The sequence below is a fragment of the Mesoplodon densirostris genome, chromosome 3, assembly GCF_025265405.1.
Source record: "Mesoplodon densirostris isolate mMesDen1 chromosome 3, mMesDen1 primary haplotype, whole genome shotgun sequence".
Taxonomy (NCBI): domain Eukaryota; kingdom Metazoa; phylum Chordata; class Mammalia; order Artiodactyla; family Ziphiidae; genus Mesoplodon; species Mesoplodon densirostris.
The window spans coordinates 81,544,482-81,605,429 of NC_082663.1; the positions used below are offsets into that span (position 1 = coordinate 81,544,482).

Below are 60,948 nucleotides of genomic sequence, written 5' to 3' on the forward strand. Positions count from 1 at the left end.
TTGACCATGGTTTATAATCCTTTTAATGTGTTTTTGGATTCTGTTTGCTAGTATTTTGTTGAGGATTTTTGCATCTATATTCATCAATGATATTGGTCTGTAATTTTCTTTTTTTGTAGTATCTTTGGTTTTGGTATCAGGGTGATGGTGGCCACATAGAATGAGTTTCAGAGTGTTCCTTCCTCTGCAATATTTTGGAAGAGTTTGAGAAGGATTGGTGTTAGCTCTTCTCTAAATGTTTGATAGAATTCACCTGTGAAGCCATCTGGTCCTGGACTTTTGTTTGTTGGAAGATTTTTAATCACAGTTTCAATTTCATTACTTGTGATTTGTCTGTTCATATTTTCTATTTCTTCCTGGTTCAGTCTTGGAAGGTTATACCTTTCTAAGAATTTGTCCATTTCTTCCAGGTTGTCCATTTTGTTGGCATAGAGTTGCTTGTAGTAGTCTCTGATGATGCTTTGTATTTCTGTGGTGTCTGTTGTAACTTCTCCTTTTTCATTTCTAATTTTATTGATTTGAGTCCTCTCCCCCTTTTTCTTGATGAGTCTGGCTAATGGTTTATCAATTATGTTTATCTTCTCAAAGAACCAGCTTTTAGTTTTATTGATCAATTTATTGATTTCATTTATTTCTGCTGTGACCTTTATGATTTCTTTCCTTCTGCTAACTTTGGGTTTTGTTTGTTCTTCTTTCTCTAGTTCCTTTAGCTGTAATGTTAGATTGTTTATTTGAGATTTTTCTTGTTTCTTGATGTAGGCTTGTATAGCTATAGACTTCCCTCTTAGAACTGCTTTTGCTGCATCCCACAGGTTTTGGACCATCGTGTTTTCATTGTCATTTTTCTCTAGGTATTTTTTAATTTCCTCTTTGATTTCTTCAGTGATCTCTTGGTTATTTAGTAATGTAGTGTTTAGCCTCCATGTGTTTGTGTTTTTTACATTTTTTACACTGTAATTCATTTCTAATCTCATAGCATTGTGGTCAGGAAAGATGCTTGATATGATTTCAATTTTCTTAAATTTACTGAGGCTTGATTTGTGACCCAATATGTGATCTATCCTGGAGAATGTTCCGTGTGCACTTGAGAAGAAAGCGTAATCTGCTGTTTTTGGATGGAATGTCCTATAAATATCAATTAAATCTATCTGGTCTATTGTGTCATTTAAAGCTTCTGTTTCCTTATTTATTTTCATTTTGGATGATCTGTCCATTGGTGTACATGAGGTGTTAAAGTCCCCCACTATTATTGTTACTGTCGATTTCCTCTTTTTTTTTTTTTTTTTTTTTTGTGGTACATGGGCCTCTCACTGTTGTGGCCTCTCCCGTTGCAGAGCACAGGCTCCGGATGCACAGACCCAGCGGCCATGGCTCATGGGCCCAGCTGCTCCGTGGCATGTGGGACCTTCCCAGACCGGGACACGAACCCATGTCCCCTGCATCGGCAGGCGGACTCTCAACCACTGCACCACCAGGGAAGCCCAATTTCCTCTTTTATAGCTGTTAGTAGTTGCTTTATGTATTGAGGTGCTCCTATGTTGGGTGCATATATATTTATAATTGTTATATCTTCTTCTTGGATTGATCCCTTGATCATTATGTAGTATCCTTCCTTGTCTCTTGTAATATTCTTTATTTTAAAGTCTATTTTATCTGATATGAGTATTGCTACTCCAGCTTTCTTTTGATTTCATTTGCATGGAGTATCTTTTTCCATCCCCTCACTTTCAGTCTGTATGTGTCCCTAGGTCTGAAGTGGGTCTCTTGTAGATAGCATATATAAGGGTCTTGTTTTTGTATCCATTCAGCAAGCCTGTGTCTTTTGGTTGGAGCATTTAATCCATTCATGTTTAAGGTAATTATCGACATGTATGTTCCTATGACCATTTTCTTAATTGTTTTGGGTTTGTTTTTGTAGGTCCTTTTCTCCTCTTGTGTTTTCCACTTAGAGAAGTTCCTTTAGCATTTGTTGTAGAGCTGGTTTGGTGGTGCTGAGTTCTCTTAGCTTTTGCTTGTCTGTTAAGATTTTGATTTCTCCATCGAATCTGAATGAGATCCTTGCTGGGTAGAGTAATCTTGGTTGTGGCATCTTCCCTTTCATCACTTTAAGTATATCATGCCACTCCCTTCTGGTTTTTTTTTTTTTTTTTTTTTTTTTTTTGTGGTACGCAGGCCTCTCACTGCTGTGGCCTCTCCCATTGCAGAGCACAGGCTCCGGACGCGCAGGCTTAGCGGCCATGGCTCACGGGCCCAGCCGCTCTGCGGCATGTGGGATCTTCCCAGACCGGGGCACGAACCCGCGTCCTCTGCATTGGCAGGCGGACTCTCAACCACTGCGCCACCGGGGAAGCCCTGCCACTCCCTTCTGGCTTGTAGAGTTTCTGCTGAGAAATCAGCTGTTAACCTTATGGGAGTTCCCTTGTATGTTATTTGTCATTTTTCCCTTGCTGCTTCCAATAATTTTCTTTGTCTTTAATTTTTGCCAATTTGATTACTATGTGTCTCGGTGTGTTTCTCCTTGGGTTTATCCTGTATGGCACTCACTGCACTTCCTGGACTTGGGTGGCTATTTATTTTCCCATGTTAGGGAAGTTTTCGACTATAATCTCCTCAAGTATTTTCTTGGGTCCTTTCCCTCTCTCTTCTCCTTCTGAGACCCCTATAATGTGAATGTTGTTGCGTTTAATGTTGTCCCAGATATCTCTTAGGCTGTCTTCATATCTTTTCATTCTTTTTTCTTTATTCTGTTCCGCAGCAGTGAATTCCACCATTCTGTCTTCCAGGTCACTTATCCGTTCTTCTGCCTCAGTTATTCTGCTATTGATTCCTTCTAGTGTAGTTTTCATTTCAGTTATTGTATTGTTCATCTCTGTTTGTTTGTTCTTTGCTTCTTCTAGGTCTGTGTTAAACATTTCTTGCATCTTCTTGATCTTTACGTCCATTCTTTTTCTGAGGTCCCGGATCATCTTCACTATCATTCTGAATTCTTTTTCTGGAAGGTTGCCTATCTCCACTTCATTTAGTTGTTTTTCTGGGGTTTTATCTTGTTCCTTCATCTGGTACATAGCCCTCTGCCTTTTCATCTTGTCTATCTTTCTGTGAATGTGGTTTTCGTTCCACAGGCTGCAGGATTATAGTTCTTGCTTCTGCTGTCTGCCCTCTCATGAGTTAATTTTAAGAAATTAACAGAGAAAGATTGACTTGTAACGTCCGATGCTTTTTTTTTTTCTTGGTACGTGGGCCTCTCAGTGTTGTGGCCTCTTCCGTTGCAGAGCACAGGCTCCGGACATGCAGGCTCAGCAGCCATGGCTCATGGGCCCAGCTGCTCTGTGGCATGTGGGATCTTCCTGGACCGGGGCATGAATCCGTGTCCCCTGCATTGGCAAGTGGACTCTCTGGGTACAGTAATGAAGTTGTGCATTGATAACTCGGGTTATTTTCCATTGTGATTATATCAGACTTTTTCCACATAATTACCTCCTGTTCCTTCCAGGCTCTGGATGTGGTAGGAAACCACTAATATTATTGTGTACCTGGCACCATGGACACCACTCATACATTTCCATAGTCGCACAGCCCTTACTAAGGAAACGGAACAAGCTATGTTGTGAAACAGGCACGATTATGTCCATAAGATAATTCTGCTTGTGAATTCCCTAGAAACTTATAGGCATCCCATTGAAAGAGTGTGCATCAAAACCTGTACTCCCGTGATCAAGCCATAGGCTACTGGACATTTAATCAAGTGAAGAATGTTCATTCAAGTTTTGACAAGAGCTATATAGAGTGGCAGAGTATGAGTTGAGAAAATCTTTGGCTCTCTGCACTACTGAGGAGAGATTCTTGATTGGGCTAGAAGAGGACTACATGTTTAATTTTAAATTTCTAAAAGTAATTCTTAATGTTTTTTCCCAATTAGTTCACCTTTTAATTCTCCTATTAATTACACTCATTTTATTTGTCAGTGGCGCAAAAACTTTATGATGAATCTCTCTGCATTCTAATGCCAGGGCTGTCCATAAATAACATAGAGCAATGACGTCTAATGGAAAAAAACTGTACTTTAGAATCAGAAAAACTTGGTTCAAATCCTGTACCAACCACTTATTATGTATCTTTGGGCAGGTTTTTCAATCTTTCGATCTAAATTTCCTCATCTACAAAATGAGAACAACAATCTGTGCTTCAGAAAGAGGTTATGAGGGTGCACTTAAAGCCCACCCATTCCCACCTATGTCGGAGTCAGACACAATGTGTCACTCCTAATATTAATTAAATAAATGCTTCTTCTGTTTCTTACCTTCCTGAGGTTTGGGAACAACCAAGAAGTCTCACTCATTCAAGTGCCAAAGAACTCTGCCTTAGATTGCTAAAAATTCTCCCGGGTAAAATACTTTTTGCCATAGCTTTTTCCATTCCTTGAACACTGCAAGATTGTTCATACCTTGAGACCCTGATCTCTGCCTAGAACACTTTCCCCCATATTATTACAGGCCTTTCCATGATATTTCAGAAAGCCCTTTCCATTAATGGTGACTCCTTCTCACTCTTGTTGCTAACATGCACCCTATTCCTTAAACTCTATAGCATTATTAAAGTTATTTTGTTTATTGACTTGCTTACCTGTTTATTTTCCCACCATCTGAATGTACATTCTTCAGAGCCTTGTCTGAATTATTTTCAGCAATATCCCTGGGATTTAGAGGATTGCCAGGCTCACTGGTGGGTGCTCAAAAATCATTTGCTTAATCGAAGGATTAAAAGAAAGGAATTATATTTGTGCATGATCCTTTCTGTAACAAGGAGTAAGTATCCTGGATGCTGATTGTTTACCAGGGGGTCTGGATGGGGCGTGTATCCCCCATCTCCCTGTGGCACTCCTACCAGGGGGCAGGGGAAAGGGAAACTTCATCTATTTCACATAGATCCCTGCACCAGTCATGCATTCCTCACATTCTTAGTTGATGGACAGTCCCAGCTGGGACAGCTGAAGAGCACATTAACAACTCAACAGCAAGAGCCTGACCTCTGAGAATCCTTTCCTACTCTTGTTGTGAAATATGCTCCACTCCAGAATTCAGCCAGATTTATTTCACTCAAACTTCTGATGAACATGCACTGTTTTCATCCCTGTGTTCATTCTCAGGCTCCAATCTAACCTTACTTCTGGCACAAACACTGCCTGAGTCTCTTTGTGTGGCTTAGACAACTTGAAAGGATGGCATGATGAAATATGAGAAAAAAAGAAGAAAAAGGAAAATACTTAATATTTTTGTATTTGTGATTATTTGAACACTGATTTCTTTGGTCCCATTATTTTTTCAATTTAGTAAGTTGAATTAAAATATATCTCCTTGAAATTTTCTCTGATATCGGTAGGTATAAACATAACATTCATATATTAGAACACACTTAGTTTTTTTTATTATTTAAACTCTTAATTGGTAATATTGGCTATTAGAATTGAGGTTATCCAATTTCCCAAATGTCATAACATTTTAAGGGTTTTGGCATATTCCATTCTGTCATATTTTTATAATGTTCTTGCCGCTCTGTATACAGGTGAGTGTGGGAATAGAGACTTCATCTCTAAAAGAAGTTATGAATTACCATGGTAGGTCTAAATTGGTTCACAGAAGAGTAACTTCACAATTTTTTACCTCTCTTAAAAGGTTCTTTTCCAGCTTCTTGAAGTTTATCTTTTATAGAGCAAATGTAATGTAAAAGAAAGTGAATATTTGGGGGATATATATTTTGCCTCTTAAGATTTATATTACAATAAACAAATGGGACCTAATTAAACCTAAAAACTTTTGCACAGCAAAGGAAACAATCAACAAAACAAAAAGACAACCTACTGAATGGGAGAAATATTTGCAAATGATATGACTGATAAGGGGTTAATATCCAACATATATAAACAGCTCATAGAACTCAACATCAAAAAACAAAACAAAACAAAACAAACAACCTGATTAAAAATGGGCAGAACCGAATAGACATTTTTCCAAAGAGGAAATGCTGATGGCCAATAAGCACATGAAAAGATGCTCAACGTCGCTAATCATCAGAGAAATGCAAATCAAAACCACAATGAGCTATCACTTCACACCTGACAGAATGGCTATCATCAAAAAGAACAGAAATAACAAGTGTTGGCAAGGGTGTGGAGAAAAGGGAATCCTCGTACACTGTTGGTGGGAATGTAAATTAGTGCAGCCACTGTGGAAAACAGTATGGAGGTTTCTCAAAAAACTAAAAATAGAACTACCATATGACCCAGCAATTCCACTGCTGAGTACAGATCCAAAAAACAAACAAAAACACTAATTCAAAAAGATACATGCACCCCTACGCTTATAGTGGCATTATTTACAATAGCCAAGATATGGAAGCAATGTAAGTGTCCATCAATAAACGAATGGATAAAGAAGAGGTGGTATATACATACAGTGGAATACTACTCAGCCATAAACAAGAACACATTTTTGCTATTTGCAGCAACACAGATGGACTTGGAGGGCATTATGCTAAGTGAAATAAGTCAAAGAAAGACAAATGTTATATAGAACAAAAAAGAAGCAGACTCACAGATATAGAGAACAAACTAGTGGTTACCAGTGGGGACAGGAGGAGTGGCAATATAGGGTGGGGGAATGCGATGTACAAATTATTGGGTATAAGATAGGCTCAAGGATATATTGTACAAGATGAAAATATAGCCAAGATTTTGTAATAACTGTAAGTGGAAAATAACCTTTAAAATTGTATAAAATTTTTTTAAACGTTAAAGACATATTACAAGATCTAGAAAATTTGTGTGTGTGTGTGTGTGTGTGTGTGTGTGTCTATAATGACTACAATGGAAAAAAATCTACAAATACAGTAGGGAAAAGGTCAGTCCCTGCTCTTCCATGTTCTACTATCTTACACTGTACTGGATGGCTAAACAGTTCATGACAAGAGCTTTTCTAATAGCAAGCCCACAAAAAATTGTAGCTTTTTTCTTAGAACCTCAAGGAGATTTTGTCTACTTTCTTTTTATCACATATGTTTTCATGAATATTAACTTTATTAATTTAATACACATTCATTTATCTACTTTATTGTATATGTATGTAGGAATATTTTAGAATTGTAGGGTTTCTCTAAAATATCAGGCTTGCATTGCTGATAGAATATAATAGTTTTCATCTTCTGAAGGATTTTAAAAAAAAATTTCTTTGTTCATTAGCTATGTGTCCAGGGGTTTCATTTTAAAATTTACAATTTACCAGAATTCTTTACTTCAGCCATCACGTGAGCTGATGGTTCAAGACAGCTCTCTTACATCTTTGTATAGAGGGAAAAAAGCAAAGCAAATTCTCACCCTTTTACAGATAGAAGTAGGTCTTAGATCCTTTATGTTTTCACTCAATTTAAACACTGATCCTGTAAAATAAAAAATATCTTGATGAACTTCAATAACATATAACTAAATTAATCACATGTAGAAAGTATAACAGGATTTTCTCCCAGCATTATTTTATATATGTTCTATTCCTTACCAATCTTATTATTGGTGCTACTAACATTTAAAATAGTGTAACTTATTAGCAATAATAATAATTCTCAAACATTATGAGTAAATAAAGGACATTAAATTGAACATTAATCTGAAGCTAGAAAGGAAGTACAACACATGGAATAAAAAGGAAAACAAATACTGAAAAATGGATTCATTTGGTGCTTGATCATTGAGATGATTCTTCCAATTTGCAAAAGGAAAAACTTAGAAATATCAAAAGTAAGCAAACTATGACCTTGACAACTAGAGTTGAATGTATACATTAACTGAACATTTTAAAAGCTGAAGTTCTATCACGTTTAAGTGGAAATTCAGAGGATGGTGTAAATACACATTGAATCATTAGAAGGTTTCTTTACAGTCAGTAGAGAAATGCTAAGTCAAACAATGAAGGTGACTTTTTTGTCCCTTTTCTATTCCCGTCTTTGGTTTATTTTGGGTGGTATGAGAAAAAAAAGAAAGATTAAAATGAAATAAGAGAAAAAGTTATGGAGCATTGAGCAAGATAAAGAATTTTGGGAGGAAAAAATAAGCCATGTTCTTTTACTAGTGGAACATACAGTGTCTAATAAGAAATATAACTGTTTTTAGCATATATGAATGGGACAGTTATGAGGGTAGGTGTGATTGATACAAATGAAAGCAACAGAATTTAAAAAGCTGAAAATGCTTCTCCACCACTATTGTTTAAACAATAACTTATGAATGAACAATAACTTACCAATGAAAGTGTACTTAAGAATTCTCTTTAATATATAACTTTTTAAGTGTGCATTGCTATGAAAGCTAAGCAATTCTAAAATTCTTTTGATAAAACTGAAGAAGCAAGAGATTTGTAGTTTGAAAATTAGCACTTCGTTATGAAATTTCACCTTTTTTTGTCTTGGTTTCAGAAAAGATTCCACACAAAACAGTCAAGGTTGTCCAGAGGGAGAACTAAGGCTAAAGATTCCAAAGTGAATAGTAAGTTGAAAATTCTGGAAAGTATCATGAGGCTAAGGAAAAATTTAGTGTATTGATTTGATGAATGCATTTACATGAAGACTGACAATATTTGATGAATGCATTTACATGATGATTGACAGTACAGATTCCACTGACCAATATTTATGGGAAGGGGGGAGGAAGGGGATTCTGGCAGCTTCTGCCTACTATTTATGTGCTGTCCAAAGCCAGCTTTAGCAGGGGAGTGTTGAAGGAGTGGGGCTGCGTTAGAAAACGTCCTCTGGGCTGGCTCTCTGGTCTTGCTTTGAACTCTTGTTCATCATTATTTTATGTGGCAGCTTGTCTTTGTGTTGGTGGAAGGAAAAAGAAAAACACAGGAGACTTGCCTTTACGTTCTAAATCAAAGCTCTGCTCTGCTGATTGCTGGAGTGGCTTTTCAAAGGCAAGCAAGTGAGGACATTAAAATTCCTTATTTCTGTGGACCAGGAGCTGAGGGTTATTATTTTTTTAATTCTCAATAGCAAAAAGAGCATTTTTCAGTGTATCTTACGTTTACCGTGACACATCCCCAGTATATATTTTTTTCAATTTGATTGGCATTTGGAGAAGATAAAGCAAGGTGGGTCAATGCTTCAAAGGGGAAAAGGGAACCTACAGAGAGGGTGCGAGGAGACGTCTCTCGTCATAGGATTTCAGAACCAGAAGGAACCTGGCCATTGCCCCTAACACACACATTTTGATAGTGACCCAAGGTCCAAAGACATCAGTTGCCTAAGACTCCTATTCAGAAAGTTCTCCTGGACCCTCCTCACTAGATTCCCACTCCTCCCTCTTTACCCTGCCCTATGCTGCCTCTAGCGTTAAACCGAGAAACTATAAAGAGTGGGGGCAGCAGAAGGTGAAGAAAAACTAGAGAGGGTCGGAGAAACTCCTAAGGAGGCAAAAAGTGAAATACCTAGGTCAAGACGCTTGAATATTTATTTGCCTGGACAAAGAGAAGCAGCCCGCTCGCCCCAGGCCTTGCTCTCACAGAACAGTAGCTACTGCTGAATACCTGTGATGCTCATTTTCAACTTTGGAAGATCAGCTAGTCCCTTCCCTCTCGCCCTGCATACCTTCTACTCTTACCCAAGTGATTCTTTCCTTGAACATTGCGTGGGCTTGTTCTTAATAACACACTTCCTCACCTGTGTCTTAGATGTCTCTCTCAACCCTCTCTCCTCTCGTAATTCCCAAATCGTTATCCTGGGCTTTCTTTTTTTTTTTTTTTTTTTTTTTTTTTTTGCGGTATGTGGGCCTCTCACTGTTGTGGCCTCTCCCGTTGCGGAGCACAGGCTCCGGATGCGCAGGCCCAGCGGCCATGGCTCACGGGCCCAGCCGCTCCGCGGCATATGGGATCCTCCCAGACCGGGGCACGAACCCGTATCCCCTGCATCGGCAGGCGGACTCTCAACCACTGCGCCACCAGGGAGGCCCTATCCTGGGCTTTCTTAAGCTGCAAACTCAAGCCACATTTAGATGGACAGGAAAGGTCGCTGGATTCCTTATTTCGGCGAAAATCCAGAGGACCACAACTGCCCCCCTCCCCCAGTTTAGATATACTAGGAAGACACTCAAAGATCATTTATGCAAAGGAAGGAATGCATTTTGTGGCCGCTGGTGGACAGCTAGAGAAAGCGGTAGAAAGGGGGACAGGGACCGCATCTGTGCCTGTGCCGAAGCGCAGAGCAGGAACAACCTGCACACGTTCACTGCCGCCCTACCCCGGCGAAGGCTGGCACACTCACCAAGCGGGAATGGGCTGGTGCCGCGGGTGGGCAAAAGCAATGCGGCTGGTCTGGAGGGCGGCGCGGAGGGTGGCGCTGGCAGCGTGAAAGGCTCTTTGTGCAGGCCTTAGGGGTGGAGGTGTACGTGCGAGAGGCGCCAGCGGAGCGGGAGCCGGGGGCTGGGGTTCTGGGACACCGCTACCTGCCACTCCGCAGCCGCGCTGGAAAGATCCGGGGTGTGCCGGCAGGGGGAGACGTGGAGGGGTGGGGTTGAGGCCCCTAGGTTTGGTCTTTGATTCCGGAGTGAGGAGAGAGCAGCTTGGAAAAAGCAAGACGGAATCGAGGGGTTTGGCTCCCGCCCCCTCCCCCAGGTAGCGGAGACATCGCGGCAGCCGGAAGGGCGCAGCCGCTCGCCGGGCGCTCACGCAGCAGTCGGGGAACAGGGAGAGCAGCCCCCGAGGCGGAGCCTCCCTCCTGCCTCGGGTTACCGCCGCCCCGACCTGGGGAAGAGAAGCGGGCGCCGCGCTGCCCCCCTCAGCGCCCCGGCCGCGTGGCTTGCGGCTTATTTTCCCAGCTGGCAAGCGTCGCGCTGCAGACAAGGGAATGCCTGTGGTGAGTTGTTTATTTTGTTGAAGTTTGCGGTGGGCCAGAGGGACGTGGGGGGCGAGCGGCAGGCAGCGGCCGGGACTATTTTGTTTAGGTCTCCGTCCACCTGTGTGGTATAAACCTGCCAGCCTCGGGGCGGCGGGAACCAGGGTGAGAAAACCCCAGCCCTCCAAAAGGCCCCTTCTTGCCCCTTGTAGACCTAGAACCACCTTTGCTTCTCCACTCTTGGAATCGGCTGGATCCTAGCTAACACCACCCCCAACGCCCCTGATCAGTGCTTCCCGCCCCCGCTGCGAACAGGGCTGGCGCTCCAAAGGGGAGTCAGCGCCCACTCCCCGGGGACAGCTTGCTATTGAAGTTCCTCCCGGGTACCCTCCCCCGTTCCTTGAGGATAGGGGAGCTGAGGACTTGATACGAGGGGCTCTTGTGAAATTAGTGGGAACTTGTTTGGGCTGCTTCCGGCATGAAGTCGGTTCAGGGGTGTCGGGTCAGCCCATTAGTACAAACTGGGATTTGGGTTGGCCAGAGTTTCCCAGCCTGGAGGCTGGAGGGAAGTAAGCGGTTGGCTCCCCGCGGAGCTCAGAGGAACCCCCGGGGCTGATGGCAGTTGCGGCAGCGGCTGCGTTTGCCTGGAAGAAAAGCTTAAATACATTAGCGAGCTGGTAAAGCTTTTAAGGCCTTCTCGGGAATGAGTGGCTGGGTAATGAGAGGTTAATTTTGTTTGGAAGGGAAGGCTGCGCTGGTTTCCTTAGATAAATGGACAGGAAGCGCATTACCTCCGCGCGCTGGCAAGCGACTCCCAAATGCTTTTTGCACCTGCCGCTTTGAGCGTTGCGAGTCGCGGCTGAGCCCGAAGGGATCGCGGGGGCCGGTTGTGTACGCTCGGGTGATGAGCCCCACGCACGCCCCGGACCCTCTCCTTACGGGGGCGCAGCGCTTACCCCTGGCTCTGGCACTCTTCTCTCACACCCAGGTCCTTCGTGTTCCGGAGCTCAGGGATCCCCTGATCCCGCCAAGCCCCCTCCAGGAACGGAAGGGTTAAGAATGATGTAAGTACAATACACAAGCTGCTTGCCGCTGGGCTGTAGGACTCCGGGCTCCTTCACCCCTGCCTTGCGTAGGGTGGACTGGGGAGCAGCAGGGGAGCCTTTACTCTAAAATGGGTTGCAAAAATCGCAACCCCGGGTCTGATTCCTGGCTCCTCTGACCCCGGTGATCTGTTAGAGACCTCGTGTTAGATTTCTGGAAATGGAGATTCTGTATATTAATAGGGGAACAGTTAAGACATCATGTAAAGGTTCAGGATAAGAAACCACATCTTGTTTAGAATCCATTAATGTTGCTGGCATGTGTTTTAATTCTACCCATTTTGCACGGATGCTTTGCCGTGTCCCCTAATTATACTGTTCCAGTCTCATCTTTTTTTTCCTGAAAACAAAGACGCAGGAGGAAAGAGTACAAGTGGCAAGAAACAGGGTGGATCTGTGAGTTGTGCAAGCTGTCACTTCACGATTTTTTTTCTGAGTAAAATATAAAAACTTTTATAAGTCATCGATTTTATGTTTGTGTTCTAGCTCCCTCCCCAGATTTTTCTTTGTAGAGTCTTAAAATCCTCCTTAACTTGCAGCATACTAGCTGCGGGAGTGGATGCGCTGTAAGTGACCATTCACTACGCTCTTGCTTCCCAAGCTGATTCGGAATCTTGCTAACAGTCCGAATTTACCCCGCCAATGTGTCAACTAGACTAATAGGAACCACCTTGCAGTTTAATTGTGAAAATTAACATTTTCCTCTAGCAGGCTGAACACTTATGCAGCAATAAAAAGTGAATTGTTAGGCGTATAAATATTAAGCTTGTCAAATTTTACAACAGAGGAGCAGTAAAGTGCCTTAGAAAAAATGAAGTTTTTCCTCTAAAGAACAACAGCTCCATTTCAGGACACCAGGATTTGCAGTGACTCGAGGGTGCCCTCTGTTGATAAAATCTAGAGCATCCGTGTACTTAAGGAGCAGGATGTAGGAGGGAGAAGAGGAAAGGGGGGGAAATCGTAGAAAACCAGGCGTGAAAAGACTCAAACTAAACTGAATTTGATCCTTAACTCTTGGTTATATGTTTTAAAGTATGGTCAATAAAGTAGGATGCTTCTTTCATAGGGGTCGAATTAAATCTTGGGTTAAGGAAGAAGAAACATCTTACTGTTAGTCTTTGCTAGCAAAATACTTTGAAAGATAGTGTTCACATTTGATTACTATTTAAAAGACACTTACCAGTATTTCATTAACTTGATTTCATTTGTAATATGTAGTAATTGTGAGAGTAAATTTTTGATTTAACAGTATTTACAACACAGTATCATCTAAAAATCATATCAGATAACTCCCCCCCAAAAGTCATTTCTCCAGGCAACTCTGAAGTTACTATTAAGCATATTATAGATACACACAAGGTTTGGATTATATCTTGGGCAGTGAAAGGTGTGTTTACCACTTGAGTCATCATAGTACGTAACAAGTAAGTAATGAAAAGTTGCAGTAAAAATAGATAGGCATCCTTCATTAGGGACCTAGTGGTTTGCATAATTCAGAATGCGTCTAATGAGTAAGCTGGAGCGTTGGAAGGTTTGCCCTCAATTATCCTGATCCATTGATTAGCACTTTTTAACATGTGGAATATTAACGTGTCCGTGGTTGATACGAAATTCCTAATTAGAGATTCTAAGTAATGTAGCAGGTAGGGTTGCAGACTGTGACTTGGATATCAGTGAATTTAAAATGGCAGCCCTTTGTCGTTTGGAGAAGGGCAAAGACAAGAGCAGTACGAAGTGGCTCCCGGCCTTTGAGGCCATTCTTGAGATTAGATACCACTTCACACCTACTCATAACAAATTAGAACCTATCAGCAACCTCACAACATGCTTTCCTGTATCTCCACTGGCAACCTCTTTTCTGGCAGACAATTGGTTTTCCCTCATTTTTGGATCCATTCAATCGCAAAAGTAGAAACCGACCTGCCATTGAGTTAATTTGCTAATAGACGATGAAAATTTGTGGAAAAGCCACTGAGCAACAAGAAATCATGGCATAATTATTCTACACTGCATTAAAAACTCACTATCCTCATTAATCTAATTACACTGTAGCCGAACACGTTGAAGTTCGCCCGCTCTCAGACCCCTCCCCGCAGCTTTCAGGAAGGGAAATGTCAAAGGAACAAGAACACCGGAGCCTCGCACGGCTGCCAGCGAACTACGCCGGGAGCTGGCGGGTACCTTCCCACCCCATCCGATTTGTTCCGGACCGTGGGTCACATTCGGATTTCCAACGCGACTGGGTGCTAGCTTTACCAAAAGTCCGCAACAGGCTAGGAACGCGGTTCCGTAGATGTGATTGGCTGCGAAGGGACCTGCCGCAAGGCTCAGGGTAAAAGCGTCCGCTTTCTCCAAGGAGCCGGAGCCGTAGCTGGAGCTGGAGGGACTGAGTGGGGGTGATGAAAAAAAAATGTTTTAATAAAAGTCGTGGAGGGAGGTTGAACCTGATCACATTAATTCAAGGAGAGGTCAAAGGCCGGTGCCTTTGTAACGACGCCAGGACAAAGTTGCTATTGCCTGTTTCAATTGGGCGCGAGGAAACTGTAAATCGCAGAAGAGGGTGGAGGGAAGAGCAGAGGAGGGAGCCGGAGGGAGGCTGGGCCCGGGCGCGAAGGACAGGACTCGCAGCGGGCGGACGCGGAACTCGAACTACACGGGGCAGGCAGAAAGAAGGAGGAGGCACGGGGGGGCGGGCGCTTTGGGCCCTACGAGTGGCGGGCTGGGCCCAGAGCGCCCGCCTCTCAGCCAATGGAGCTAGAGGGAGGGGCGAGGCTGGGGTGGGGACGACTCGGATTGGCGAGTTTAGGGCGGGCGGGGCGGCAGTGAGGGGCTGAGATTGATTGAGCGCTGGGCTGACGCGCAAAGATATCCTGGCCGGCGGCGGCCGCTGGTTGGGGCTGGCTGCTCCTCTTTTTCGTCCACATCCGAGCTCCACGCCCGGTGAGCCCACGCTGGCCGCGGCCAGGGCGCCGCGCGCTGCAGGCCGGACCCCGCACTCGCTCACGGTCTTTGTGTCTTCTCTCCCGCCCCTTCTCCCTCCGCCCGCCGCCGTCTCTGGCCGCCACGATGCCGCTGCGCCTTGTTGCCGCCGCCGCCAACTCGCTCCGCCCGCGGCGCACTGCTCGCTGCGGTGGTGGCGGCGGCCCGTGTCCGACGCGGGCCTGAAGGAGGAAGAAGAGGAAGCGAGGCGCGTCCTCCGGCCCATGCCGCAGCCACGGCCCGGGACCCGCCACGGCGCCCGCGCCGCCGCCCTCGCCGGAGCCCACGAGACCTGCATGGACGGGCATGGGCTTGAGAGCAGCATCTTCCTGCGCCGCCGCCGCCGCCCTCGCCGCTGCCGCCGGGGTTGAGCAGCGCCCCCGCCCCCGGCTCTGCCCGCCGCCCCTGGCGCTGCTGCTTCTGTTGCTGCTCAGCCTCGGGCTTCTTCACGCAGGTATGAGGCGCGCGCGCGAGGGGAGCCAGCTCTAGGGCCGAGTGCTTTGTTTCCCGACACCCCCGGTCCCGTAGGCGCTTCCCGGGGCGGAAGGCGGCGTGGCGCGACGGGAAAGGCCTCACTAGCCCCTGCTGTGCACCTTAGCTGGGCTCGCGGGGCGGCGGCGGGAACACACCCGCTGACCGAACGGAGCGCCCGGGGCGCAGAGGAGAGGCCTCTTCCCCTCCCTCCCGCCTTCCCCGCCTTCTGCTCGGACCGTTGATAAATCTCCCCTCCAACAGCCACTTATCAAAGATGTAGCGGGCGGGGGCTGCGCACCCGAGACAAATGTTCCGGATGCTTTATTGCTCTCTGCATTGGTGTTTACTGAAAGTCAGGCTGGGATCAGGTTCCCGCAGCCGCCGCCGCCTCGGTGGGGTGACTAGGAGCCTTGTGCTGCTTCTCTGGAGTTGGGGGTGGCGACGAGGCGAAGAAATCGCACCAGATGGAAAGATTTTCACCAGAGCTGGAAAACCTGGGGGTTAAACTCGAAGTAACTTAAACTTTTTTAAACTGGGATTTCTTTCATATTTGCGAAAGCTGCTTTTAATTCAGCTTTCAGCCTCTTTGGAAAAACTCGTGCTTTGTGGCTAGCCGCGTGTTTTCGGGGTCCAGGAGAGGTTGACAGATGTCTTGCCTTTTGGAGGTTTGGCGCTTCCCCTATGGAAGCAGCGGTGAGGAATCTGTTCTTAACGAAGTAAGCCTTCTTCGTTCTTCTTAGCGAAGATGAGCCTTTTAGCATGTTTTAACCTACTTTTCTTTTTAAAATCGTTTCATTAACACGATGTTATATGTGAGTTACATTTCAATAAAGCTGGGGGGAAAATCTAGGACCCTCTTTACTAATAAATACCACTTCTAGGAGCAGGTCTAGACAAAGAATGTTTTTTTAATACCAAATTGAAAGATAATTTATCTTTTAGTTTGAGAACACCTAGAGCATTAGGTAAGTTTTCCTTCGAGATCTTTTTGTCCTGTATTTGTAGGACAGCAGTCACAACGCTCTGATCTGGAGAATACTGAACTTTAATGCCACCCAACCGTGCGGAGTAATTCTTATTTATTTATTAAGTCATAGCAGCAGTGTTAAAAATCCAGGAGGTCTTTTAAGTAATGGGGGGGGGGGGGAAATGTGGCATTTGAGGAGGCGACTTAATTTACTTTGCATAACTTTGCATTATGATGTAACAGCTGCATTTTAACACTGTCACTTGTGGAAACCGAGGTCTTAATAGAGAGTGTAAATAGCAAGTTTTACAATGATTAAGGTTTTAAATTAGTGACTTTAGAACCTTAGAAAATAAAGTCAGTTTGCTTATGGTTACATGGAAAATTTTTTTATGACGTGTCAAAAAATCTACTCAGGAGGGTTTTGTGTGAAAAAAATGTGTCCATAATGTCAAAGTGTAGGTTTCTTGAAATGGAAATTGAAGTGGTAGGCAGGACTGTGTCCCTCTTGACTACTTGGATATCGTTTCCTTTAGTTGCCATTGGGTCCTATAACAGGATTGGAATGTGGTCCTTGAAGATTTCTTCGGTGGCCCATGAAAGGCCTAAGAAGTTGGTTTAAAAGTTTAGAAAATTAAGGTGCCTTAGTTCAAGAACTTGGAATGTGAAACTCCTCTCAGTATCCTAACGTACTCACGCTGAAGTCACCATTAGATTCTACCCAGAGTTGCTGTGGTGAGTGATATCTGTGGACAGTTTGTTGGAATGGAGCAGTTAATCTGGTTATAGAAAAGAGGGCTCCTTTTTGAGAGATTTCTTTGAAGAGCAGTGCTATTGAAATGCAGGGGTTGTTTCTCCTCAGAGCAGGGAACCTAGCCGGGTGCTCTTTACAGATGGGCTACCATATGTTTGATGCCTGGATCCATATAATTTGCCTCTGTACCCCATATGGCTCTGCGTTTCACTTAATTCACTTCAGCATATCTGATTTCTTTTATTATAAACTGGTGATTGGGCTGCAGATTCACACGTGCAGTCCGGACATTGAGGAAACTGTCTTGAATGGTGAGGTCTTTTTGTCTGGATCATTAATGAAAGCTATAGACCCACAAATCCCTTAGTAAGTTTCATTTACCGGAATGAAAGTACTGTCACATCATAGATGATCTGATTTGAAAAATAGATCTGTAGCTGCAGATTTTGAATTCTGCCCTTGGGAAATGAAAATAATGCTTTTATTCACTTTTTTTTTTCCTTAAGCAAATCTCTGCACTTCCTGAATGGAGATCCAATATGGGAGTTCCTTGCTTACTCATACACTTCATGGCCTTCTTGGCTGCATCCTTGAAATTGTTTCTGCTCTGCATTGTCTTGGTATTTTGACAGGAGGCTTACTTTACCGGCCTATAACAGGCGAAGTGCGCATTGTCATTATAAATTCATGAAGGCTGGATGTTTCTGGGTGTATGCTGCAAATTAGTCATTATACAGGAGCCTGTGATGGGGCTGAAACTGCTGACCCAAATGCACTTTCTCTCTATTTAGCCCTCCTCCCTCCCATCACCTCTATTCAAAAAGTCTGTTAGAAACCTCATCCAAAACAAAGGAACCCAAGGAGTTCTGGTTTATGTGAGATTTCTCAAAGGAATTGGCACCCACCTGCTATGAAAAAGGGAGGGGGGAGGAAGGAAAGGAACAAAAAAGGAGCTGGGAATCTAAATTCTGCTTTTCTCTTTCTTCCTGAACAGTTGCATCTGCATTTCCATGCTGGTCTTACTTCTGATATTTTATGACTATTTGAAATAATTATTAGTAAGTGTATGCTTGGCTAGATTTTATAGGCCATAAAAAAGAATAGGCACTGCAAGTTTAGCAGGAAGTTCTTGTGCTGTCATTTATATGCTGTCCAAGAACTGTTCATTACTGATTGATCTTGGCCCATATTTTATTTTCTTGCTTACTGCTTACTGTGAAACTGATTTTAAAAGAAATACTGTAGTTACGTCTTTTTTTAAGCTATCAAGTACTGTCTTGAGAATCGCATTTAGTAGAGATGTGACATGTGGAGGAATGAAAACAGGATTTGAGGAAAAGCACCATGCTCTGGGCTTCATACTAGCTGTTTACAATCCACCCAGGACAAGGCCCTTAGTGTCGCTTTGTCTTGATTTTCCCATCTGTAAAATGGGTTTAATACCATTTTGGGGGTTGTTGGTTGGTTGTATTTTTTGTTCGCATTTTTGCTTTTTTGAGTAAAAATAGTTGAAAAATGATTTGATCTACTTTATAGAGAGGAATTCTATAAATATCAACTTTGGAATGAGCAACATAAAAGGGACCAAACACATAAAGATGTATTTGATTTTTTTAAGTGTGATTTAGTGATAGCTATAAATTCATAGCTCCAAAATATTAAAATATTTTCATCTTCTCTTTTACTCGTGTTAAATCAAATATCCAGTCTTGACTATATTTTTCCCTTTTTGGTTTTTGAAATTTAAGAATGGTTGGGGAAGTGCCTTAAGAGGTTGTCATTTCCTACCCTTTGTTTCCCCAGCTGATGCCATGAGCAGAGATTACAGGCTATTTTATTCAGATTTAAAAGCAGGGCCTCCCTGGTGGCGCAAGTGGTTGAGAGTCCGCCTGCCGATGCAGGGGATACGGGTTCATGCCCCGGTCTGGGAGGATCCCATATGCCGCGGAGCGGCTGGGCCCGTGAGCCATGGCCGCTGAGCCTGCGCGTCCGGAGCCTGCGCGTCCGGAGCCTGTGCTCCGCAACGGGGGGAGGCCACAACAGTGAGAGGCCCGCATACCGCAAAAAAAAAAAAAAAAAAAAAAAGCAGTTTACTACTGAAAAGATTAAAATATCTTTCTAAGATGATTATTAGGGTTAGTTTTATCAGATAAAGTACTAAATCTTGATATTATCCTGAAGTTTTGTTATGCCTAAATCTTGAATAATTATACATTTAATAATACTCTACTGACTGATTCCCCCCCACACAATAGATATTTTATGCCTAGAAAAGATCACAGAGTTTACTGTAGAACCACCTACTCATTTCTCGTATGAGGAACCTAAGACTTGACATTGAGGCTCCTCCATGGTTGAGAGACCTATAAAGAATGTGCAAGTAATACAAATACATGTTACAGTTCATTTGTATAAAATTTGAGGTGGATGATAAAAATTGTTTTTCTTTTCAGTAGTTCTCGTGTTCCCATTTTAAGGAATATAGTGTTAAACTGATTGGTGCACACCACTGACTAGTATTGGCAGTTCATTGTGTTTTTTGTGCTTTGAGAGATTTTACAAATTTTTATATGAGAAGCTAGGGGCATACCATAATTTGAAAACTGACTTTTTAAATAGTAGGGCAGTAATCACATGATTTTTCATTACTTCATTTTAGCTTGACTTAAATCATTAAGTTAATGTGAATAAATCATTAAGTTTATGTGAATTGTTGATTTAGGGAAAAAGTAGTTTATATATACTCTAATAATTCTGTCTCTGGTTCTGTTTCTGGAAAAAAACATAGTTGGTGGGATCACCTGTCAGTGTTATGTACTTTTTGATTTAGTGTACTTTTACTGGTGAACTGTTTAGGAGCTGGAATCCTAGTGTGATTGATGTTATGGGATAAGTGAATACCTAGCTTGGTCAAATCAATCACTTCATTTTTTTAAGGGAACATTTACACTTTGTATTGATAGAAAACAGGAGATTAAGTGTTAATTTATATGCAATTTGTTGATAAACATTCCTCAAGAAATGCAGAATAACTTAGTACCTGGATTTTTTCCTGATATTCTTTGCCTATAGCCATACTAGAATCGGGTAAAGGTGTTTTAACTAATCATCCTGTAATTTAGGAGTTTCCCCTCCCTGAGGTGTGCAGGCTTTACTCGTGTTTTTGTGCATAGACAGTGATTTCCAAAGCAAATTACTTATGCAGTTTTCAAAATCAAAACAAAGTTCATATCTTTGACTTGGTCTTAAAGCAAAGACATCTTTCTCAAAATCTATAAACAATAGCAAAGTTGATAAAATATTTCATTTATCATTCCCTTGTAATTTTACCCTAAGAACACTGGGCTAGACTCCTGTTTACTCACAATGGCCTATGCTTTAGTTTCAAGTTAACTAGCTGCATGCAGTGTTTCTCCCAGTGGCTTACTTTGTGAGAGGCCAAGAAGCACAATACAACCCTATTTCTGAAGGCCTTCTTAAAATAGGAGTATATGAAATAGAACAAACAGTTCCCAGAGGAGAATGTCATTTTCTCATGTAGCTCAGGAAGTTGTGAAGCATTTAAAAAATGTTTGTTCTTATCTTCTTTCTCATAGGTGACTGCCAACAGCCAGCCCAATGTCGAATCCAGAAATGTACCACGGACTTTGTGTCCCTGACTTCACACCTGAACTCTGCCATTGATGGCTTTGATTCTGAGTTTTGCAAGGCTCTGCGTGCCTATGCCGGCTGCACCCAGCGAACTTCAAAAGCCTGCCGTGGTAACCTAGTATACCATTCTGCTGTGTTGGGTATCAGTGACCTCATGAGCCAGAGGAACTGTTCTAAGGACGGACCCACATCCTCCACAAACCCTGAAGTGACCCATGACCCTTGTAACTATCATAGCCATGCGGGAGCCAGAGAACACAGGGGAGGGGACCAGAACCCTCCCAATTACCTTTTTTGTGGCTTGTTCGGAGATCCTCACCTTAGAACTTTCAAGGATCACTTCCAGACATGCAAAGTGGAAGGGGCCTGGCCACTCATAGATAATAATTATCTTTCAGTTCAAGTGACGAATGTGCCCGTGGTCCCTGGATCCAGTGCTACTGCTACAGATAAGGCAAGTGTACTTTTTTCTTCTTTCCTATAACTTTCAGAGTTTGATTCTTCAGACAACTTTTGAAGTGTGATACAAAAGACCTAGTTTAAAAGGAGCTTCTTTTGGTCATCTTGGCACGCAGGGTGGATGAAGAATTAAATGAAAATGACTTGGTAAAAAAATTTCTCAGTGGAATTCTAGGGCTTATGTAAAATGTGGGTCTAAATTTAAATAGGCAGTGATATGAAAAATAAAAAGTAAACATTGAAGTTGGGTTCTCTAGAGAAAAGGCAGGCCTGTTTAATGAAAAAAAAAGTTCTTTTTTTTTTTCGGTGGTGTCATTTTTAAGTGCAGATGTGTGTGGCTCTTGAAGAAATCCATGTCCAGATTTATCAGATGACTGACATGGGTGTTCTGAATAAAGAACGCTGTGAAGCCAGAGGCAGTAACCCATCAGGAAATTTTATTGGGAACTTGGAAGCTATAGTAAAATGTAATGGCTATAAGCCAGCTTCTCAGTGGCAAGCCCACAGTGGTGTTTTAGTTCCTAACCTAGTGGTGACCAAGGAAGTTAAGAATTGGATATTGCAGAGCAGTGATTTATAACCCCATGTAATCTCAGGATAAAAATGTAAGTCAGCCTGAGGGGAAAACTGACATAGTTAAGTTAAGCTTACCCTGTCTAGCTGCCAGTGTCTGTGGTTGTTGTTTGTTTGTTTATTTTAAAGAAACTAATACTGAATAGAGATCCTCTAAGTCAATTTTAAGGCACCAGTGTCTTAGTGCAAGTAGGTGGAGAGGAGCTATGACTGGCTTTCCAGTTGCCAGTCCGAGCTGATTCAGGTGTTAATAAATAAAGCAGTCAAAAAGGGTTGTCCATGAAAATAGTGTCCCAAGTAAGCAGCAGCTCCTTCACTGTCTCCTCCAACCACAAAATCACACATACAGGTTTTCTCATCTTGCTTGATTTCCTTTGTTCATCTTTTCATCAGTTGGTTTAGACTAAAATATAATTGACAGGGAACAAGCTTTTATAATACTTACGACAGTTCTTTTGATTCCAGGGCACCTCCCTTGCCTCCACACATATGCGGCATAGTTAAGTGAATTTAAATTATTTTACTTGACATTTTGTGGAGGGAATTTTACAGCACCTCCAGAGATGTATGGAGACACCCCAGGGTTGTCACAAATCTAAGATTAGAAGTCATTGCTCTGAACAAAGACTATTACATCGGTCTAGACATCTTAGGGGAACTTAAAACTATTTACACTTCAACTCCCAATAAAGCCCAAGCTTACCTTTCCAAATCTTATATCTCAAACTTTTCTTCCTCTGTGTTTTACAAGTATGCAAATAACTTTTCCTATCTGTATATTAAAATATGTATTTGCTGTATGGTATGATATGAAGTTAATATAATTATGAAGTCATAAGACAAACCATGGGCAAAAAATCCATCATTATTGCAGTCATAGGATATAAAACCTGGGAATAGTCTTTGGAAAGACATAACACTGAAAATTCAAGAAGACAGTTCCATTAGGAATGTAGAAAATCATCAAAATCATTGTGTAAATAATTGAGGGCTTGGAGTGGTATCCTTCAAACGATACTTTTGAGATTAATAAGTGCTGTGTGCATGGGAAAATACAGTTGACCCTTGAACAACATGGGTTTGAACTGCACCAGTCCACTTACGTGGATTTTTATCCAGTAGTAAATACTACAGTACTACACGATCCACAGTTGGTTGAATCCTTGGGTGCAGAACTCTCGATATGGAGGGCCAGCTATAAAGTCATATGTGAATTTTCAACTGCACAGGGGTCTTTGCCCCTAATCCTCCTGTTGTTCAGGGGTCAGCTATATTGTTTCTTTTCACGAGCCCAAAGTTTTGTTTTCCAAGCCTTCCATCCAGTCACATGTCACTTCTGTTTGGTGTTCAACCTTTCAAAATTGTATACTTTTTACTGATCATGTTGAAAATATTTGGGGACAACTGGTTACCTTATGCGTATTAACATTATATAAATGGAACAGTTGACACTGAAGGACTTTAGAGCATTCTATTTCATTTGTGGTTGAATCTCATAGTTTTTAGCAAATAAAATACAATTTGTTTTCTCCCTCACTTTGGTAAGGATCAAAGATTTTACCCATTCCAGAAAGGAGAGGGGAAAAAGTATCCTCTAACATAAATTCAATCAGACAGTGAGAATATTTGGTGTTTAATTGCACTATTGGAAAGTATTTCCCCACATCTGGAGACCATGCTGTTCAGCAACAAATTACTCTGTGACCTCTAGTAGTTGTTTTTTTCCTTCTTCTTTTTGTAACTCTCTCCAAAGCCCCCAAAAGCATCTGGAAGGTTACTGTTGAGGGCCTGTCTCCATGTTGGTATGGCTTCTGCTGGTGAAACCAAACAAAGGCCTAAAATTTTGCACTGCAATTTCCTTTTACCAACACAGGGCCAAAATAAAACCTTTTAAAAATTCTAAGGAATGAAAAAATGATGGCAATAAAAAAAAAACAATGAGACAAAAAAGTACATAAGAAATAAGTTCCCCAAAAGATCTAATTTTTTTCCCTTGATGTCTACTGTAATACTGTTTTCAAGAAACCTTTAAGAAGAATTTTTTATATGAGTCCCAGCTTTACTGAGACGTTAAACACATACATAGACCAGCTATTGGATAACCCAGCACTGCACATTGCAGATACTGTGTCATCCTGTGGTCAAGCATTTTTAATGACCTGTGTGCTCAGTGTCACTAGATTTAAAGACTGACCAATGATGTCATATCATAGAGGCTGGCTGGTTGTGATGCCGAAATTATAGTATTTAAGCAAACATTCATTTCACCACCTTCGGCACTAAACTGAAGCACTAGACTCAGGTGTTTTGCTCAGGGAAGTCCCTAAGGCAACTCAGTCCTGGTAACCTGGCTTCTTAAGCAAGTCATCTTCAAGGCTGTCTTTGTGAGCTCTACCTGCCCCTAAACACCCACGTTTCAAACCTCATTATGAAAAGATAAAGCTTGGGGGGAAAAAATCTGAACTACAGAGTCACCTGTATACTCAAGGGGTCATTTATTAGCTAAGACTTTTCCTTATCCACTTGGCAAGCAGTGAGTGTAGGGCAGCAAGACCTGCAGTGCTTGACAGTTTGGCCTCATCTTCCCTTGTCTCCTTTCTCTCCCCCTTCCCTGGGAAACATCGGTCATGCTGCGTGCAGGTATGCCTTCTCAGGGCCGCTGGGTTTATGTCGTGCCCTCCACCAGCCTGTTGGGGATCCCTTCCCAGGAGTCTGTATGGTTGGCCACCTAGCCAGCTAGATGTGTTCCTAAAGGGGACACCAGGGCTATTTTTTCATCTCTCCCCGCCCTGGGGCTGCCGGGGTTCCTGGCACACCTGCTCACCTCTGCTGAGATCCATGTCAGCTCTGGGCCACATTCTACACCTTTGGCTGTGAGGGGCAGCTTCTGGCCTGCAGGCACTCTGCGGGAGAGAGATGAGAGAGGGGGCAGGCTTAGAACTGGCAGCGCTGGCTACGTGGGAAGAAAAGCAGTTTCTGTTTGGGGCTGGGGGTGGGGGAGGGGACACAATGCCAGTATCTCTCCTGGGCCTCACACAGGTAAATAACCAGGTCATCTGTGGGGATGCTGGGCTTCTGTACCTTCTCTTCCACATTCTCTTTGCCAGCCTCTCAGTCTCAAATCCTTTTTACTTCATTCTGTGTATCTATGTATCCCTGTTTATGTGGATTTAATAGGGAATTGTATATGCCATGATTACAGAAGGTGATTTTGGTATAAATTATTTTATGAAAGGATTCTGCACTTTACAAATGTATTCCTAGTAACATGTATTAAAAGCACCAATCTCTCGGGTGCACTTAAAATGATTCCTTTAACCAAAAAATTTCAAGGATGAATTTATTACACACCTAAACAGTGGCAATATTTTTAAAAATTATTCTGTACAAATAATTGGTATACCTTTGCTTTGTTTTTCCTTTTGTTTTAACATAATCATGTCCTTTCTCATCACTCTAGCTTTCGTATGCTGTTCTTCAAACTCAGTGAAACAAAACTGCAAGTAGGAGGGGTGACTGAGATGGCAGCAGGTCCTTTTATAGATCTTCAGATTTTTCTGTACTTCATCCTTTAGTGAGAGAAGGTGGTTTACCTTCAGGCAGTTTGACTTCGGGGAAGAGGTGTGTTCTTTGTGCTTGACCAAGCCAGGTGGCTGTTGAACAGGTACTCTGAGGTGCCTTGTAAATTCTTGCTGCTGCCATGGGCCACCAGCTCCCAGTGACCCCATGGGCAGTAGCTTTCAGTACCTATCCAAAGCATGGTAAGAGACCCTCTCTTTGAAAGTCCGTAGTTATCCCTAAGTCTCAAACTCTGGCTACTTTCTGGGAAATTTCCTGAAAACTTCCACTGGTTGATGATGCTAGAGATACAGGAAGACTTAGTCCCTTTGACCCATTCTTGCTTACTATCTTCATCAAACTGTATAACCCAAGGTGTTCCCTGATGATAAAATACTCTTCACTTGTAGGGTCCTAGAGCATGATTGGATCCTGTGCTCCTTTCTGATGCCCCTTAGCATGAACTGTTGTTCGACAACCAAATGTGGGCATGTAAACCGATGTTCTGGGTCATTCTCTGTTGGTTACAAAATCAGAGCCAGACGCGCCTGCATTGCAAAGCCCTTCCACTGTCTTTTTTAGGCATATCTTTGGATCAAGGTTTGGAAATCTGTCCTCTCTTGACCCTAGGCCTAGTGCATTTTTTTGTAGCCAAGTTTTTGTAACCAATTATGTTTTTAGTATCTTCATGGAGATAATGTGAGCTACACAGTGGTGATCATTCTTATTTTTGTGGACTAAGGAAGATGCCTCATCCTTCCCTCTGCTGGATTGTGTTTTGAATACATGGACACTGTGCTTACATGCAACATTGTTACAGAAGGGACATGTGGCAGTTTCTTTGAGAATATAGAGCCCTTTCCTTTCAGAGAGCACAAGCTGTCTTGCAGATACATTGTAACTAATCCTTAAAATCTGAGATTGCTCTTTGTTTTGTTATGATTATCTGTTATGCAGCTAATTCTTGCCATCTTTTTAAGATTTGCATCTTGTCACGGTCCTCCTTGTTTTGCAGAAACGCTAAAAAAAAAAAAGTTGTAACACCAGTTGAGGCATATTGCAGAACAGATGGGAAAGAAGTTTGCAGTTGTAGCTCCCAGCTCGTATACTATAATCATTTCTCTGATAAAATGTATAATGTGGTGCTGCATTTGAAACACCCAGCATTAAAGGGCCTCTTGTGCATGGGAGATGCAGAGGTGAATGTTGTCTCTGCCTCAGTCTAAGCACGTAACTAAACTTTGCAACAGTCAGTGGAGAATTGTGGGGTTTGTGTGGGGGGGGGGGGAAGCCATTTGCAGGGTTTCTTTTTAGAACATTGGTGGCCCACATTATAAGCTGGTTCCAAGTGCTGCGAGTTGTCTCGGGTGTCAGGAAGGACCAGGAGGTTGGGCCAGAGAGGTGGGCTGCTGTCCCCAGGGCCTGACTGTCCCCGCTGGTCACCATCACAGGTCAGTGTTCTTACTCCTAGGATTTGTCACAGTCTCCCTTTTCACCTCCCACTGTTCAGGTGGCCCCTCACCTGCACCCAGGTCTCCTCACTCCTGTATACCCTAGCAGGCTCTAGAACCCTGGCTGCCACTGTTGAAAAGTTGTTGATCTTTGATTTAATACCAGAAAGCGTTCTAGGGAATTTGGCCATCAGTGTCACCAGTTCTTAGTTAAAATCATTTTTCCAGGCTTCCATCTCATCTTTAAGACACATGAACGCACGTCTTAGATAACCTTATCCTCCCTGAATTTATTTATTGTAGAGATAATATTGAAACATTAAAGAATTGTTTTCAGAAAAGCAGAAATCAGCTATAATTCCAGGTGGTAGTATTCCTATTTGTCCTTTTCTGTTTCCTGCATAGCTCTCGTTTGTACTGGATTGTAAGGTCTCAGGCCCAGAAACTGTTCAGCTTTGCTTCATAGAACTATATGAAACTTCAACATATTGCCTGGAGGTAAAAGTATATGTGGGCAAAGGAAGCAGGAAAAGAAGGAGACATTTTTAGCTCCATGATGTATCTGTAAGTGTGAAAGATCATTCTGTAAGGTGAAAACGGGCCTGCCTTGGTTATTCTTTATGCTGTACTTTCCAAACAAGATACACCTTTATATTGTTCATACTGATTCATGTAATCTGGGTAATGAGTCTTTTATCATCTTTCTGTTCTCTGGAATAGAATGAAGAAACACGGAAGATGTTGGTGGAAACTGTCTAAAAATGTATAAAATTTGTGTCTGTGTATCTTGTCAGTTTTATATTTTGAATCTCTCTGTGCCGCTCCCTCTGTCCCAGATGTGGTTTGGAAGGACAAAAAGGACCTTCGTAATCCCCCATTTATAAGTGAAATCAACCCAGCGCCTGCCTGAGCCAGCCAGGATTCCATGCAAGCGCTGTGGGCCTCTACTCCTTTAAAACAAATGCACACTCCTTCATAGTTTAAACCAGAGGCAGGAGGCCAAGTCTGATGCACAGCTGAGAGTTAGAACTTGTTTTTCTGTCACATTTCCAAATGTTTCTCTCTGCCCTGTTAAATTTTCTTTTGAGTTAACATTTTGAGAGGAAGGGGCAAGAAGGAAACATTGGATGGTTGGTACTTTTTTTGTTGGCTTCAATTAATGCTAACCAAACAGTTTCTGCCTGTGCGGAATGTGGGATAGTTACCTACAGTGTTGAACAATGAAAAATGCTACCTTACCCATTTTGTCTTTATTTGTTTTGACTGTAGTAGAACTTGCTCTTCCACTGTTTTGAATTTTGTGTTCTCATGGGTGGGGTAACTTCAGGACTTCTTAAACTGCTCAGCTTGTCAGTAAGTAATAACTAACAAGAATAGCAGCACCCATCTACGATGCAGAATTTAGCTGGAGAGCCTTGTAGTGAAAACGTGATGCTGTTGGGTCTAGAAAGAACTTCAGGTGAAGTTGGGTCTGTGGAGAGAGGGGCTCTGCATGTCCCAGTTAGCTGGTTATTTTAAGAGTTGGAGCCCAAAGTACCTTTGCTACTGCTGGTGGGGTTCTTTCAGTGTTGGAACTTCGTATGCACGCCGTGGATAGACTTGATGTGACAGCACTTAAATACTAACTTCCCATCTGCTCTGCATGTGCTCCTGAAAAGGGGGTCAGGGTTTAGTCTTTCCATCTAAAGGTGTGTGTGAGTACACACATAAGCACACATGTGCATTTATGTGGTGTCCATGCTTTCCCCGCTCCTTGCCTCAGGAAAATGAAGACAGAAGGATATTGTTTTGTAACTTTCCAGTTAACTGGCTTCTTGGAATATATGGTCACTGCCTCTTAACCACCTTGTTCCTGGGCTTTGCTTTTTTTTTTTTTTTAATAGCCCTGGGAACCTGAAATTGAACCTACAAGTGACAGAGTGTGAGTGTATGTGGAGACCTTCAAGCCCTTTTGCTTTTAAATCACCCAAACTGAAAAATGATCAATGAGACTGTGATTTCCTAATCCCCATTGGTTTGGGAAACAGCTGTGCTGAACCTAAGCCCAGAGCATTTGCCCGAGGTCCTGCTAGAGCCTGGGGATCTGTGGCCCTGTGCCCATCCCCCCCCCCCCCCCCCCCCCAGTTAGGAGGGAGATCCCTGAAAGCAAGACTTGCTAGGGCAGATTCCTTCCCCTAGAGTTACTGCCTCTGGCCCTGGCTGTCACCTTTCAGAATATTTTTAGCCTCTGGTCTAAAGCACAGTGGCAGCCTCGGCCTGTAATACTGTCCACACATATCTAACTTCGCATCTGGGAGTGTAGTGAGTTCCTACATTTGCTGGCCTCCTCAATGCAAAGTCCGAACACAACAAACAAACAAGAAGTTCCCTTTGGAGTTCTCTGAGTGCCAAGACTGTGAGGACCAGAGGCCTTTCCTCCCCAAACTCAGCTCTGGTCTGTACAAGGAAGCTGGCCAATTTCCTTGTCTCTGAGCCTATTTCTACTTCCAGCCTTCCTTGTTTTAAGTGTACAGAAATTGCTCTTTGGGAGTCGACATTTTTTTTGCCTATCCCTTTTATGTGTCATCTCTGGGCCTGCTTCCCTTTCTCTCTCACATGCTCTTTCCAGCCACTGAGCTTAATGCTTCTCCCCTGGACCACCCTAACAGCCTCAACTGTGGGTGTCCTTTCCCTCTGGTTTGGTTTCTTCTTTCTCCATCTGCTGCCAAGAACCCCTCCAGCAGCCAAGGCAGCCCTTGTTCCTGCATGTATTACCTAGGGCAACACTGAAGAATAAATAAGTCTGATCCATTCCATTTCTCTGGAATCCTGTAAATGTTCCTAGAACAGAACTCTGTGGAAAGAGACTCATGAGCATAGAGAAACCTATTTTGATATCCTTAGAAGATAGGAGACTTTTATTGTCTCATTCAGGACTTAAAAGAAGTCTAGAGTAAGATTTTTAACCTGCCACCCTCCTCTTAAACACATGTACTACTGTCTTCCTGTTAGTATCTTGTCCTAGTCCAATGAAATTACTTAAGAAACTATACTCTTGTAGATCTTAAGTTCAGATTTCCTATAGGTAGATAGCTGATATGTAGGCTGAGTCGCAATGGTAAAATTACATTCGGTTCATCGATTTTGACGGATTTTTTTCTTAGTTTTTCAGAAAAATTATCAATGACATCAGTTATTAACCAATGCAACATTTTTTCCTTAAGTATGGTACATATACTCTCCTAGATTTTGTATGAAACTGTTCAAACAGAAAGTAATTCTAGATGAATACGCTTTTGTTTCCTGCTCCACAAAAGGGAGAGAGATCCAGAGTTCTCCCCAGTACAGCCGAGATACTTCCTTATGGTGCTTCAGAGCTTCCTAGGCTCAGACTCCTCAACATTTAGAAAAACTGACCCTCTGAAGTTAAGATTATGTGTTTTAGAGCTGGAGATAGAACACGTGTATTTATTTCTTTGAAGCATGTGCTCTTGTTGGAATGGTTTCTTGTTTTGCTCAGCCTTGAGGACTGAGTGTAGAGGCTGTACTCCACTGATCTGGTAAGAGCAAAGGGCCCATGGGCACAGCGTTCTCTTATTCTCCCACAGTCGCCTGTTTTTTCAACCTATAATTGCACCCAGAGGATCTGAGGAAGTAGACATATCAGCTAATTATATGAAATAAAATTAATTTTAGCTTCCTTAACACAAGTAGAATCTTAATTAGGTACAGATCAAAATTGTTTCTCTATGTTCCAGGCTGATTTCTGTGACTTTCAGTTTGGTTTGCGGTCCCATCTTAATCCAAGAGATGGAGTCCCTTGATCTTAAAGTCCAGTTCTGGTATTAGAGAAATCTAGTAAGGTCCTGCACTTGCAGTGCCAGATGGCCTGATTAAACACCAATAAATGTTTCTTCCAAAATACAATGAGCACAAATAGTTAAGTGCACAGCCTGTGGGGAATCCTACTGTTTGAAAACTTCTGTGCAGCACTTTTCAAGGCTGTTGAGCCTGGGGAAGCTCTGTCTGTGCATTGCCAAGGCAATGCCTGGTTCTCTGGGCTGCGTCGTTTTCATTTAATTTTTTTTTACTTTCCTGGTGGAAAGGAGAGGCAGCTGCCTCTAAATATTGGTATTTCACAGCAAACCTTAAATCCTTATTGCCTTACTCGTGTGGAAAGGTTGATTTGTAGCTGCTATCTTGCTCTTCCTAAGAGACCCGTTGGGTGGTAAAGATCTCAGGGAATGAAACATTAAAAATGAATGAGGGGACTGGAGTAGTTTGTCTGAGGTGAGGGTTGGGAGGGGCTGGGCGGGGGAGGTTTAACAAAAGGCACTGGTGTTTTAAATGCACAGAAATGCCATCCATCAATAATACATGGTGTGGCATAGAACAGATGTGCCAAATTGAGTTATTACAGCTTATGGATCAGTTCATAGAGGGGGGAAAGTAAGCAGCATAGCTGGTGTTTTTAAATTATCTGTTTGAGAGCTTTAGAATACAATTTTGAATGTCCTGTTTTTACCCTCTGACAGCTGCTAGTTGGAAATATAAAACGTGTGGAATTACCAAACATTCCAATTAAATTTTGAGTGTTTTTAAAGTAAGAATTATTGAGAGTGAATAAATTTTGTTTTTTTTTTTTCTGAAGAGGGAGACAGAATCTGAAAATGAATTTCTGGCCCTTCACGGCTGAGTGCCTGCTTTTTAAGACCTCGAGTTGTAATTAATTGTATGAGGAATGAAATTACATTACAAAACTTAAGTCATGTGAAACTGTTACCTAGTGTTTTCTACTACATTGATTATATCTCTAGGTATCTCTTCAGTACCTACTTAAACTACAGAGGACCACTCAGGAAACCTCTCTCATGCTTTGAGGTTGCTTCATTACCCTCAGCATCTTGATTCAAGGGCTAATTCTATACATATGCTCCGTGCGAATTACTTTACCTAAAGGAGGAACAACAAGAGAAATACCAGCTTCGTTGTTTCATAGAGAAAATCACTCCTAGGAAATTGGACAGACAAAAATCCATTAGGTAAACTGGAATATTTTGTAAGTGTAGAAAGTATGCAGCAGTCAAGCTTTAAGTTTTACTTGATCTTCTAGAAGTAATGGGAGTTACTGTCAGTGTCACAGGCATAGCAGAGGACAATAACGTGAGAGTGTTTGAAATGACTCCTGAGTTGGAATTGGTGGACTTGGTGAGAGCTGGCACTATTCCACTCGTCTTAATATTGACCCTTGCTTGCCTTTTTAGAAACTTGTTTGGAATTGGATCTCTCTGGTGTGTTGTCCCAACAAAACTAATTTGTCTGTTTTTCCTAATGTGAACTAAAAAGTACTTAATTCTTGCAGATAATGCCAAGTTGGTTTAAATTTGAGGTTTGTTAGACTGGAAGGACAAATGGCCTAGCTGTTATAGAAGAGTTCATTTACTCTTTGAGTGTGGATGTTCTAGTTGAAAATGAGGAGAGTGGCTGTATGAAAAGTCTATTACTCTTATTGTAGCCGTCTGTATTAACTTGCAACTCTTCAGGTGCAGAATTTACTTGAATAAATCTTTTTCACCTCCAAGGGATCCCAGCTTGCCTTAAAAAAGCACCTGTCAAACTGGCTTTAGAGCCACCAAATAAATCTATTTTATAGTCCCATTAGATATCTAACTCAAAATCCCACTTGCTCTGGAAGGTCATATGGTTGGATGCACAACAAATTTCCTGAATCATCTCTGGTACACCTCCTTCAGGTTGTTAGGAAGGTGTTGAAATGTGAGAAGGCTGGTCATTAAATTAAATTGAGGCTCAGGGTAATTAGGAAGGGAGAAAACCAAGCATTTTCATAGTGCATTGTCTGGCTTTTAGTTGCAGCTGCAAACAACGGATATGAATTTAACCAGTTGCTACAGTGCAGCTGGTTCAGATCTGGCTTTATAACTGGCTGAAATGAAATGAAATGGCTGGAAAATTCCAGTCAGGTAACACTGGTGGTAACATGTGGAATTAAATAGTGTGAGCAAATGCTGGCCGAGCTGGGGAAAAAGCCCTTCGGACATAAACTTGAGGGTGGTGGTGAGGACTTGTAAAGAGCCGGGTGGGGAGGGCCCGGCATGGCCTTTTTAACTAGGGTCTATTGTTTTGATTAGCCCCCTTGCACGAGGTGGAAGGTTCCCCCCATCCAGAGTAATCTGTAGAGTGTTTGGCTTGTCTACCTCCCTCCTTGACTGAAGTCACCTGATACTTTTTTTTTTCTTCAAGAAGAAAGAATAATTGGGATTGACACATATACACTATTGATGCTATGTATAAAATAGAAAACTGATGGGAACATACTGTACAGCACAGGGAACTCTATTTAATGCACTGTGGTGACCTAAATGGGAGGGAAGTCCAAAAGGAGAGGGATAGGTGTGTATGTATGGCTGATTCGTTTTGCTGTGCAGTAGAAGCTAACACAACATTGTAAAGTAACTATACTCGTTTTGCTGTACAGTAGAAGCTAACACAGCATTGTAAAGTAACTATACTCCAGTAAAAATTAATTTAAAATAAAATAGTTATCTGAAAAAAAAAAAAAGCTGTTACCTCAGTTATTGACAATAACTCAGATCTCAAAGCATAGTCTTTTTTCCCCTTGGGGACCGTTTTCCCACCTGTGTGACCCAGAAGGCCCTGTCTCTTCCTCGTCATCTTCCTTCCATCCCCTGCGGCAGAGATGTTGAGGATGTTGGAGACAAAGGTGTTCAAGGTTCATTTTTTAAAATAATTGTTCTAATTAAGGAAATAAAATCGGTTCACTAAAGGGAAGCTTTTGTATTATCAGTAGTTTTTTCTCCATGATTGTCTGCTTAACTTGGAGGGTTGAGAGTGACTGGGGAACAGATTTCTGAGAAGTCGAAGGGCCATCGTGCTGTTTGGGGAAAACATTTGCTGTAACTAGGTTTAGGGTATTTAGTCTCTGCCAGTGCTTGGGAGCTGCATTTGCTAAGTGAGTTTGCTGTCACAGCGATTAGTCAGTCATGTGAAACATTTGATTAAGGGACTTAAGAGAAATCTTTCCTGAGGCACATGATTGGTAGCTGTTGCTGGGATGGCCCCCTCCTCAGTTTTCCATTTCCTCCCTCAGTGTTTATAAGTAAGTTTGTAGTGATGAGTCATGGGATATGGTTTTAGCGACCAAGGGAGAAACTTTTTAGAAATCAAAGTTCTGGTAGGTTTATTGTTAATTAAGCCACTTAGAGCTTCTGCATAACTGAGAACGGAATCTTTTTTTCTCAGAGCTCTACCACAGCTCACCTGTTTTTGGAAGGAGACAAGATATAAATTACCAATAAAAATTGCCTGTATCCCAACAACAGCATTGTTCTGTCTTAGGAAAATGAAAATTTTTTCCTGAGGCACATTCCCTGGATCTGTGTTAAATTCTCATTCCAAATACATAGGACTTTAAAAAGTTTCCCTAACAGTGACACCATTCATTTGCAAGGCAGAAGCAAAGAGGCCTAGTCTGGAGATTCTGTCTCTAGCCATTCAACTCCAGAATGGAGAGCAGCTCTTGCCACACAAGGATGCACCGTCCTGTATCCCTCCCACCGTGTTAAACTTTGTACGCGTTCCTTCCCACAGATCACCATCATCTTCAAAGCCCACCGCGAGTGTACAGATCAGAAAGTATACCAAGCTGTGACAGATGACCTGCCAGCTGCCTTTGTGGATGGCAGCACCAGCGGAGGGGACGGCGACATCAAGAGCCTGCGTATTGTGGAGAGGGAGAGCGGCCGCTACGTGGAGATGCACGCTCGCTACATAGGGACCACGGTGTTCGTGCGGCAGCTGGGTCGCTACCTGACCCTCGCCGTCCGCATGCCTGAAGACCTGGCCATGTCCTACGAAGAGAGTCAGGACCTGCAGCTGTGTGTGAACGGCTGCCCCCTGAGCGAGCGCATCGATGACGGGCAGGGCCAGGTGTCTGCCATCCTGGGGCACAGCCTGCCTCACACGTCCTCGGCCCAGGCCTGGCCTGGCTACACACTGGAGTCTGCTAATGCTCAATGCCACGAGAAGATGCCGGTGAAGGACATCTATTTCCAGTCCTGTGTCTTTGACCTGCTCACCACAGGGGATGCCAACTTCACTGCCGCAGCCCACAGTGCCTTGGAAGACGTGGCGTCACTGCACCCCAGGAAAGAGCGCTGGCACATTTTCCCAAGCAGTGGCCTCGGAACTCCCCATGGAGACAGCCATTTGTCTGTCAGTCTAGGCCTCGTGTGCTCCATCCTTATCGTGTTTTTGTAGGGGTTGTCTTTTGTTTCTGTTTTTGTCTATAACAAAATTTTAAAATATATATTGTCATAATATATTGAGTAAAAGAGTATATATGTATATACCATGTATATGACAGGATGTTTGTCCTGGGACACCCACCTGATTGTACATATTGTGTTTGACTGTTTTCACGTCTGTTGGATGTAGTGTTCTTTGATTGTATCGATTTTGTTTTGCAGTTTTGTGAAATGTTTTATAATGTCCCTGCCTGGGGACCTGTTAGAAAGCACTTTATTTTTTATATATTAAATATTTATGTGTGTACCTGGTTAGTATGTATATAGTACACGTGCACAGACATCGTACGCAGCGTTCCCTTTGAAGATGACCGGCGATGTTGTTTGTAGCTCTTCCTGGCTGCGCCCTCCTGTCCTTTCCCACTGCTGCTTATCCCACGCACGCAGCTTTCACCTGCCGCCTCCTGGTGCAGCTGCCTTGTTCCTTTGAACTAGGACCTTACCCTCTTCTTCTGCCCTCTCTCGATGTGGAAGGACAGTTAACCCCCCTCCAGGTGCTTTTGGCTGTTAAACACTGATTCTAGGCCCTCTCCCTCTTTTACAGCTGTCACTTTTTCAGAGGGTGGGGAGAATGTTAGTACAGTTCTTATTAACTAGGATTGTTATATCTGAGCTCTTATTGTATGGTAGGTTGAATGAAAACTGCTGTTTTTATAGGTCAGAAGGGGCTAGTGATGACAATTTCATAGATACCAGGCATCTTGCTAGACCCGGCAGCTCTCAGACTTTTGTCATCCCATGTCCTTGTGTAAACTGTAGCTTTTCCCTCTTTTGACTCTATTCTACATTGAACGAACAAAACGCAAAAACATAAATTGAGTGATCATGCCTTGCTCTTATCTCTGTAATTTCTGCAAGCCCACATTCTTAGCCTTCTCTTCCTTGGCTGTTTGGGCTCAGAAACACACTGCTGCCTGTGTTCACACCCAGTAAGCCCTCCTCAGTCTCACTTTAGGACCCCAGGGACTGGGGTTTGTTAGATTCTTTCTTTAACATCAAGGCCCAGATCCCATCACAAAGTTTTCCTCTTCCTTGCCCTCCACACTGAGGCCTTCCTCACAGCCTTTGACATATCTGTGTGCATAATGGAGTGGACTGGGGTGCTCATGACAGAAGTCCTTCCTTGACCTGACTCTGTATGTAGCTAACTCTGGGTGCTGGTTAGTCCAGATATTCCCACTGGGCAGTATTGCACCCCAGGTGGCCTCTCGATTTAATCAGATACTCTCCCTCTTAACATCTGTAGGTGACTATTATTTAATCATTTTACTTTATAGTAATTTCACCAAGCTACATGAGAAACTCCTTGCCTCTTCAATTCCATTATTGGCACCTCTTGCAAAAGGAAAACACCAACAAAAGGCAAGGACAGTAACTGAGAACATGAACTCCAGGATAGGTAGGTTTATGTTGTTACATCTAAAATGTAAATGTATGGTTCCAAGAATTAGTGGTAATATTTATACTTTACCCTAATCGTTTACATAAATGCAAACAAAAGTTAGTGAACTTTAAATTTCACAGCAATTTGGGTCAAGATTCTGCTTAGTTTTAGTTGGCCAGGTAATTTCTTTTGCAATGTCCTGTTGATGAGTGGCACTGCCAGAGGCCCAGACTGGCAGGAAAGAGGATGTCATTCTGTGCAGTTCTATTTCTTCGTGAACTGATCTATCAGTCACAGGATGGAGATGTGGATTCATCCAGAGGTGGCAAACCTCCTCTCGACCATCTTCTGGTACATGAGAGAATAATCTTGGCCAGTCTGGGAAAATCATGAAGGCATCCTGCTTACAGAGGGTTGAAACCCAAACCTGTTATCCTTGTATAAGAGCTGGACCGGGGGCCTACCTACCATCAGCTCTGAACCGTGACTTCTTTTGTTCACTTACAGAATTGTGTGCTAGGTTAGAAGCTATAGTTAGCTAGTAATTTTGTTACATAATTGAGTAGAATGAAGGAAGAATATTTAGGGTACTTCTAACCACTATTTTTGTGCAAATAGTCTAAAAGTGAAGTAAAAACAGTAGAAGTTTTCTACAGTATCTGGGTTTAGAGTGTATATGATTAACATACCTTCGTCCTTTTCAGGGAAAGCAAAACAACCACCTCTGCTAATAGTTGGGAAAAGAAAATTGGGTTGTTTTGCCATATCATTTACCTGGAAAGGATGCTTAAAAGCATCCTACATCACTATTATTAGTACCAGTGTATTTAGCTGTTCTCCCTTTATAGTCAGTATCTCTGTATGACACTGAGGCCCTCCCCACAGATAACTGTTTCAGAAATACAGGTATTTCTCTAGAGAAGGGCCTGGTTTATTTTCTCCAGTTTCTTTCGTAGAATGTCTAAAGAAAATGCTACTTGCACATGTTGGTTTTTGAAATCCTCCTTAACCAGAAGAGTGTCGGGTCATACTAACACATAGGTAGGATGTAGCTGTTCAAACGTCTTCTGGGGGAGCTTAAACTTGTGGGAAAACACTGGTTTTCACAGATGCTCCACGTGGCTGTCTTTAAAAGACTCGAAACATTTTTTTGTCCTCCTCTTTGTTATGCTTGGAAACTCCCACAGTGTGTAGAGTCTTTGCAAAGAAACCTTTAGATGTGGTTCATAGGTATATGAATAAGTATCTATGTAAAACAGTGAGTGTGCAGTGTGTAAATACTTTAAATTATTATGGTAGAAAAATAAAGTTACATACCATCCTGTGGAATGTTTGTTCTGTGATTATAGTGACACCTGCTGGAAGAGCCGAGAAATAGAAGAAAGGGAGTGAGGGTGTGTTTGTGCAAAATCCTTTATGGTTACTGACAGTTAAGTCGTACAACTTGTCCACAGACTCATTTTCTAAACTATATCACTACTGTGGTTTTTCCTTTTTAAATTTTCAGCAATTGCAGATAAGTCACTATTATCCCAAAGGTCTGTTTTTAGTATTCGTTTTGGGCCCCTGCAGACATGGGACCTGCATTTGGTTCTTTGAAGGCAGCCTGGATGGTAACAACTTAGTCCTGGTGGGGAGGATCTTGGGGGGCAGGATTTTCTGGCTTTGGAAACTTTTGTAAAGCCCCACTTCTTGGGTGTTGCAGAAAGAGACATCACAAGATTGTAAGTTAGGCTTTGTTCACGAAACATGCCAAAGGGTAGAAAAGCTTGAAAAAGAATTAAACCCAAACTGAAGGCACAGAAAAGCACTGTTAGTGCTACTAGGTAGAATATTAAATGGAGCGAATTCTGATTGGGGAAAACATATAATCATTTCTTAAAGAGAAAGTTAATCCTTATACTTAGTGTTTATGTGTGGCAGTTCAGAACAAATAAAAAAGGAAAATTATGTCAACTGAACTGCACACGTGAAGTAGGTTGACAGTGTTAACAGCCACTGAGTACATAGTGCTTATGTCTGTACTGAATGAACACTACAAAATAATCTGTCACAGTGAGGTCTATGCTTAAAAATAAAAAATTCTTCACTATATTCATGTACAGACCTCCAGCTTTTCAGGGATTGAAACTTGAGCAGCTGTCCAAAAATCTTAAAAAGAGGTCGTTATTGTCTTGAACTGCAGATGGTGACTAACAAATATTAAGAATCCTGTTATCTCAATTTTCTCTTTTATTTATTTTTTATTAAAAAAAATTTTTTTTTGGTACCCACAGCAGTTAGCAGCATCCTGTTGCCTGGAATCACCTGGAATAACACAGTCTTGGATTGCTGCTGCCCTTTCTGGGCAAAGATACTTTGCCACAGTTTTTCCCCTGTTCCCATAAACAGTTATCTATTTGTATGTGAACCAAGGAACATCTCCCTCCCTCATAGAGAATGTAATCAAGACATTCAAGAAACAGCAAGCAGTTCCCAGTTCTTTGTTATTCACTACCTAGCTCACCGTATTGTTTCTGCTTCCATCTATTTTCTGTGTCTTTTAAATGGACAAGTCGTATTCACATTATTTAGATGGTATTTTCCTTTGAATTTACTTCTCTTCTTTCCCCAAGTATCTCTCATAGGCACGATGCTTAACGCAGTCCTTTGTTCCCTAAACGTGATGTCTGTGAGGTATGTGCTTGGAGTGGGGATGTCTGTGTGCCTCCTCTCCCTTGTGAGCAGTGTGTGGATTTACAAAGAGACTGGACATCTGAGCCCCAGGAGAATATACTAACAGATCCTACAGAGGTAGAATGTATGCCATTGGCCTCGTTAAAATGATGTTCAAACCAGTTGAACAAACCAGTCCTGTCAACTAAAATGTATTAAAGTAGGTCCATCAAACTCTAGCCAGAAGAAAGCAACCAGGCAATGTTTTCTAACTGAGAGTTCTTCATGGGTAACAGTTCTAGGACCCATTTTTTATTTTAATAATGAAAACTCCAACTCCAGAAGAAGGGAAAAAAGTAAACATTCTGCTATCAGATTGGATAGAGATCAAACCACACACAAATTAACCAAGTATGAATTGTACCTACCTTAAATGACGTTTTAAAAACCAGGATTATCTCAATCAATAATGTAGCACTACCAAGGGAAATGATGCTATTTGATGGCATAAAGGACTTGCTTCCAGGGGCTTCTAACAAGAAGCAGTAAGGTAGGAGTCACTGAAGGGGAGGATGAGGGGGAGGATACATTCATTTTCTCCCAAGACCTTTGGATCTGCCAAATAACAATGCTATTTATACATTGCTGGCCATCACTGCAGTGAAGTCTGTGGGGAGCTATCGATTGGCTCACTCTAAGTACAAGGGAAAGATTGTGCGCCAGAGTCACCGCATGGATGTTCATCTTCCTTCTTGGGAAGGAAAAGGAAAGAGCGGTGAAATAACTTGGGATAGCACAGAATATAAGATTCTCAGTATCCTGTCAAGATGGGAATTTTGGTGATGGTTAAGAGGCTGGGAAAGAGGTGAAAGTTTAGGGATCTGGGAGGAAACGTGGCAACAGGACAGGAAGAGCTCACAAACCAGAATGACAAATATGGAGTGCATCCTGATTACATTTGCAGCCACAGGGCCATTATCACAGGTTCTTTGGTGCGTAAACATGTTTTATATACTCTTCCCTAGAGGAGGTGGCATAGCATAGCGGTCAGGATTATGGATGGTGGAGTCACACAGTTCTGAGTTCAAATCCACATACTCTACTAGGCGTGCAGCCTTAGATTTGACAAGCCATATAGAACTTCACACTTCAAACATTCATTATGAGAGTTAAATATGTTACCACATCTAAAGTGCTCAGCACAGCACCTAGTACAGACCTAGCCCTCAACATACGTTACATAAATATGTACCTAAGGTGGAGAATTGTTTGTTTACTTTTAGGAACTGGCAAACTCTTGAGCTATTTCTAGAACAAGGTTTGCATGTAGGCCCCTGTGAACATTCCAGAATTTAGGGCTGGGTCAGAGTTCTGCCAATCCCTGAGATTAGACACATCCACAAGGGTGATGAACTCTGTACCATGGCTCCTAGGGGAATGGGTAAGACCAAAAGCAAGAGCTGTGCATCCCAGGTGCCTCCTGTCTACCTCCTCACTGCAGACCCGTCCTCCCGCAAAATCTCAGTGTAGACTCTTTCAGGACTCTACTAAGAGAGTAATCCAGACGTGTGAGCAACCATTTGACCTGGACAGAAGCTCAGGGATTCAGGATGGCCTGGGGACCGGAAGAACTCTGAAGAAAAGCTGCTACCAGTGAAATAATTGCTAGAGATTTCTGGTCATGCGTTATATATCTCAGCCAGTAAGAGTCCCAGTGGAGAGAGTATCCAACTTTGGGAAAGGACACTGCCATGTTTTCATAGATTGGGTTGCATGTAGAAGGTTTGCTAGCAAGGCCTTCAGTACTCACATGTAAACTGAACTCTTACCCACAGATCTCTTCTAGTTGTTCAGACTAGGCCAATTTAACACATTCCTATCTTCTTAGAATTGTAGGAGAAAATGGAGAAAGGAAAGAGAAGAGATCTACCGTGGCAGCTAGCAGTCTTTGATTGAGCAAGTCCTTCTGCTCTCTGATGTTAGGATTTTTTTCAAATGTTAAGAAGTGAGAGGAGAGGAATCACTCAATAAAAAGGCCACACAGAAAAAAGTTAATGAAAAGAAAAGGTGTTGAAAAAGACTACAAAAATAATAGAAATAAGAAAGAGAAAATGGTGCTTCCCTGGTGGCGCAGTGGTTGAGAGTCTGCCTGCCGATGCAGGGGACACAGGTTCGTGCCCCAGTCCGGGAAGATCCCACATGCCGCGGATCGGCTGGGCCCGTGAGCCATGGCCACTGAGCCTGCGCATCCGGAGCCTGTGCTCCGCAGCGGGAGAGGCCACAGCAGTGAGAGGCCCGTGTACCACAAAAAAAAAAAAAAAAAAAAAAAAGAAAATGGAAAAAGTGACAAAGAAGTAAAGGGTGAAGGAGGGATGACTGAGAAAAGTTGTAGACAGCAAATAAAAACATGGAATAGAGATACAGAAATGCAGGCAGTGCTTGAAGTAGTTATGAAGAAGAGCAGTGACATAGAGGAATCAGATATCCTTGTGCAGTTAGGGTTTTCCAGAGAAACAGAGCCAACAGAATACATATATGAAGAGATTTGTTATAGGAACTGGCTTACATGGTTATGGAGGCCAAGAAGTCCCACCATCTGCTCTCTGCAAGCTGGAAACCCAGGAAAGCCTGAGTGTCATTCAGTCTGAGTCCAAAGGCCTAACAACCGGGGGCCACTGGTGTTAAGTCCCAGAGTCTGAAGGCCTGAGAACCAAGAGCTCCAGCATCCAAGGGCAGGAGAAGCTGGATGTCCCAGCTCAAGAAAAGAGAGAGAATTTGCCTACCTCTACCTTTTTGTTCCATTTGGGCCCCCCATTGGCTGATGACTGCCCACATTGCTGAGGATGGATCCCTTTACTCAGTCTCCTGAATCAAATGCTAATCTCTTCCAGATACACACTTACAGACACACCTAGAAGTAATGTTTTACCAGCTATCTGAGCATCCCTTAGCCCAATCAGATTGGCATATAAAATTAACCTTCACATCCTTCTGTTATATATTTGCTTTTACATTTTATTATATATCCCTCGGGCATTGGAGGGAGTAAGAAGGAATCAAGAGCCTGATTTCATCAACAAAATCTAATTCAAACTACCAAGCACAAAAGGGGAAAGGAGGGCCTTGTTGTAAGTTATAGAGCATCTTATGGACCTAGGGCAGGAATGGCGCCAGGCTCACAAGGAGGGAAACAGAGTCTGGAAAGTTGTGAGGGTCTCATCTCTGCTTCCGACTCTAAACGCCTTTTCTTTTCTCACACTGCAGGCTGATTCCTCTACTTCACAGGAACTCTTGGTAAAACTACAGAGTTGTGGTTCCATCTACCTACAGAGAGTTCGTATTCACTGGGGATCTCTTTGGCCCAGCTTAAGCCAGCCAGGTAAGCGAGCATAACACAGGATGGCAGCAGGCATCTCCACTACACTACAGGCCTCTGTGAAGTTTTGGCACTTGAAAGCTCTTAGTGCATTGATGGTGTGGCCCACTTTATTCAGGCCTCAAGAGGCCCACCATGACTGCCCCATCCACAATGATACCCCCTCCCTCATTCTCTACTCCCAAACCCTGCATGATTTATTTCTTCACTATTTTACAATATACTGTGTTTCATGTTTATGTGTTTATTATGTCTCCTCTGCTAGGATGTAAACTCCATAAGAGCAGAGATTTTTTTTTTTTTTTGTCCCTAGAGAAGACTGGCACTCACTATGTATTAATAGAGTATTTGTGGAAGGAAGGAAGGAAGGAAGGGAGGGAGGGAGGGAGGGAGGAAAGGGGGAAGATATGCTGAAATTCAACTTAGTGATCTCTCAAGAGTAGAGCTAGGACTGAAATTAGAAGAAACAAAGAACAGAGGAGTTGAGAATAAGCTGACAGATGTGATTATTATAATCAGGAAGACTTCAAGCTTATGGTAACCACTTTTTCTGACACTTACCTATTAGGAATATCGAGATGGAGGCTGTGTGAAAGGGGAGGAGCTGATTCTAGAACTGGACTAATCCTGCATCCAACAGAGATCTAATAGCTGTTGATCATTTATTATGTCTCAGACACAATGCAGGCACCTTGCAAACTCCATGAGATGTGAGAAGACTGAGGGGAGAGGTTGAGTTGTTAGACTGTGATCACCAAGCAGTGGGGGATGGAGCTTACATTAGCGTCCAGGCTCACTGGAACCGGAAAGCCCACACTTGCCAGTGAGATGATGCTCGAGCCCAATAATGTTTTACTGTTGCTGTATGGTTTACATTAAATTATAGTACTTGCTTGAAAGGAAATGGTAACAAAGTCTGGTTAAATAGCCTATTAAACAAACCTTCTTTTATGAATAGTAAATACTACAAATTACCATTTTAATTGCTAATAAGACATCTAAAATATTTGAGAATATTGTCATAAGAAAGTAAATAGTACATCTGTAATCTTACTTATCAAACACTTTGCTTAATTATTAATTAAACAATAATTAATTAATTAATTATTACAAAAAGGAAGTTTATCATCCTTGTTTGAATCAGTGGGGTCAAAAATTAAAGAATGTTTCATCTGTTTTATGTGTAAATACCTATATAAATACATATGCATGTGTATAACATTGATAAAACCTTAAATAAGTTTCAGCATTACTAATCACCTGACAAAAAGGTGCCCAAACTTGTCGACTCATCAGAACCACATTCTTTGGCAATCATGGGGTAGGATTATGAATTCAATTTATAAAATAACTCACTGACATTGAAGAGGAATCTTAATGAGTAGGAAAATTGGACTGAGTGTAGTATAAAAGGGAAGAGTTACTCATTTAACAAACACACACTGAGTATCTACTAAGTTCAAAACATTGTTGAATCCTAGAGATTCAAGTCCGAATAGTCATATTTCCTTACCTAGAGGAACTTGCAGTTTAGCAAAAAGGAATATTATGTTCAACCCTCAGTGCTCAACTTTGTTTGTATAATTCCATTTATATGAAATGTCTAGAACAGACAAATTTATAGAGACGGAAAGTAGGTTAGTGGTAGCCTAGGGCTGAGGGAATAGAAGAAAGGTGGGTGACAGCTAAAAAATATGGGCTTTCTTTTGGGAGTAGTGAAAATATTACAAAATTGATTGTGGTGATGGTTTCACAATGCTGTGAAGAGAATAAAAACTTTTCAATTGTATACTTTAAATGGGCGAGTTGTATTACATGTGAATAAGATTGTTAACAAAAAACCTACATAACCCAACATTTATTATCTCATATTTTTTGTGGACCAGGAGTCTAGGCATGGCTTAATTGGGTACTTTGCTTAGGATCTCACAAAGCTACAATGAAGGTGTTGGACAGGGCTGTGATCATATCACTCAGTGCTCAACTTTAAATGAAATGTTTTTAAAGGAGCTAATATGTATTTCATATATCAAGTGTAACTTATTTCTATAATATCAATCCACAATTTCAATAAAGTAAAGTACTTTCTCTCATGGTTCTACAGATTGGCTGGGCTCAGCTGGGTGGTTCTTCCCTGGGATCTCTCATGCAGTGGTGTTTAGCAGTCTTCAGGGATGCAGTGATCCGAAAGTTCAGTTGGCCTGGACATCCAAGATGGCCCGCTCAACTGGCTGACAGTCAGAGGTGACTGTTCACTGGGAGGTAAGCTGGGCTGGACACTAGAATACCTGCACGTGGCTTTCTATGTGACTTTGACTTGGGCTTTTCATACATAGCATGGCGGCTCTAAGAGGGAGCACATGGAGAGTAAGCATGATGCAAAAGCAGTTAAGATAAATCAAACACGTTTAAGGGCTACACCAGGAACTAGCACAGCGTCACTTCCATTGTATTTCATAAGTCAAAGCAGTCACAGGGCTTATCCAAACTTAGGAACATTGAGAAATAAACTCTATCTCTTGATGAGGGAGTATCAAGACCACATTGTAGAATAAGGTGGGATTAGAGTTATCATTAGATATCTTTGGAAAACATCATCTGCCACAGATAGAAAAGTCATTGTTTTGAGCAGTGTTGCATTTCAATTTTTTTTAAATTTTTTATTTGGCTGCACGACATGGCACGTGCGATCTTAGTTCCCTGACCAAGGATCGAACCTATGTCCTCTGCATTGGGAGTACAGAGTCTTAACCACTGGACCACCAGGGAAGTCCCAAATTATGTTAACCTAGCATTAAAACTTTCAAATGCAGTAAATCATCATCTGTCTGACAAGCAAGGTTGTTCCCATCTACACTTTCCTAAGGGAAAGAAGGAAATGCCACATTTGGGGAAAGAACTTCCCTCCAATGGTGAGACAAGTACTAGTGCAGGTCTAACATGCACACCCACACCCCAAGTAGCACAGAAACAAGTCTTTAATATCCAGGGCAAGATAATACATCCAGACAGTCTTCGGTGATAATAAATCTAAATGCTTATCTATGAGTGTCATGTCCTTTCAACTCTTCATCAATTCAAACAGAAATTAATCTATTGAAATCAACTATATGATACTGTTAAGTGTTTTAGACTGTATAAAAGCTTATAATCCAGAAACCATGTCTTTCTGGAATTTACAACTTATGCCAAAGGTCAGGAAAATATTGTCTCTTCTTCATGATTAGTCTCAGCAGTGGTTGATGTGTCCCTTATTTTTGAGTGTTATTGGTTTTTGGCTTTTTTCCCCCAAATAGCTACCAGAATAAGTTGCACAAAATTCAGAATTAATTTTGCGTAGGCTGCCTTTTAACCTGCATTAATTTAGATACATGTTCAAGCATCTCTTGTTTACCATCAGTAGAGATAAGATTGTGGTAAAAGTCTCAACATTTTCCCATAGTGCAGCATATAAAAGAGAAATATGAACAATTTTCACAATAACTGACATAAATTAATTTTTTTAAACTGTTAACTCTTCATGTTTGAATATGGTCATTAGATAGGCTTGGAAAACCCCAAAATGTTCTCCCAATGCTTAAAAATTTCTATGTCCCTGCATTTTTTAGTCTTCTTAAAAAGAAAATGTACCTAAGTGGGGACTTAGAAAATCTCAGATGGTTAATACACAGGTTCTGGCATGGCAGGAAGAGAGATAAAGGTATTAGAAAGTTGCAGTTTTTCCTGACAAGATCTTCCTTCTGTCTCACTTTTTGGTACGATGGAGAGCAAAGATTCAGTCCTTTCCTAGTTCCCATCCCCAGCATGAGCCTTGTCGCCATTTATCAGTAGGGACAGTCCTGATAGCCCCCAAGCTCTCTGATGAGGTTACAAAGAAAGTAGCAAGAGGCTGGTTCACTGGAGGGAACTTTTAATCGATTGTGAATGTGTGTTGTGTATGTAGGTCAATGAATTTCTGGAAGTGGGCTCAGGTAGCTCAACGAAGGTTACTTCCTTGGGCTACCTTTGACCTCAATTTAAGCAATTTATAGTTGGGACAATGTCATTTTAACATGACCTTGAAGTAAATTGAACAAGCCAATCCACAATGCAATGATCGGCCACTATGAAGCCCATTTTTTTACAGGAAAGAGATGCATTTAGATCTTTGGGAAGAACTGGATAGGGACCAAGGTGGTGGAAGTGTGGGAAGAAATTTCAGAAACAAAGATAAATGGTTTGTTTTTTAGAGGAATAAATGGGTCAGTGTTCCAAACACTCCATTTCATTAATCAAGTTGGCAACAGTATCAACAAACTCAGTTGCTAGCAAATGATTATCTGATTAAAATGGCAAGAAGAATATGTCCAAATAGGTAGAGAGTGTGGACTAAATTTTATAAGATTTAAAATACCCTTCATGCATTCTTTTCGACTGTATCAGTAGTACGTGGGGTACCATTTTATCAGAAAAAAATCTCAAGGATTTGCTTATTCTTTCCAGACTATGCATCCCTTGTTCTCTTGAGAATCTTACTCCATTCTCAAGTTTACTGAACTACACTGATCCACTTAAAAAACTAAACTGACCTCAGTTATCTTTGTTCATGCTGCTAAAATTGAATTCCTTAAGGTTATATTGTGTTATGTGGTCCATGCATTTTGTTGTACCATTCCCAAATATTTCTAGGTACCTAAAAATGTTTAGGGTAGGGCTTCCCTGGTGGTGCAGTGGTTGAGCGTCCGCCTGCCGATGCAGGGTACACGGGTTCGTGCCCCAGTCCGGGAAGATCCCACATGCCGCGGAGCAGCTGGGCCCGTGAGCTGTGGCCGCTGAGCCTGCTCATCCGGAGCCTGTGCTCCGCAATGGGAGAAGCCACAACAGTGAGAGGCCCGCGTACCACAAAAAAAAAAAAAAAAATGTTTAGGGTAGACAATAAAGTCACTAAATGAAAATTGGATGCAACTTGCCCAAATTTCAGAAAAGAAAGGAATGTTCTTTTCACTCCACCTATGGAATATGAAAATGACAGAAAGAGGCATTGACTAACCCCCAAACTCTTGCCCCAAGGGCAGGCCAACAATGTTGCAGATGGGTGCAGACGGGTATCTAGGACATTCAAGCTCCAAGCCCTGGGCCTTCAATGCCTCTGTCTCCTTCATTTGGATGATTCAGTGCTACAGCCTGGTTTTTCTGGTCCCCATTTACCTGCAATTCTTGCTTAACCAATCTATTATGTATAAGAAGGTGACTTTCCCACCAACACTTCTGCGATCTCTTTCTCATGAAATGCTTTGGAAGACAGCTCTCCCTTTGACACCTTACTGAGCATAATACTGTATCCCGTGTAGATTAATAATGTATTTGTCCCAAGATCAGTTATCTAGAAAACTCAGCTATCCAGAGCACAGCCAAGAGTAAATAGGAAGATAAAAAGTCATCTGAGGGCTTCCCTGGTGGCGCAGTGGTTGAGAGTCCGCCTGCCGATGCAGGGGCCACGGGTTCGTTCCCTGGTCCGGGAGGATCCCACATGCCACGGAGCGGCTGGGCCCATGAGCCATGGCCGCTGAGCCTGCGCGTCCGGGGCCTGTGCTCCGCAATGGGAGAGGCCACAACAGTGAGAGACCCGCGTAGAGCACACACACACACAAAAAAGTCATCTGAGCCACTAAAGGAAACTTACAGAATATGTACACAAAATCTTGCTCATTTTACTCAGAGAAGAATCTCAAGCCATCGCTCAGGGCTTATTTACTTCTATTTTACATGCAATTCGTACATGATAATCAACCAACTTCTTATTCAGCATCACAAGAAAACCAACAAATATGCAGAAGGAAGAAAGAAGGCCGGTAGAAGCAGGCACACTAGCAATAACCAAAGTAAACCTGACAACTGCTTTGGATGAAAAAGCGAGAACTTCAAAATGTACATCAGAATAAAAGATACATCATTCTAAATCAGTGAGTGGGAGTATCTCAACATCCCCTGAGGCCAACACTGATGTTCAGTACAGTGGAACTGAGTCATCAAGAAAAGGTTAAATTATATTTTGAATTCCAGTAAGAAGGCAGAATGTGTATTGCCCATTACATAAAGTTTTTCAATAAAAATGGCTGAAATAAAGGATTTCAATTCATTCATTTATTAAATAGACATCGAGTGCTTACTATGTGCTGAGCTCGACTTCCATCCCCTGCCTTTTGTTTTTAATTTTAGATAACTGAGGCCTGGAAGATAAGCTATCTGCTCATTCCTAACAATTTTCTCAAAATTGTTGAGACTAAGCCAGGCCATAAAGATAGCGCATCACTGCCCCAGTGCTCTCCCTTCTGATTGCTGTCAGTGGATTGCTTGATGTGTCTGAATGGAGTGATGAGACACAGCTCAGTAAAACCCATTGCTTTAGTAACTGTGAGAAACTTAGTGAAAATAATAGATATTAGGACCTGGGGATGCAGTCTCTCTGTTCTTAATATAAGGAATAAGGCTATCTCTTGTTAAGTTATGGGCTCTACGAGTCAGATAACTGACTGCCTTTGCCTTGGTACCAGAAAGCGCAAGCTAAGACTGTGACCCACTTCTCACTATTGAAGGGATTTCATAGGTGTTATTTTGTGCACTACGTTTTGTTTCCATACCTTTTGTTTTCCATTTGCCTCGTCCTTTTCACTTATTTTGAATGTATATCTTTTTGCTCTATAGTTTTTTTATTTATTAAAAACTTGTATGGAAGTTGTCATGCGCTAGATACTGTTCTAAGCCCTTTACAAATATTAACTCATTTATTTCTCATAATTATGCTATGTGATATCCACTTATAGATCATTAAAAACTGACACTGAGAGATTCATTATCATATGTATCTTTTAATCTACACAAAGTCTTTTTGGAAAATAAGAAAATATATTGCAATCCATAAACAATTAGCTAATAAAATTAACTGGAAAATTTACTTAAATGTATCCTTATTTCCCAGCAGTGTCAAATATACCAGAGGTGTATGATATAGATAGAGGTGTATGCTTACATTCAAGTGATTTTAAAGTGTTTATTGTATTCTTGAGATCCTTAAGACACACCGTGATCTAATCAGGCAGCTAACAACTAATCAGAGACACCTGGGTGGGGAATCCCTGCAGTGATCTGATGCTCCCTGGCACACTTCCTCCTGGCCTTCTGAGGGATGTGTTTCCCACCTCTTTATTTAGCAGGCTATAGTACATGTAAGCCCTAGTGAATGGCCTTGGTCGTTCATCTTATCTTACGTTAATAGTGCTGTTAGCTGCCTGAGAATAAGTAACCCAAGTCTCCAAAAATCCTGAGAGCGGTGGAACAGATTTTCCATGATTGTTTCAAGGATTCTTTTGGAGGTTTTTAGTGCAGCAGGCTGTAAATTGTTTCTTAAATTATTGAAAATCGCGGACATCTGGGTTGATTAGCTGAGTAAACGTGAATGAGTTCTTTACTCCCAAGTGCAGTGCTCCTCTCCTCCTGGGTTGATATTACACCCTTGCGTCTGGCTCTGGACAATTCAGAGGCTGAAAGAGGCATTATCATCTCAGACAAGACTAATCTCATTACCAGGTACAAAATGGCAAAAAAAAACCCAAAAAAACAAAACCTTTTTGCCTGTTATCCACTTTAAAATCAGCCCAAAAATGAGAACAGAAAAGAAACAGAAACTCAGTTTTTGATGATACTAAAATAAATCCATATTTCCTAAACCCGGTGTAAGTCAGAAGTGAATAGGGGAACGGTCACGCATCTACCAGAGTGAAGAAACACCCAATGCAGATAAAGGTAAAGGTAGATACCAGTGGGAAGCAAGTCAGTTTGCCCGGCAGCTCTTCTGGAAGGCTCAGGAATGGGAGAAACCATGTACCAAGAAAGGCCTGGGTGATTCCAAGTTGTTCCTCTGAGCCAGTTTTTGAGTGGAGACCTGGGGTCTTATTGGTTCATATGTAATTATCTGAGTTCATTATCTTCAGATTGTTAAAGTTCTACTTCTCTGAAACACAGTACAGCTGTTAGCATATATTTTATAAATTTGAAATGTAATATTAATCATAATTTTTGCTGAAATCTCATTATGTTTTAATGATTTCTAAACTTTTAGAGGCTGTACATGTGCTATTTGGACTATTTGATCAAGAAACTCTTACTTGATATTCAACTAAACTGAAATATTATCTCAATGCTCATGGTGTTTTCAAGTCAATTAAGTATCATCACTTAAATCTGTTAAACTTTCATTTTTCATTGCTATCATTCTAATTCAAAGGAAGTATATCCATAGCTTAAAAATAGTTCTTTAAAGATTAAAAGGAGTGATGAAAATGGTAGTATAAAAACTGCAACTAAGAATAAAAGTGGAAATATAGATAGGGAACAGAACTCCAGGGTGACTATAGAATGTGAATCTTCATAAGCTAGAGCAAGGAAAATTAAACTTGTAATGATTTTGCACAAGCAGCCAATAAAGAAAAGTGTGATTAAGTATGATGATGAATATAAGATAAATGAACTTTATTGGAAAATTGATCCACTGCCACCAGTCCCAGTGCATTATCTGTTAAAACACTTGTCTGTAGTGACATATAGCCCTAGGGGATTCCTTGCATAGTGACTAGTCTTGTAAAATCAATCACAGTTTTACAAAACTATGCAAAATAATGCTGTTCATTACATAACTGCTGAAATTTTTTTGAAGGCAGGTAAATGACCAATATCACAGACTGATATTTATTCATATTTATATACCTCCTACCCTTTATTGCTGTAAAGACTAAAACCAAAAAAGATCAATACTGTATGCTTTATTAGAGAGAAAGCAGAATAATTCGGAAGAAAAACATGTCCAAACAGCATGATTACCAGCTATCTATAACTATATAACACCATAACAATTAAAACAGTGTGAAACTACCTCAGAATGAGAAAAATAAGCTAGGAAAACAGAATAGAGGTCAGAAGTTGACCTGAGCATAAATAGGAACTTGATATATAATGGAATTGATCATTCAAATCAGTGAGAAAAGAATGAAGTATTTAATAAAGTGTGCTTGAACTGTTGCTTATTCACATGCAAAAACTGGCATTGTATCCTTACCTCACTCTAGATGAAAATAAATTCCAGATGATTTAAAGACATAAATGTTAAAAGAAAAACCTTTTTAAATTTGAGAAGAAAATATAGATTGATTGATTGATTCATGACCTTAAATTAAGTAAGAATTTCTTAAACCATACTAAAAGCACAAGAAGCAAACTACATGAAAAAAAGATTGATACATCTGCAATATTTAACTTTGACATAAAATTTTAGGACATATTATTTTGTTATGTGAACAAAAATATTAAAAAGTGAATCATTGTCAACTTGGGAGAGGCATGAAGGGAAAGAGTCTGAGAAGGTATCCAGGAGATTTCAATTATATCTATAATTTATCTCTCAACAATATGTATAACAAGCATATATGGCAAAATGCTATGGTCTGACAAAGTTGACTTACTGGTGTGGGTTGTATTGTTTTCTATAACTTCTCTATTTTATGCTTAAAATAGTTTATAGTAAAAACAAATTAAAGAATGCTTAAGAGGCATGCTGATAGAATGTGAGGTCCATCATACATAAAACACAGGTTCCAGAAGGGTATGTTATAGCGAATGGAAGAGTGGTATATTCAAAGAGATAATGGCTGAATATTTTCTAAAATTGATGAAAGACATGAATGAAGACATGAATATACACACACCCTCTCATGAATTCTTATGAATACACACTTTTTTAAAAGAGAAATTGAGTTTGAGCTGAAATCTTTTTGGCTACAATTTGTACCAAGAGAATAAAAGTGTCTGGGATGGGACATAACAAATGTATTATGAAACTTGAATACCAACAATTAAATATTCTTATGTGCCTGCCAATGAACAAATCGCTACTGGTAAAATTCCTTATTCAAATGACACTGTTAGTTGTTATATAATATGAATGGCACATAATGTGGATGAGCAATCATTTTCTTCTGGGTGCTAGTAGATCGTTTACTTCATTGTTAATCACCAGTGGTCAAAGTATGGTTCAGATTTTGGCATCTATGCGATACTTATAAGGTAGAAGTATTTGATGATTTACTGTTTATTTGCTTTTTACTGAAAACCCAGGCTACGTAAGAACAGACTTTTCATTTTGTTAACTGGTTTCTTTTTGAGCCATGATATGGGCCAGGGGTTAGAAAACTATAGCCCACAGGCCAAGTCTGACTCACCACCTATTAGCCTACCAGCTAGCAGTAGCTTTTATATTTTTAAATGGGAAAAAAAATTTAAGAGTAAATTTCCTGATATGTGAAAATTATGTGAAATTAAAATTTCAGTGTTCATAAATACAGTTTTTTTTTTAACACAAGCACTTTCATCTCTATATTGTTTATGCTACTTTGATGCTACATTTAGGCCTGCAAAACCTAAAATATTAACTCTCTGGACATTTACAGAGGGTTTGCTGACCCTCTGATATAGAGTATAAATGTAGCTCAAAACACTCCAGCTGACATGCAGGAAGGAAGAGACGTAAATTGCAAATAATTTATACATTAATGCAAATTTACACACTGCTTTATTTACAGAGAGCAGTTATGTAGAATATATGACATTCAATCATGATTTGCCACTAAATGAAGTTGTGAAAATTATTAATATAATTAAATTGTTGTGATGACTACAGCTGCTTTTCGTCATGTTATGTGAAGAAATAATAAGTCAATGATTCTGCTTTTACGTATCACAGTAAACTGGCTTTTGAAGGGAAAGTTGCTCTCATGAGTTTGTAAAAGGAGAGATGAAATAAGACACTTCATCATGACAATGAAAATGCCAGTGAAGACAGTATTTTTACCTTCATGTTGTGCTATTATTCTAGTGATTAGCCAGAATCTAATAATTCAAGACCAAAATTCCACAAGGCTTAAGGTTGAAAATAAGAATTTGAATGAAAATAATGTTGAAGATAAATTATCCTAAGAAGACAAAATTTGGGTTCAAATCACTGCATTGCTGAGTTTGACTGTTTACAAGCACTTGATTTTTTTTCATCCTTCAGAGAATGAAATCAATGATATATTACAGTACAAACCTTGTCTCTACTTAAATGCTAAAACAGAGCATGAAGAAATGTTCCACAGCTAAATGAAACCTATAAGTTCAACTTTATATGTTGAAGCAATCAACTTTATAGGTTTTTATTGTTGCTAGTGTTGTTTTCAGTGTAATAACTCATCTACACAGTGTCCAGCAAAGTGATGAAAGTTATTTTCAGTGAGCAATCTAACTTCAATGTTATGTACAATACAAACATGGAAAACCGATTATCAAAACATTTCTCCCATTCTTTTTTTTTTTTTTTTTTTTTGCGGTACGCGGGCCTCTCTGTTGTGGCCTCTCCCGTTGCGGAGCACAGGCTCCGGACGCACAGGCTCAGCGGCCATGGCTCACGGGCCCAGCCCCTCCGCGGCATGTGGGATCTTCCCGGACCGGGGCACAAACCCGTGTCCCCTGCACCGGCAGGCGGACTCCCAACCACTGCGCCACCAGGGAAGCCCTCTCCCATTCTTAATGATACACAAATGTGATTTTCTACTCCAGTTAAAATAGAGATCAAAATAAGAAATACCCCAGATGTGGAACCTCATTGTGCTACCTTCATGAAGACTGCAGACACTGTCATTCTTCTCCATGGTTTGAAACAAAGATCATTCATGTTTTAAGTATTGTTCCCCTTTTGTAAGTTGTGATGAATTCTTGTTTTTTTGATCTGCCTAAAAATTAGTGGCTAAACTTTGGCTATAAAGTGATCTGCAGCCACTGTTAGTTTACATAAAATGTTCAAAATGTAATAAGTATCTTTTTTTTTTAAGAAGTAAATGGTGAAAATGCCACAAAGAAAATAGGAAATAAAGTGGGAATTGAAGGACAAGTAAGACTTTGCTAATAGATATATTTCAGGACTCAGAAATGTACATGCAAAGGTACAGAAGCGTGAAAAGTGAGGTAAGCTTGGGGGTGGTGAGTAGACCAGTGCCTGAGACTGAAGAATTAGTATATAGGAGATTGAAAACAACTGCAAAGGTTATTCAAAGGGCAATTCTTTGTTTCCTCATTGATGACTTATAAAACTTCCATTTACTTTGTTTTTGAAACTTTTGAGCTCTTTTTTTTTCCAAAGCTTTTTCAAAGGTGGAAGCTTATATGATCTTAAAGAATTTGCAGATCAGATTGTGAGTGTCTGCCACAATGAATGATTCAAGAAGGAGGAGAAGAATATGTTACAATATGGACAAGGATTGGAAAGCAACATATTCTCCTAAACCATTGGTTTGAAAAAAGAAAAAATGATTTCCAACCTAGATTTTTAAAGCCTTCTCTATTATCAATTAAGTTGCAGATTTGAAAAAAAAAAAGATATTTTTAGAAATACACTTTCAAAAACCTAATTCCTATTCATGCTTTCTCAGAATGCTACTGCAGAATATGTTCCACCAGAATAAGGGGATAAACCCAGGAGAAACTAGGGGATCCAAGAACCAGGAGATCCACTGCAGGAAGGAAGCCGACAGAACTCCTAAATGAGGCCATGGTCATGCAGCAGGCTAGAGGCAGCCCCATCCCAAATAGAAAAGGTCAGAAGACTTTGGAAGAGACTTCTTCAAGAAGATGAAATTGAAACCTAACATGCCTGAACATATTAACTGAGGACATAAAATTTAGTTCAGGGGGAGTTTGGAACTGAGTTGAGTACATAGAAAACTATTAAAAATTCCAAGGAAAATGAAATGTTGTGCATGCAAGACAGAGTAATCACAGTGCACTGAGTATGTGGCTCAGGTGCAGATAGTGTTTAATATGACCCTCATAATGTGGAAACTGAAAGTGTTTCCTGCTGAAGTTGCATCTACACAGGAAAGACTGGAGCACGGGAACTCTACGGGGTGCAGATGGAGGTAAAATTGAACTGAATCCTCATCTTTCATAATGGAAAGTTATAATAGTTAATGCCTAAAACTGTAAGACAGAAAAGCAGCAATACCCACATTTTATCTTGGTATATGTCGGTTACAATCATAAGATGCGGCAAGAGAGTTAAAAAGGGAGGTAAACAATGCTGTGGTGAGGTGATTAAGACCCAGGACTGTTCTTTTTCATAAAAGCTTTGTGGAGGTATCTCTATCTTTATATCATGAGTATTTTTAATTTCAATAAAAAGTATATTTCAAACAGTTAAAATGCAGAATACAAAAGCATATCTATGATGATAGGAACAAGAATTAGAAGAAGGTATAGACTAATAAACACTTTGATTTGGAGAAAGAAATTTCTTCATTGGACCTTAAAATAATATGTTTACTTAGATTAAAATCAGATTTTGGGGCATGCATACTTCTCCGTTTTCATCTCATGTTCTCAACTCAATTGATTTCAAAGGTTTGGAAGTGAGAGAAGTTCTGTGTTTTCATTTTGTTTTAAGTTAGTTAGGACAATAATCTTCCAACTGATGCACGTGAAGACTTTCTAAGGCATATGTGCATGTGAGTTCCAGATCCTCTTGTTTCATAGGTAGTATTTCTTAGAACTGTTCTGCCTGAAGCCATCCCTGAAGTTGAAGATCATGCTGGTTTTCCTTGCCTGCTCCCTCTTCATAATCAGCCTTCTCCCAATTAACACCTGAAATGCATATCCCTCAACCATCCCTAGTCTTACCATGGAACAATGCTCTGATTTGAAAAACCTCTGGAGCTTCAAGCCAGGGGACAATTCAAAATATTGCTTAAGCAAGTGAATGACTCTAATGAATGGGTAACAATCATTATGCAAATCAAATAGTTTTCAATTATTTCTTAGCACAAAATAGGAAGATCTAATCCAGTCATCAACTATAAGATCATTAAAACATTTCTGATGATCAATCACTATGTGACTTTCAGCATGTAACCTGGGAGGGGTTCAGATAACTTTGTGACATTGCCTGAACAAAACTCCTTCCATTTCCATCTACTTATTGATATGATCGAGTTTGTCAGCATAATAAAAATAAAATTGATGCTGAATCCTGTCTTATTCTAAAATAAATATATCCTCATCCACCTCATTAATATCTACATTTAAAATACAATTTTACTTTTTAGGTTTAATAATTCTATATCAATGTTTATAATACATGTATGCTGTTGTGATTAATTGTATATTAGTAATAACTGTAATAATTATGGTCACTTGAAGTTTTTAAAAACTATATTTCGATTTATGTATGTATTTTTGTTGCTGGAAAGTATGAGAGGGTGATCCAAAAAACCCTACAAGTATATGTGATGTAATGAAAGTGGAATTTATATACAAGTTAAGAAGAAAATAGAAAAATGCAAATTTTCCAATTGCTTAAGAAAGCTTTTTCCATGTATATTTTTTAGGGGTTAAAAAACAAGAGATTGTTTAATTAATAAAGTACAAGAATGAGGCCAGGTAGGGCAGGGGTAGCGGGGAACCACCTGGGGGCCTCCCTCCACTACATCCACCATTTTATTTTTGAATGGATGCTGATGGGTATCAAGTTGCCATGGTATTTACTTTCCTTTGGATGGGTGGAAAAGATGATATAAATTTTATTTTAAAATATAAATATTTCAAAATATACCAGAAATGATATCCTTTATTATAACATACAAAAATTATGTCCTTATTTTGAAATTTTTTAGATATGACTTAAACTTTTTGGAGGGATTCATAATTTTAAAAATTATTTTTAAGAATCTCAGAGCAAAAATTTTGCAGAACACCTGCCTTTTCTATGGTTCCTTTTAATGGGTGGATTCATACTGCCCTCTGGTGGTTATAGAGGTTGGAACACATGAAGTACAGATTTGGACCTGTGGCATTTGGGAAACAGAATTCCATTTCCTTTTTGCTGCATTGAAAAAATAGCAATTTGTTGTAGAGATGACTATATTTCACACATAATCAAAGTTTTTATGAAATGTGGATATAGTGACAGGATTTTGAAATTTAGGATTTGACATCCAATGGATCAAAAAAATCAGCTTGTCCACCTTTAATAACTGTAATTTGGCATTGATCAAGCAAGCAGATTTTTGCTTTCAAGAGATATCCAGACAGTACTCAAGAGTCCTCAGACAAGGGGACTTCCCTGGTGACACAGTGGTTAAGAATCCGTCTGCCAATGCAGGGGACACGGGTTCGAGCCCTGGTCCAGGAAGTTTCCCACATGCCACGGAGCAGCTAAGCCCGTGTGCCACAGCTACTGAGCCTGAGCTCTAGAGCCCGCGAGCCACAACTACTGAAGCCCGCGCGCCTAGAGCCCGTGCTCCGCAACAACAGAAGCCACCGCAAAGGGTAGCCCGTGCACCGCAACGAAGAGTAGCCCCCGCTCGCCGCAACTAGAGAAAGCCCGCGCACAGCAATAAAGACCCAACGCAGCCAAAAATAAATAAATAAAATTATTTTTTAAAAAAGAGTCTCCAGACATAATAGAGACATTCCATCAGCTGAATGTAAAATCGGGCGTTTAGGTTCGGGTTTTTCTCCATGCAATTGTGGAGCTTTACCTTCGTTTAACTCTCCCTATAGCATCCTCCCTCCTTGCCCTTCTCTGCCCCCTGGGGCTCCATGCCTTGAGGCTGTCAGTAACTGGGATGAACATAATGGAGAAAGTGTGGCATAGTGGAAAGTGTGGGGCATAATGAAATTTGAAAGAACTATATCTGAATTTTATCCCCAGCCATCACTAGCTGTGATCTTGGGAGAATTAACTTCTCTTGATCAGTTTCCACAACAGGAAAACAGTTAAACTACCGGCCTCGTAGGTGCCATGGAAAACTAAAAACCACATAGGTAAGGTGCTCAATAAGAGCAACCAACTTTACTTATTCCTATTTTATACATTTGAAAGACAAGCAGGTTTGACCATTTGGGGGATAAGAAATAGAGTCACAGGGAGTCACTTGTTGGGGTATCTTGGTCATTTTTATTTAGTTAGTTACAGCAGTGCCATTATATGTATCTTGCTTAAATATTTCTTTCCCCTTAAGAGAAATAATTCACCATTTTCATCTTTATTAAACTTCCTCTCCCTTCTCCATTTCTCAGATGATTGAACTTGGTTTATAGTGAGAAAATAGATACAGCCTCTAAAATTACCAGCCTGTGAGCAATCACACCCATGTGCCACTCACAGTTCTTTTACTATGGACAGTAACTCCTTCCCCTGTACTCTGAAACTCTCTCTTCATAACTCCCACCTTTATAAAGGCTTGATCCTTGCAATTATCCCCTCTCCTCTGCATCATGTTTTTTTCTTTCTACTGGGTCATTTCCACAAATGAAAAATATCCTCAAGTATCTCCTTCTCTTTCAAACAACCTCCACCCCTAAAAAATCTTCCTCGATTCCACATAACCTTGTAGTTGATGACCTATTTCTCTGTTCCCCTTCACCACTGAACTTCTTGAAAATGTCTGTGCATCACAGTTTCTATTTCCTCACCTCACACGCTTTCTTCAATCTACTTCACTTGCAATAATATCCTTCCATTTGGCTGAGACTTGTCAAGGTCAGAAATTTAATTCTGTTACCAAATCCATTAAAAAAAAAAAACCTCTCTGTTCTTATCTTAAGTGACTCAACAACTTTTGACAGTTGACCACATGAATGAGAAAAAATATGGTATGTGAAAATGGCACCGTAGGGATGACCTTGTGGTAAAGAATATAAACTCAGTCAAAGTAACTTAAATAGAAAAGAATTTGTTTGGAAAAAATCTAATATTATCTCACACAGTAAGAGGAGGAAGTACAGCCAAGCCCCATAAGATAATTCACTGGGCTGCTCTGAATGTGCATGGTCTCTTGTTTTTGCTTCTCTCTGCATGTCTGCTTCGTGCTGATGCTCCTTTAAAGATGACCACTATATACACCTTTCTAGGTCAAGGGATCAACAAAGACCCACAAGAGTCCCTAAGTCCCTCATAATAAATTCCCATGAGAGAAACTTGATTAGTCCTGCTTAAAACTTGCATCTTTTCCCAATTAGCCATGGCCAAGGAGTGGCAGGGTCATGGTGATGGTTAATTTTATGCATCAACTTTGCTAGGCTACAGTACACAGTTGTTTGCTCAAACACCAGTCTAGATGTTGCTGTGAAGGTATTTTTTAGATGTGATTAACATTTAAATCAGTAGCCTTTCAGTAAAGCCCATGACCCTCCCCCCCCACCCCCATTATGTGGGTGGGCTCATTCAATCTGCTGTAGGCCTTAAGAGCAAAGACTGAGGTTTTGAAAAAAAAAAAAGAAGAAGGGCTTTTGCCTCCAGACTCTGCAACCTAGAAACCCTGACTCACTTTCCAGGCTGTGGGCTTGCCATAAGAATTTTAGACTCACCATGCCCTGCAGTCACATGAGCCAATGCCTTAAACTAAATCGATCTATCCTGTTTCTCTGGAAAACCCTGACTAACATAGTCACAAAGAACAAGCTTGGCCATAAGCGTCTCCCCTATGGCTGGCGAGCAGGTTTAGAGCTCAAGATATGGGCAGAAGTAACCCAGATGTATTATATTTAGGATTACCAGAGAATCTCAAACTTATAACCAGTTTTGCATGCTCAAGTAGAGATTGGCCAACACTAATATTAAAATATTAGCATGTGTTCATTACTATTTATTGTGTCATCAGTTCAAATAAATACAATTAATATTATTAGTTACATAATTTAATTTCAATCTCTTCTATCATTATTGACATAGCTAGAATTAAAGTAGGAAAGATTCTTTGGAACCCTCTGCATTCTTGGAGTAAGAGAAGAGGTGACTGTTTCAAAAGATATCCTATATATAAGAAAGGTTCATTGTAATGGAGCAAAGAGATGAGAAGCACAAGGAAAAGAGTAGGAAGGAATCTGACCTCACTTTCTGACAGCAACTAGTCACTAGTAAACCTCTTCTCTTGCTCCCTTCTTTCCAGGGTAGCAAAAGACTATCTTGAATTCCATTCTAAATATAAAATACTTATCCAGATGCTAAAATGACTGAAGAAATACAGATGAGGCGGTGTTTTGTTTATGTCCGTGTGTCTTATTTTCACGTCATTTATAGTTAGAGTAGATCCATAATTTAACTAGAATTCTACTCACTAGAAAATAAGTTATGCAGGAACTGAGGTGTGGAGAAACGGTGTGAGGAAGGCAAATGTGATGCTAAATTAAAAGCTCGGGGTGCTAGAAGACACCCGTTATGACCCTCCCAAGTCAGCTCCCTACAAGGGGTCTTTCTGCCCAGTGTTGCTCCCGTCAACAGAACGAGATGCAGTTCAGTTCAGAAGTAAAGG

The 60,948-nt window shown here is 41.0% G+C and overlaps 1 protein-coding gene and 1 long non-coding RNA gene across 2 annotated transcripts; both read left to right on the forward strand.

Moving 5' to 3' along the window:
- Positions 1-14,841: 14,841 nt before the first annotated feature.
- Positions 14,842-37,871, forward strand: RGMB (repulsive guidance molecule BMP co-receptor b). The gene is made up of 3 exons (XM_060093194.1): positions 14,842-15,405; positions 20,743-21,251; positions 34,447-37,871. Exons 1-3 carry the CDS (start codon positions 15,258-15,260, stop codon positions 35,113-35,115), a joined length of 1,326 nt encoding a protein of 441 aa, XP_059949177.1. The 5' UTR covers positions 14,842-15,257; the 3' UTR covers positions 35,116-37,871.
- Positions 37,872-42,517: 4,646 nt separating this feature from the next.
- On the forward strand, positions 42,518-55,106 carry LOC132486109 (uncharacterized). The gene is made up of 3 exons (XR_009531441.1): positions 42,518-42,580; positions 44,682-44,839; positions 55,072-55,106. It is a non-coding gene; the product is annotated as an uncharacterized LOC132486109 (long non-coding RNA).
- Positions 55,107-60,948: the final 5,842 nt, after the last annotated feature.

Bases quoted from the DNA above. Each gene is read 5' to 3' on its own strand.
- RGMB (XM_060093194.1), top strand. From the start codon at position 15,258: ATGGGCTTGAGAGCAGCATCTTCCTGCGCCGCCGCCGCCGCCCTCGCC. The intron at 15,406-20,742 runs GTATGAGGCGCG...TCTTTCTCATAG, and splicing joins CCTCGGGCTTCTTCACGCAG to GTGACTGCCAACAGCCAGCC. The intron at 21,252-34,446 runs GCAAGTGTACTT...TCCTTCCCACAG, and splicing joins GTGCTACTGCTACAGATAAG to ATCACCATCATCTTCAAAGC.